Raw genomic sequence first — 72089 nt, 5'->3', positions numbered from 1 at the left:
ATACTTCCCAATAACCAATACTATATGGTAACATTGGGTAAAGTTCATAACTTTCAGCCCTCCCCCCCGGGGACTCTGGGGGATTAAGTCATGCTAAGAGACGTGGTTATCATATTTTCGACCATGTTAAATAAAATGGCTATCTAAAAATTTTGATTAGGTGACTTTTGGAATAAATGAGCGACGGAGGGGGCCTAGTTTCCCTCCATTTTTTGGTCACTTAAAAAGAGCACTAGAACTTTTGATTTCCGTTCCAACGAGCCCTCCCACGATATTTTAGGACCACTGGTTCGATACGATCACCCTGAAAAAAAAAAAAAAAAAAAAAAAAAAAAAAAAAAAAAAAAAAAACGCATCCGTGAACTTTCTTCTGGCAAACAATACAAAATTCCACATTTTTTTAGATAGGTGCTTGAAAGCTCTACAGTAGGGTTCTCTTAAAAAAAAAAAAAAAAAAAAAAAAACGCATCCGTGATATTTCTTCTGGCAAACAATGCAAAATTCCACATTTTTGTAGATAGGTGCTTGAAAGCTCTACAGTAGGGTTCTCTGATACGTTGAATACGATGGTGTGATTTTCATTAAGGTTCTATAGGTTTTAGGGGGTTTTTCCCCTTTTTTCAAAAATCAGCCAAATTTTCTCAGGCGCGTAACTTTTGATGGCTAAGACTAAACTTGATGAAACTTATGTATTTAAAATCAGCATTAAAATCTGATTCTTTTGATGTATCTATTGGTATCGAAATTCCGTTTTTTAGAGTTTCGGTTACCATTGAGCCGGGTCGCTCCTTACTTGCAGTTCGTTACCACGGACTGTTTGATAGTTATTTAGGGTAGTTTCACGCTTAAAAAAATATTTGACTTCATTTCTGCTCATCTTTGGTTTTTAAAATTGATTCATGTTAGTTTTAATTGACTTGGGCAAGGGGGAAAATATTCAAATATCTTGGTTGAAAATTAGTATAATCTTTGGGGTTCTTTGGGGCTAACAGAACTCTAGTACCCACTGTGTCACAACCTTAAACAAAGACAAATAGTAACCAAGGATGAGGGGGATATAGACCTAAATCAAAATAAACTATGCGTGTGTCAAAGGGGTGTCTGTGCAATATCCCAGGAAAAATTCAAGGTATTACACTGAACTTCAAGGAACATTTTTGGACATGTTAAACTAAATCAGAAGATACCATGCACATCCAATCCTGTGCAAAGGGCATACCTATGATATCAGAAAAACGGCTGAGGGTAGACTATGTCCTGAAAGTTTCAACTCAATTCCCTTAACTTTTCTTGAGATATCAGAAATACATTCTTTTAACAACTTTGGATGCACATAGTGTATTTTGATTTAGTTCAATTTCCTTCGCAACGTGCCCACACAATTCAAGCTTAATACTCTTAGCCGTTCCTGTGATATTGCAGATAGATGCGTATCTAGTGCAAGGCTCATTTTAGGCTGTGTTACAGATATAAAGGGGAAAAAAGACTGAATAAAATAAGTACCTTACACACATTCATTCTAAGGGTATATAATTTAAAGTATCTAAGAAGGAGAGGTCCAAGGATATTGATTCTGACAAGCTGGAAAATAATGGTCTATACTGTAGTGAAATGACATCTAATTCAGATTGTTATGGTTTTCCATAAAAAATGTTCCCAAAAATTCAGTCTTTTCCAAAATTCATTTTATTGTACAGTTACATTCTTTCCAGCTATTTTGTGAAATTTTTACCTTTGTTTCATCAAGGCCCTATTATTCAAGTGTCAATAGATGCTATTGAAAATACAATTAATCATTTGAGATCTTCTTCTATTGATATTGATGGTATTAGTACTAATAACATAAATCCAAATTGTGACAAGTTGACTGCCACAATTGTGACCACAGTTGTGACAAGTTGACTGCCCTTGCTTGTGCTAAAATGTACTTTTTGTTCTGTGTAACGGTGCTTGTTTTTGTTATACGTTTTATGTCAGGATTGCTCTGTGTCCCAAACTTTGTTTCTTATTTCGGTTCACTTACTCCCCTATTCGGCCGTTTCCTTAATCATTTTTGGGATCTTTTGTTTTAAGTATATTTTCAATATACTTATATATTATATCTTCAACAAAATTGTTCCTTCACTCTGTTTTTTACTACCTCTTGAAGTTTTCCCTTTAGTTCATATTATTGCATACTTTTATAACTCGAACCATTTTAGACATTTATCTTTTAATTTGTAATTGAATTCCTTGTGCGTTTCTTTGTCCCTCTTCCTTTGGCTTATGAATTGTCCTTGAAAATGTTCAGGGAAAGTTGAAATTTTTTGAAAATGGCTTTTTTGAATTTTTAAAAATCTCTAGAGTAATATCATAATACCGCAAATGCAGCATATAGGACATTCTTTCAATTAGGCACATAATTTGCTGCTCTTTTTGTTCCCTTGCCTACTTTTTCCGTTTCCTAGGCTCTGTTTCTTCTCTCTAAGCTTGTTCTTTTTCTTTTCTGTCTGCCTCCTCTTTTCTTTCTCTTGCCTCTTCTTTTCAGGCCATATAATTCATAAATTGGCTTATATCCTGGCTAAAAGATTTTTGCAGCTATCTACTTGGTCTTGAGCTTAAATTATTGCAACTATTCGGCTGCTCTGCATTAATAGATTTTATCTCATTTTCTGTGGGTGTGTTTTCTTTCCCAACTGGCTTGAACCCTTTAACCTGAGCCTCTTCGTAGTTCTCTCTTTGTCTTGCTGGAGGTATATTTTTTGCACGTATTACCTCATTGCAAGGTGTTATACTTTTCGACCGTCTGATTTCCGAAAAAGCTTTATTTTGATTCAAATTCTGTTTCCGGAAAAAAATAACTTTATTGAGTCTTAAAAATAGTTTTCTTTGGTTTATTGTATTAATTTCAATTGAGTTAGTAACGTTGTTGCACTATTAGAAAATCCATCGTTGAAAATATCGGCTTCTTTGAGGATGGTGGAAATAAATAGACTGGGCCTAAACTTGCCATTCTATCGGCTGATAAAAATTGCGTCTCACCTATTGGTGAATTCTCTTGGATAATTCATAGCTGGAATTCCAAGTAAACGCGTGTCCTAAAATAGCTTTTCTCTGGTTTACTGTGTTAATTTTACTTGAGTTAGTATCGTGATTGCAGCGACAGCTGCAACCTAGTAAAGGGTGAATCCGGGCTCACAGTAGCCTAAAGTTGATTATTTTGAAACCATGTTGGATCGAAATAAAAAGTGCGGCATTAGAATTGCCATCGCCAAAAACCCTATATAGGAAACTTACAGTCACCGTGCTTGAATAACAAGGAAAATCTCTTTTTTGCATGGGTAGTACTGATGTGCCCTTCTTCAATTTTTTTTCTCCACAGCTATTTGGGCACTGGAAAATCATAGAGAGCTGTCAAGACTTCATTTTAAGACACAAAAAAAACCAATATTAAAAAAAACTGTTTCTTTAACAAAAACTGCATATTCATATACAAGATTATGAACGAAGTCGTAATCGTAGGTTACAATCATATGTGACGTCACAGTAAAATTATGTGATGACGTATATCATAGGCAGCGCGGCGGGGCTGCCTAAGTAAAGAACGATGTGGGCACAATGTGATTTTTTTTTCTTCTTCTTCAGTCAGGCACTTCGTATCGAAGGAGTTGCCGTAAAAACTTTAAAAAGGATTTATTCGATTGGAAATTGAGATTTCTTGTGCTCTTTTTAATAGTCGAAAGTGATTGGAGGGCAAATAGCTCCCCCCCCCCACGCCCATCATTCCCCTTAACACATCCAATCAAAATTTTGAGATTGCCATTTTGTTCAGCGTAGTTGATTTCCAGATAGAAAATATGTTTTTGAGGAGGACACATCCCCACAACCCTCAGGGCAAGGTATTTAAGTTATGCCCTGGGGGCATATAATACTTTTATAGAAGGCGTTGTCGTAAAAACTTCGAAAACGGCTCATTCGATTGGAAATTGAGAGTTCTAGTGCCCTTTTTAATAGTCAAAAGTGATTGGAGGGCAACTAGCCCCCCCACGCCCATCATTCCCCTTAACACATCCAATCAAAATTTTGAGATTGCCATTTTGTTCAGCGTAGTTGATTTCCAGATATAAAATATGTTTTTGAGGAGGACACTCCCCCACAACCCTCAGGGCAAGGTATTTAAGTTATGCCCTGGGGGCATATAAGGTTTTTATAGAAGGCGTTGTCGTAGAGACTTCAAAACAGGCTCTTTCGATTGGAAATTCGAAGGGCTAGTACCATTTTTAATAGTCAAAAGTGTTTGGAGGGCAACTAGCCCCCCCCCCCCCTCACGTCCATAATTCACCCAAACACATCCAATCAAAATTTTGAGATAGCCATTTTGTTCAGCGTAGTTGATTTCCAGATAAAAAATATGTTTTTGAGGAGGACACTCCCCCACAACCCTCGGGGCAAGGGCTTTAAGTAATGTCCTGGGGGCATATAAGGTTTTTAAAGAAGGCGTTGTCGTAGAAACTTCAAAAAAGCTCATTCGATTGGAAATTCAAAGGGTTAGTGCCCTTTTTAATAGTCAAAAGTGATTGGAGAGCAGCTAGCCCCCCTCCCCACGCCCATTATTCCCCCAAACACATCCGATAAAAATTTTGAGATAGCCGTTTTGTTTCCAGATAGAAAATATATTTTTGAGGAGGACACTCTCCCACAACCCTCAGGGCAAGGATTATAAGTTATGGCCTGGGGGCATATAAGGTTTTTATTGAAATCTTTTTCGTAGAAACTTGAAAAAGGGCTCATTCGGTTTGAAATTGAAAGGGATAGTACCCTTTTTAATATTCGAAAGCGATTTGAGGGCAACTATTCCCCTCTCACGCCCATCTTTTCCCCACACACATCCAATCAAAATTTTTAGATAGTTAAATAAAAGTTCAACGTAGTTGAAAGTTTTGGAAATTAGGTCTTTAAGCATGACAACCCCTCCCCCCACAACCCTCAGGGCAACGGTTATAAGTTATGCCCTGGGGCATATAAAGTTTTTATTGAAAGCGTTGTCGTAGAAACTTCGAAAGGGCTTATTCAATTGGAAATTGAAAGGGCTAGTGCCTTTTTTAATAGTTGAGAGTGATTGGATAGCAACTAACGCCCTTCTCACGCCCACCATTTTCCAAAACACATCCAATCAAAATTTTGAGATATTCATTTTGTTCAACGTAGTTGAACGTTCTGGAAATTAGGTCTTTTAGGATGATAACCCTCTCAGAGCCCTCAGTTCAAGGGTTGTAAGTTATGCCCTGGGGCATATAAGGTTTATATAGAAAGTTATTGTATTCACTTCGTATCGAAGGAGTTGTCATGGGAACTTCGAAAAGGGCTCATTCGATTGAAAATAGAAAGGGCTGAAATCCTTTTTAATAGTCAAAAGTGATTTGAGGGCAACTAATCCCCCTTCCACTCCCACCCTACCAAGCCAACCCTCCCATTTCTGCTCTTAAAATTTAACCAAATAAAAATAGCGTAAGTGTATCCAAACTATAAAAGAAAGTAAACAGATTTTTTTGCGAATGGTATCAAATTTTCCATTTCAGGTCAACTAGAAGAGGTATGAAACTAAATTAAACAGTACTATTTGTGTCTATATTTTTAAAAGTGTGTATGTTGTTAAAAATTGCTAAACAATTTTCTCCAGCATACAAATAGCAGGCCAAACTATAAAGTCTTAGAAAACGAAAAGATTTAAAGTATTATTTTGTTTGTCCCTGAAAAGACTGTGTCAATATAAAACGAACAGAAATTAATTTAAAAAATGTTTTTCCACAAAATAAGTGTTTCGAAGAAAAGTAAAGAACTCCATTAAACAAAAAATGAGCAAAAATCAAATCAAATAATCTACCAAGCGTGAAACTACCACAAATTAATATCGATAAATAAATGAAACCCAAAACGAACAGAAATTACAATAAATAACCGAGTCAAACTATAAACGAGCAGAAATTAACAAAAGTTGGGCGCAAAACCCCTATGCCTTCCCAAGGCCAGAACAAAATTTGCACTTTAGTGCAAAAAATATAAATGCTTTTACTTTTATAACTTTAATAAATCAAATAATGTTAACATTTTGATTACTAAACATCAGTATATGTATATTAAACTGACAATGCACATTCATTTGTATTTTTTTCAGTAAAGTGCAAATTTTGTTCTGGCCTTGGGAAGGCATAGGGGTTTTGCGCCCAACTTAGGTTAATTTCTGCTCGTTTTAAGTTTGACTCGGTTATTTATTGTAATTTCTGTTCGTTTTGGGTTTCATTTATTTATCGATGCTGACTTGTGGTGGCTTCATGCTCGGTAGATTATTTGATTTTATTTTTGCTCATTTTTTGTTTAATGGAGTTCTTTACTTTTCTTTGAAAAACTTATTTTGTGGAAAAAGTTTTTTAAATTAATTACAAATGGGGCTCGCTTTATACTATAACCAGCTAAGAAAAAAGCCCGAAGGTTTTTTTTTCTGTATGATAAATGATCATGGTTGCATCACAGGCAGCGCAATCGCGCTGCCTAAGTAAAGAACGATGTTGGCACAATGTATTATTTTTTTTCCATACCAGGGCATTTCGTATCGAAGGAGTTGTCGTATCAACTTCGAAAAGGGCTCATTCGATTGGAAATTAGTGTGGCTAGTGTCCTTTTTGATAGTCGAAAGTGATTGGAGGGCAACTAGCCCCCCCCCCGCGCCCATCATTCCCCCAAACACATCCAACCAAAATTTTGAGATAGCCATTTTGTTCAGCGTAGTTGATTTCCAGATATAAAATATGTTTTTGAGGAGGACACTCCCCCACAACCCTCAGGGATAGGGTTTTAAGTTATGCCCTGGGAGCATATAAGAGTGATGTTGGCACAATGCATTATTTATTATTTTTTTCCTTTAGAGCAGGGCACTTCGTATCGAAGAAGTTGTCGTAAAAACTTCGAAAAAGGCTAATTCAATTGGAAATTGGAGTGGCTTATGCCCTTTTTAATAGTCGAAAGCGATTTGAATGCGACTAACACCCCTTCCACGCCCGGCATTTTCCGACAAACATCCAAACAAAATTTTGACATAGCAATTTTGCTCAGCGTAGTTGATTTCCAGATAAAAATTATGTTTTTGAGGGGGATACTCCCCCACAGCCATCAGGGCAAGTGATGAAAGTTATGCCCTGAGGGCACATAAGGTTTTTATAGAAAGCGTTGTCGTAGAAACTTCAAAATAAGGCTCATTCGGTTGGAAATTCAAAGGGCTAGTGCCCTTTTTAATGTCGAAAGTGATTGGAGGGCAACTAACCCCCTTTTCACGCCCACCTTTTCCCTAAACATATCCAATCAAAATTTTGAGATAGCCATTTTATTCATGGTGGTTTTAAGTTCTGGAAATTAGGTTTTTTAGGATGACACCCCCCCCCCCACAGCCCTCAGGGGAAGAGTTGTAAGTTATGCCCTGGGAGCATATGAGGTTGTTATAGAACGCGTCGTTGTAGAAACTTCAAAAAGGGCTCATTCGATTGGAAATTTAAATGGCTAGTTCCCTATTTAATAGTCGAAAGTGATTGGAAGGCAACTAACACCCCTTCCACGCCCACCATTTCCCCAAAAACATCAAATAAATATTTTGAGATACTCATTCTATTCCACGCAGTTTAATGTTCAGGAAATTATACCTTTGAGCAGGACACTCCCCCAACAGTCGTCAGGGCAAGGGTTATAAGTTATGCCCTGGGGGCAAATAAGGTTTTTATTGAAATCTTTGTCGTAGAAACTTGTAAAAGGGCTAATTTGATTGAAAATTCAAAGGTCTAGTGGCGTAATCATAAGTTCTAGTGCCCTTTTTAAGAGTCAAAATGATCAGAGCACAGCTACCCCCCCCCCCCCCCCCCCAACACCCACACAAACATGTCGTGTTTTCCTGAGATATATCCAAAGGATATTTTGAGACAGTCCTTTTATTCAAAATAGCCCAAATATCATATTACATGGATTTTGAGGCTAATACAAACCACCAGAGCCTGAGGGCGAGGGTTGCAAGTTATGTCCCTGGTGTATTTAAGGTACTTATGAAAGGGATGGTTGTATAAGCTTTAGAGGTGGCTCATTTGGTTGAAATTTGAAGTTCTCGTTCCCTTTTAAGAGCCAATTAAGTGATGGAGGTCAAGAAGCCCCTCCCCCCCCCAACAACCCCTCTTTTCACCAACCGCATCTGATTGAAATTGTGCGATGGGAATTTTGTATAAAATAGTCCAAAGAACATATACCAATGCTTCTAAGATTGTCACAATCCCCCAGAGTCTTGGGGCAAGGGCTTTAAGTTTTTCCCTGGGGGCATATAAGGTTTCTATGGAATAGGTGGTCGTATTAAATTCAGATGGGTCTTATTTGATTTTAAATTGGAAGTCATAGTGCCCTTTAAAAAATCAAAGTGATTTGAGAGATCCGCCCCCCCCCCACTCCCATCATTTCCCATAACAAATATCCAAACACAGTTTTAAGACATCCATTTTTTCAGCATTTTTGAAAGGTTCAGTAATTATGCATAGCAATAGTAGCATTAGTAGCATTATTCAAATAGCACTTTTTTTTCAACATCCCCTTATACACACGATGAAAATTTTAACTTAATACCATCAACCAGTCCTGAAGCATTGCTGATACGTCCTCTTGACAACTTATATGGACATAGTATGTTTCGATTTATCTCAATACAGTTACAATATTGCCAAACATTTTCACCTTAATACCCCTAGATTTATTAGTTGTAGTATTAGCACCAGTAAATATAGTAGTAGTAGTAGGAATACAGTTAATAGCAACAGTCTAAGCTTTAGTAGCAGTAGTATTAGTAGCAGTAATAGTAATAGTAGCAGTAGTTGTTGGAGTAGCAGCATTAGTATTATGATGCAAATATTGTCCTTTGGTTAGTTCAATAACCCCCACAACAAGCGTTGTAAGTTTTAATTTCACACACGAAACTGTTCCTAAGATATTGCCGATATGCCCTTTTAACAACCTGCATATGGATGGCAGGTTGTCATCCATAAAACAGAACTATTGTCTGAAAATTTAACCTTCATACCTTCATACGATGTAGATATTGATCTAGGCAGAAGACACTGTGTATGTTCATTTAATGCTGCTTCTACGGTTACTGTAACTAACGACACTAATGGCAGAATCTTTAAAGTTGAAAGTTTTAGGGAACGTTTAGGAGGGGTTTCAATTAAACAAAAAATCTATGTGCATGCAGGTATCAAAAAGCCATATAAGCACTATAGGGCACATAAGGAAATAAGCAGCGATGCTCTGTCATAGCTGGTAGTATCACTGATATTTTAAAAGAGCTAACTTGATTGAAAATTAAAAGTTCTAGTGCCCTCTAATGAGTCAAAAGTGTTTCGAGGGCAGTCGGCACTTTTCTTTAGCTCAGAATTTTCCATATACTTCCAAACAAAATTTTAAGACAGCCATTTTGTTCTGCATAGCTGAATGGTCTATTAACTATATCTTTAGGGTTATTGGATAAGTCATCCCCCCCCCCCTCCCACAGTTGTGTAATTTGTCCATTATGCTTAAAAACTAAATGTTGCTTTACAATTAAATCAAAGTATTCTGGTTGCCAATAAGACATCTCAGCAATATACCAAGAACGACTGAGGGTATTAAGTTCACATTTTCGGGGCTACTTCTATTACTACCTCTGCTCTTAAAAGTTTATTAAATCAAAGAAGTGTAAATATACCCAGGCTGTAAAAGAGAATAAATTTCAATCCTACCATTGGAAATAGGTCTCAATGCCTCTCAATTACTTGGATGCACCCTACTGTAAAATACTTGATTTTCAATTCAAAATCAACGGACTCGGTCCTAATTCAAAAGAGACCTATTTCAATCCTACCATCATACTCTCAGATAATAGAGAAAATTGTGGACCGTCGTTTGTATGATTTTTTGACAAAAAAAAGGACTTCTTTCCGAAACACAATTTGGATTCAGAAAGAATCACACGACGTCCCAGGCTGTGCCGTGCCTGTCAGATTTAGTGTATACTTATCTTGATGAAGGTGAACTTACTCTTACAGTTTTTGTGAATTTTAAAGGCATTTGATGAAGCAGATTTTAATATTTTATAACGTAGATTAGAATTTAGTAGATTTTAATATTTTATTTTATTACGTAGATTAGAATGTTTGGGCGTCAGAGATTTACTGTTAGAGTTATATTAAACGATGTTATTTCTGGTCAGTATTTTATGAAAAATGGTGTTCCGCAGGGTTCTGTTCTAGGCCCACTGCTTTATTTTATTTATGTTGATAAGATGAGATTCTACCTGCCGGGTGCTTGCCTTACTTCGTTTGCAGATGATACTGCTCTTACTTTTTCTAGTTGTGTTGAATCGTCAATAGAAAAGGTTAAGAGTATAAGGGCTCAACTTTATATATTCACTATTCTTAGCCTTTTATCAGTTAATGTGAGTAAAACTAATTTTATGGTGTATAGTAGTGGGAAAACCGATTGATCTTGGTGGAAAAATTTTATTGAATAGAGAGCCATTGAATCAGGTAAATTGTGTGCGATACCTTGGTTTTTATGTGGATTGTAATTTATCTTGGAAACGGCACAGCGATTTAGTTGCTACTAAAGTGGCTAGTGAAGTTGGAGTTACTCGTCGGTTGAAAAATTTTCTTCAAAATAAAATTTCAGTTCTTTTGTAGCATACAATAGTTAGTCCTTATATTTTATATAATTGTGTTTTATGGACTAGTAATTTCAACTGTAATTATAAAAGTATCCAAATTTTACAAAATAAAGTGGTTAGAATAACTGGCGAATATATGAAAGTTTTTAATGATGCAGCGACCTGCTACAGAAATTTAAGAGTGATGAATGTTGGACAGCTCAGGGATAATCAGTCTGCAATTTTTGTATATCAATGTTGGAATGATATATACCCAGATATTTTTTCACATTTTTATAAGAGTAATAGGTGCTTACATGAGTATAGTACTAGAAATGTGGACAACCTTGTGATTGAGCATAAACGGATTACTCGGGCACGGTATATGAAATACCATGTTGGACTGAGTGCTTAGAATGGACTGCTGCTAAGCACTTGGGCAGCTGAAGATGTCATCTGCAGAGATAAAAAAAACTATTAAAGAAGTATTAACATGGAGGGGAAGATAAGCAGCTAGAATATATGCTGTCATTGTTTATTTTTATTTAAATTAATATATTTATATATATATATATATTTTTTTTTTTACGAGAGATTGATTTTTGATATTTATTTTACATGTTATTATTATATATGTATACATGTGTATGTATATATATATATATATATATATATATATATATATATATATTGAGTTATTTAGATGAAATTATTGATATTGGTTGTTGCGGTCGTCCGTCCTCAGAGCTTTGTTTCTTCTTGAACGGCTGCTTGTCAAATGATTAAATTGTGTTTTTTTTTTTGTTTATTTAAGTTTAATCCAACAAAATAAAAAATCATATTTTTGCATATTAGTGTATCCCAACTTTCTTTCTTCTTTTTTTTTGTTGGGCCATATAATAGATGGTGTTAAGCAGAAGATTAGTCAGAAGAAAAGAAGATTAAGCAGAAGAGAAGATCATATGAAATTTAAGATAGACCGAGATTTTACTTTTTAGTAGATTTCTTTTTGAAATGTAACGGGTCAGTTAGCTCGGGCTTGTTTTATAAATATACGTTTACCCGCATACCATTAGCCTTAGTTACGGCAGTAGTATAAGTTATAAGATTATTTGTATCACTAACAGCAGTAGTACAAGTAACAGTATGTTGCTTCATGGTCAGTTGAGTCCCCCCAACAAGTGCTGTAATTTTCAACTTAATATTATTAGCCATTGCTATTATATTGCCGATCTGCCCTTTTGATAAACTGTATGCCCATAGTGTGTTTTAATTTAGCGCAAATTCTTTCTCGATATTCCTGCAAATATTCATCTTAAGACTCCTAGCCTTAGAAGTAGTAGCCTTAGAAGAAGTAGCCTCAGACTCCTAGCCTTAGAAGTAGTAGTTGGATTAGCAGTAGCATTATTAGTAGGAATATGAACTTTTTGGTCAAATGAACCCTATAAAACTACCTTTTATAAAACTACATCCACATGGCATGTTTTGATTTAGTTCAACTTTCCTCTTAATATTCTCCTAGTTATTCACCTTGAGATATTTAGCCTTAGTAGTAATAGTATCATGTAAGTAATAATAGTAGCAGTTGAAGTAGCAAAGTAGTATGCCCATAATACATTTTGGTCAGTTGAACATCCTGCTCATCACTACCGTGAAGTTTCAGCTGGATACGGTAAGCTGTTCCCAAGATATAACTTATATGCCCTTTCAACACTTATTTGTTCTTAGAACTCTGGTTCAATTATTTCTTGCATGCCTATTTGCCAATCATCTTTAGTCACAGCACAAAATGATCCTAAAAGGTGTTTATTGAGAAGATACCTTTTTAACCTTGTCTTTGGGCTATTACCAGACTCATCATTTGCTGGAATATATTAGGAGAAAAATCAATGAGCCTTATATAGGCTAATTAGAATTTGCATAAAAGGCCAATTTTTTTGTATGTATCTATTGTCATCAAGAATTCCATTTTTTAGGGTTTTTGTCACTATTGGGCTGAGTCACTTCGTACTTACAGATCATTACTATGAACTGTTTAACTGAACAAACCACAATAGTTTGTACTTATTTTTTCGGATTTTGCAAACTGAAAACTGGGGAGAAAGGGGGGGGGGGGAAATATTTTTAAATCAAAATTTTATTTTCAAAACGCAGTTACAAACTAGCTCATGTTAGCGATTTTCAATTAAGAATTTTCTTGAGAAGTCGCAATTTGAAAGTATATTCTTGAACTTTTGCAGTAAATGCTGTATTTTGCTGATTTTGTTGGTTGCTCTTCAAATTTGGCCGCAAAAGATGAAAAATAACATAGGAAAAACCAATGCAAAAGCCGTAAATTCGATATGCAAGTTACTAATTTTAGATCAGCAACAGATTTTGGATTCTTAGTTTAAAGCCGCTTTGACAAAACTAAGAAAATACCAATTTAACGAATTTCCTATTTTACCGTATTTGTCCAAGAAAATTAACTTGGATAACTGTCAAAGACTGTCTTTTTTGGTCAACCGTGTAGGGCTACACGAAAAGCAGGTCGGCCCCGGTTAAGATGAGACGTTGTTTTAAGGAAGATTTAAGGGAAATGGAAACTTCTTGGGAGGGTGTAAAGAGGGAGCCTCTGAATAAGTTGGGATGGAGGAAGAGCGTGCGTAGCTGTATTGGCCTTAGATGGCTTGGTGATGTAGTGAGTTGTTAGTAGTAGAAGTAGTATAATTTCGAACTTTTTGTCCAAATTTAACCGAATCTCAAAAAGTTTGGGGTGTTACCACCCCCTCCCCTGCGTCCCGACGCTCCTACCAGCTAGAGTGGAGATTTAAAAAAAACATCATCTGCTTGCTTATACATGCGTTGCGGCTTCCTCAAATTTTGTCCTGGTTAAGGCCTTCAAACTGTTTCCGATTTAAATGCTTTAGGGTATTTGCAAAACGTTATTGTTTTTTTTTTCCTTTTCTTTCCCAAATAAACTGAGTTCTTGGCTTTTTCCGCGTTCTACTGCACACGAAGAACTGCACATGAAGCTTTTTCATTATTTAGACCTACAGTGGGTTGAAAGGAATAGCGCTGTGAATACTATTTCATTGAGTACAACTACAGGTATTATGAAAACACAGACACGGAGGGAAGCAAGCGCTATCCTTTACTGAATAGAAAGGTAAAAAGTCTGAAAAAATTCTTGATCCTTCATATTTTTTTTAGTTCTGTTGCTTGTGTCGCATTTTCTTCGAATCTGCGTGTGTCATTATATAGTACGAAGAAATAAGTTTTTCTTCGAATCTACGTGGGTTCGTAAGTGGTACATGCCCTCAGAGTTCTAAAAGGCTTACTCAAAGGTTCGGACTCGCTTTATTTATTCAGAATTGAACAATACCTCACACGGGGTGTTTTGAAAAGATTTGAAACTCGTTCCCAATAAGAAAAATCGGCGTCATTCGACGACACGTCGTTGGAGAAAACAATTTTTTGGTGCCGTGTCGCCGTTTCCCATAAATTTCAAGTATTCGGCACCAAAAAGAAAACCGACGTGGTGACAGGGTCTAATTGAAACCAATACTGACTGGAATTAATTATCTTTTCTGTTGATAACATTTATACTTGTAGCAAAAGAGCTTTATGCCAGAATATAATTATCTATGTCGACAAAAAAGCAAAAATTTATGAATGATCAGTAGGCTCTATTAATTTTAAATATATACCAAAAAGTATTGAAAAAAAAAAAATTTAAATACCATAATTCGGGTCCTCGAAGCACTCGCTAATAGTAATATCATACTTTATTAACAAATATAATAATTAGGCAAAAATTCCTTTGAAGTTATTACGAATGGCTTTAAGCATGTAGATAAAGCGAGAAGGTACTATTATTTATGCTATTACCTTTTTCGTTACTGGATAAGTTACTATTGAACCGCTGAGTTTTCCAGTTAGGACATGGACATTAAAACCTAGAAGGTGTACCGACTGCCAATTGTTTGGCCAGAAAAAAGATATACATCTTAATAGCGCACAATGTCGTAACTGGTGAAAAATGTGCGTGCAAGCATCAAATTAGCAAAATTGAAAATTAACAAAATCCTTAAAATTAGCAAAATTGCATAGAAAAAGTCAAGTTTCTTGGAGGGAAGCAAATATGACACATGCTAAAATAGCAAAAACCGGACATGAAAGACAAATGCTGATTGAAAACAGCAACGAAACTGAAAATTTTGCAAGTGTAAAAGCTTCTTATCTGTAAAATAAAAATTGTATCAAAGCCAAACATAAACGAAAAACTTGAAGATACAAGAAACTAAAAGTTGCCAAAAAATGCTCCCAGAATGATTTATTTTGACAAAACAGATATGGAACTAGAAGAAGTCTTTTAATCAGCAGCCAGGGATAAATCATTATCCCAGGGATTTTATCCCAGACTAGACAGATTAACAAAGATAATAGGGACACTGGAAATAGCAAAATGAAATTTTGGCAACTTTTCTGCAACAGCTTAGATAAATAAAAACTAGTAGAATTTAAGAAGATGTTAATTGATGAAAACCCCTAAGATAGTTTATCTACACGAGACATTGGTGGTGCAATTTAATTATTTCAAATTTTAATGTATATGAAATAACCAGAATAGACTGGCTAAACAAAACACTGACATTGAAAAGGTGGAAGAGCAGCCATCATAATTTAAAATGATCTTGACTTCCTTTACCGGAACTTAAAAGGAGTTAAAATCCCATGTGAAGATTTTAACGTAATACAACTAGGTTCAATAACACTAGATTGCCAGTTTTAATCGGCCCGAAGTTTGGGAAGTTGTGCCATCCTGTTACTAACCATTTCTGTTTGTGATCTATGTGTGATCAGTTTTATGAGCACTAAGGGATAGTGAAGAAACAAAACCAACATTAGAAATATATACATTACAAACATTAAATTAATACATTTATTGTCCAACGGGATGCAAAGTTAATATTTTGTTTCCGATACATTTAAGGTTACATTTACATTACATATACATGTTATCAAATTATCCTTACCTATAGAAAGAAAGAGGAAAAAGACAAAAATTAAAAAGAAAGCAAGAAAATGAGCAACTGACAAAAAAAAATTCGAGAAATTAGATAGTTTTTTTATATAGCTCTACTATTTCATGTTTTGTTTTAGTGTTTTTTTTTAATCCTATACGTTTTTTTTTATCCCATGCCTTCTTCTTCTGTTCCTTCTTTCTTGAACTATACCTTCTTGAACTTGTGTCTTCAGCCAAGGGGAGAAGATACACCATTTTGAGCGACAATAAATTGTCTTTCCTCATCTTTGCTGCGGGGGTTGAGGCGTCCTCAATGACGATAAGATTACAGTTCCTTTTTTTTACACCAGCCTGAATGAGTTTTTTGCTGCTACGCTTGATAGGAAAGTGCCCTCAATTAAGTCAATTTTGCTATGAATGCAGTAAACCATTTTTTTTGGGGGGAGGGGGGGGGGAGGATACCAAACTTAGAATTATCTGTCAACTTGTTTTTAGGAATTAAATTGCTAAAAACTATATAATTTTAAAAGACGTTTCCTATTTTTCAAGGAGGAGGAGGGGTCAAGTTAGCGCAAACAATCTAACTGTTCTTGGGAAAGAGGCTACGGTCTAAGCATGGTTGGAATATATCAAAAATTGCAAAAAAAGTTCGAAAAATGCATTATTTGGCTAAATAATACGAGATAATAAATAATCAACTGCTTGAGATTATTATACAGCTCGGGAAAAAAAGTATAAAAAAAGGAAAACGAAATATCATATAATAGCTAAAAACTTGGAAAATTAATCATTCAAGATGCAATAAAAAAAAAGTATAACTTCAAGTGTTAAGAAGCAAGTCTAAGGCCTATATAAAGACCATACGCCTGCACACAAAAACATACTAACACACACACATTGTACATCTGAATATTGTTGTGGTTAGGCCTACAGGTCACACCTGAAATTTCCACGTTTATAAGACAGTTACCAACACTGAGCTAACTAATAATTATTTCTTTTTAAAAGAAAGGAAAACTAGACCAGTTCCTATTTCACCATGTCCAAAAAATCCAAATAGTGGTGTTTTGGGAAAATAACTCCTGAACATTTGTGATTCCAAGTGATAGCCTCTTCCAACACAAGCAAACATGAAACATACGGATTTGTCTTCAGGCAGCCCTGCAGCTTTTAACTGAAATGGAATAAGTTCATTGCCATTAGTAACAAAAGAGACAAAGAGACAAAGAAATAGAGAGAAAGAGAAGGAGAGAAATGGAAATAAAACAGATAGAAAAAATGTTGATATAAAAAAAAAATAATATCTAATAATAATAATATCACAAAAACCATTACAAAATTGAGTTATGTTAAATCCAATGAAAACTTCTCTGAGGGCCGGGGGAGGGGGGGGGGTTTGAGAAGGAGGAGGAACTGTGGAATATTTTCATTCGAACCAAATTGAAATCTATTGTCATTAAAGCAAACCCAAGATTTTAGATTACATTAAAGGCAAATTGTAACCCTTCTAACAAATCTTCTTCTATGAACTCATCGCAGCATCAAGCCGCCTGAAACCGAAGCAGCTCCGCATGCTCCTCCTCCATGTCAAGCCGCCCTCTCTAATTATTTCTTTTAAATGTTTCCTTACGACAACCTCCCACACAAACCGAGGACATCCTGCTTTTCGTTTAGCCGTAGATGGTTAAAAACCAAAAACAACGATCTTCGGCAATTTGTCTTCCTTCATCCAAAGCACGTATCCTAGGCATATCAACCTTCTTCTCATTATAGCCCAAGAAAGCGAGATTGAACCACACTTTTTGCACAGCGTACTGTTTGAAATAAGGTCAGTCAGTTCTGTACCCATACCAATCTGAAAGCAATTTCTCTGAAAACATCTAGAAAATCTTCCTACATTTTTCAGAAGATATATGCTTCAGAACCAAACTTAAACCGTTGAGAAAGGCTCCCGGACGTGGGGCCGAAATATTCGGAGTATTTTTGTTTAATTAAGTGTTTATTTTATTGTATTCACTGCTTTATAAAAATTAAAATCCGTTTTCTTGCTTAATTTTTCGTAAATGGAAAAGCAGTGGGGTCTAAGAAATTATTTGTATCTGAAATACCTCAGGAACGGCTAGAATTAATGATTAGAAACTTTTCTGGAATGTTGAGGGGAATGATTGTAAGCATAAAAACTGACATAAATTTTAAAACATTCCTTTTTATTGACCAACAAAAAAAAATATCAATTGAAATAAATTAATTTAAAAAGAAACTTTTTTCAAAAATAGGATTTACAAAGAAAACTAAAGAGCTATATAAACAAAATACAAGCAAAAACAGAGTCAAATAACAATTCAAACTTAAAACGAATGTTCGTTTCGCGTATTTTTGGCTGATTCTTTACCCATATTTCATTTTTAATGTGACACCAGTTTTCTTGGAAAGTAAGTCGAAATTTGGATAATGCAACATTAAACTGCTATTTGAAAACTGACTGGTCGTCAGATACGATACAAATTGAAACAATATTTTCTTAAGACTTTTCTTGAAACAATTCTTAAGATCAGGAATGGTTTAATAGTCTTTCCCAAATAATTCCTAAACTGGTTCAGTAAAATAAAACCCAAATTGTTTAAATATTTGTTTCTTCTGGCCATCATATACTGGAAAATCAATCAGTATATTATACTTCTGTTCCCTTCTCAGCGTTCTCATTTTTAATATTATGATTCATTTAAACTCTTATAAAAACTGATGAAAAAAGAATCAGTACGAGAGGAAAAGTGTTCAAACGATAGGTGGAAAGTTTTTCCAAAAAAACACAGATCACATGCCCTTGTATGCGCCAAGTCTCTAGATCAAGTGTATATCGTGTCAAGTATCTTTTTCTTTCGTGTTAGTTTTGAATGAAGCATTACTCAGGTTAGATAGAAATTAATGGTTCTTGATAAGAATCACCGAATCTCAACCTTCTCGTGCTCAACAGTTGACTTGTTTTCCACTTCCAAAAATTCTTGCTCATTTTTGCTCGATGACACACGAAAAACTGGTCGGTATTATAGGGAAACTAGAAAAAAGTCATAGCCTCAAAACAGAATGGTTTTTAGCGTTTCCCCGTGCGTCTGAACAGGCTATTATACCCAAAAAGGTCACTTTTCTTAATGAATCTTCTGAAACCTTCTGAAATCACAGTCCTGATAAATTCACAAGGGGCAACAGCAAAAATGTGTTTGTTCCTTTTTATATTTTGCCTTGTCTTCAATATGTACATTTTGGCCTTCTCCCTTTCTACACAATCTGAAATCACAATCTATGGAAAGAATGGACGAATTCTGAAATTTGAATCTTGAGAAATTTACAATAGCTGCACACTAAACAACAGTCACATGGTATTTTTTTTTCTTTTTACACTCTGTTTTATCCCCATTGTATATATACTTTTTTATTTCCAATAGCCAAGGATTCATGTGATTTTATCAAGTATTTTTTGTGTTATTATCTGTATTCGTTCCTTTTTTACTTTATTTTCTTTACTGAGTACATTGACGGGTAATGAATCAATAATAATAATAATCTTGGCAGCAGCGAAATCTGCAACCTAGTAAGAGTAAACCACAGCCCACAGTAAACGACAATAAAAAAAAGACATTCTAAACAGTCTGTATGCGCATTGTATGTTTTTATTTAGTTCAACTTTCCCCTCAACATTTCCTCCAACTTTCACCTCAATATCCAAAGCTTTAGAAGTAGTCACTATAAAAGCAGTAGTTGTAGTAGTGCTGGAAGAGGTAATAACATACAAATATTGCCTTTTTGGTCATTTGATCATACCCCTCATCATTCCCTGAAAGTTCCAACTCAAAACCCTCAGTCGTTCCTGAGTTACACCCTTTTGAAAACCAATATGCACATAACATGTCTTAAACATTCTCTGAAAACTTCACCTGAATTCCCTTGGTCTTTTGGAACAACAACGTCAAACATACCCTCTTTTCCAATAACAAATAATATATGTGAACAATGGGCAAATTGCACAACTTAAAGCCCTCGCTCCAAAGGCTGTGGGAGGTTGACATCCCCAGAGACATAGTTACTTTACCTTTCAACTATGTTGAACAAAATGGTTACCTCAACATTTTGATTGAATTAATTTGGGGAATTAATGAGCGTGGGAAAGAAGACTGGTTACCTTCCAATCACTGGCGAAAAGGGGCATTAAAACTTTCAATTTCCAGTCGAATAAAATCTTCCCGAAGTTCCTACGGCTATACGAAGTGCCTTGACAAAAAAAAGAATAATAACAGTAAATAAATGATGCATTACACCCCTTTCCCTTTAAATATTCTGTCCTTTCAACCCCAAACACACTCACAGTCATCCAAAAAGACCCCTCCGCCCCCCCCCCCCCTAAAAAATTCAACAATATGATGCCGTTTTATTTATGTTATGATTTACATGGGGTCAAATGATTAGAAGGTAAATTTTACCTCTTCCATTTTCTCCTCCACTCCGCTATGCTCCTGGCTTGTAATAACAACAGAAGCTGCTTCCACACCGTCTCCACTGAACGCTATTCCAGTGACAGACCCAAACACGGGTCCGGGCAGGGTCAATGATAAGTCGACGAATCCACCACCTATAGCCACGGTTTCTTCAAAAGTACTAGAATCCAAGTAAGACATTAATGAAAAAAAACTGTAATTCACTTTTAATATTTACTATTATTAAGGTTCTGCTAGGTGTTTTCTTTTTTCATGTCCCACAGCTAACTTTGAATTGTCTGAGGAACTTTTAGAAAATTTAAACAGGACATATATTTGTCTGCCTGTCACTGGCGGCGGATAACTGCCTCGATTATCTCGGAAGCATTAAACACAATATTCAGGCATTCCGTATTTCTAGGGATACCACTTCGAAAAGTATGTATCACACTCTAAGGCTGAACAAATTGACTAAAAAAATCTTCCCTAACCTATCTCAGGTTAGGGGAAAATAGCTCCTGTGATATCTTAAAAAAAACTAACATGTATAATATCAGACCAATAGTAAAATGAGAAATCAGTTTGAACTACCAAAACAAACACAAAGAAAGGTCACATCTTTACTCGGAACAAGCGGGAGATCAACCAATCAAAACCTGGCTTATATTTTACGAGACAATAAATGAATAAAAAACTATGTTCCACAAGATAACAAAGAGACAAAGCGAGTTATGCAAAAAACTTAATTTTCAACTAGCCAACCAACTAACTATTACGCAACGTGCCCCCACGAAGATAAATGGCAGTAGTCGCTTCCCTCTGGGTTAATAAAAAAAAAGAAGGCAAACTATAAAATATCAAACTTTATGCATCTTTTCTTCTCTTTTTTTACTCATCTGTACCCAGTGTGAGGGTAACCCGATTTTTGCTTGGAATAGCTTAGCCGAAGATCCATTGCCATCCAACGTGTCTCCAGTAAAGGATTATTTGATTAATATGCTATATAACCATTGCAAAATAGTTTGGTTTTGAGTAGGTGAATTCACAATATAAGAGGTAACATGAAGTAAAGTTCGAACATAAAGTAACTTCTTATGGGTCCCAACCCATGGAATAGTCAAACAGGGAGGAATTATTGATAACAACTGACTGTAAGAGTAGGTATAAGACTATAGGGTTAAGCTTTGGGGAGAATAGGTAGTAACCGGTAACGGGAGAGGGTATCCCTTACGGACCGAACTTAGGAAAGGATAATCGTGGATAAGGTAACTCCAGCCATGAACATTCATAACTGGTTATTGGCTGAGGGAACTGACTATTACTTCTGATCTCCAGACAGGACCCCCCCCCCCTTCACCTTCAAAGTCCAACTGGCTCAAAGATTTGATAGTCCCTTTCGTGGCTCACGATGTTAACACAACTTCAATGCTACCATATATTTTCAAAACCCAGTTTGGTCCTTCCCAATAACCTCTACTTTGCGCTAAGAGAACGGAAACCTCCTCCTCTTAAGCTCGCAAATGCGGGCTGACATTTCACGTAGAATTTTACTGTCAACTAGGGCAGACTAAATTTTCATACTATATTTTTTTTGCACTTCTTTTTCCTTTTTTGCTTTTCCTTACTTTTGTAGTTTCAACAAACATCTCATCTTCACAAAAGAATCAAACAATAGTGTCTGTGTTTTTCACAAGAGCGTTCAAATTATACTCTCTCTTTATCGTTTTTTTTTTGTCTTTTCTGGATTTTCTTTCTTTCTGATTTACAATAAATGTATCTTCTTCAAACTTAAACTGAATATAGTCTGGTATCTCATACTGAATTTTTAATTTGCAGTCTCTTTTGATTGCTCTTTCCGTTTTTTTTTCAATTCCGTAGTTAGAATACCCAAATCATCTTCAAATGGGAATTGAATCCCGATATTTGGTGTCTCACATTAAACTCTGTGTTCTCAAACTTTTCTAGAGAAATCAGGTACTCTAAACATTTTGCCAACCTGGTCTGGCATACTTGCTGGCACACTTGTAAAATATGAGGGTTAGTTCTCCTCAATGTCTCCAAACTTATCTCTGAACGGCATTATTGCTGCCTCATGTTGACGAGACAAGATTTGAAGCCTATTGTTTTTCGACAAGGAAAATCAAAAATTCCAGAAGCATTTCATTCGAACCGGAGCACCTAATGGGTCATTTCCCGGAGAGGTGGCCTAGTCTTTCTCGTCTCGCTTCTCACCAAGGGCTTATTGCATCCACCACTTTATCACAAAAGTAACATGTTTTCTTCCATAGACAGGTTGCCCGGGTCTTTCCCGTCTACCTGGTTCTTTTATGGTTGCCACGCCAAACCTCATTGTCACATAATTCACACAAGTTTATTATTAGAATTTCAGGTATACTACGTCTAAACCGTTAAAAATTGATCAAAACCGTTAAACCGTTAAAGATAAAATCAAATAATCTACTAAGCGTGAACCTATCACAAATCAGCATCGATAAATAAATTAATTTCTCAAAACCCCTATGCCTCTTTCCAAGGCCAGAACATAATTTGCGGTTTACTGAAAAAATATAAACGTTCTTACTTTTATAACTTAAATAAATAAAATAATACTAACATTTTGATTACTAAATTTCAGTATATGTATATTAAACTGACAATGCACATTCATTTGTTTTTTTCAGTAAAGTGCAAATTTTGTTCTGGCCTTGGGAAGGCATAGGGGTTTTAAGAAATTAACTCCTGTTAATTTCTGCTTGTTTTGAGTTTGACTCGGTTATTTATTGTAATTTCTGTCCGTTTTGGGTTTCATTTATTTATCGATGCTGATTTGTGGTAGTTTTACGCTTGGTAGATTATTTGATTTTATTTTTGCTCATTTTTGGTTTAATGGAGTTCGTTCCTTTTCTTTGAAACTTATTCTGTGGAAAAAGTTTTTTAATTAATTTCTGTTCGTTTTATATTGACATAATCTTTTCAGGGAAAAAGAAAATAATACATTAAATCTCTTCATTTTTTTAAGACTTTATAGTTTGGCCTGCTATTTGTATGCTGGAGAATAATTTTCAGCAATGTTTAACAACATATACCGTTTTAAAAATCTGGACACAAATAGTAGTGTTTAATTTAGTTTCAAACCTCCTCTAATAGACCTGAAATAGAAAACTTGATACCATTCGCAAAAAAATCTGTTTACTTTCTTTGTTAGCTTGGATACACTTGCGTTATTTTGATTTGGTTAAATTTTAAGAGCAGAAGTAGCCCCGAAAGTTTCAACATAATACCCTCAATCGTTCTTGGGATACTGCTGAGAAGCCTTATTGGGAGTTAGCATTAACACAGTGCATTTTGATTTAATCTTAAACCAACATTTAGTTTTTAAACATAATGGGCAAATGGGAGGAAGGCCGTGGAAGGGGTAATAGTTGCCCTCCAATCACTTTTGACTATTAAAAGGGCACTAGCCCTTTGAATTTCCAATAGAATGAGCGTTTTTTGAAGTTTCTATGACAACACTTTCTATAAAAACCTTATATGCCCCCAGGGCATATAATTTACAACTCTTGCCCTGAGGGCTGTGGGGGAGGGTTCTCCTCAAAAACATAATTTCTATGTGGAAATAGACTACCCTGAACAAAATGGCTATCTCAAAATTTTGATTGAATGTGTTTGAGGAAATGGTGGGCGTGGAAGAGGTGTTAGTTGCCTTCCAATCACTTCCGACTATTAAAAAGGGCACAGGCCACTCCAATTTCCAATCAAATGAGCCATTTTCGAAGTTTCTACAACTCCTTCGATACGAAGTGCCCTCGTGTAAAACCAATAGACAAAAAAATAATACATTGTGCCAACATCGTTCTCTACTTAAGCAGTGCGATTGCGCTGCCTATGATCAAGAGAGAAATCAACGAAGCAAAGCCAAACTTACTTCAAAGAGGCAATAAAACTATCAAAAATCACATTCCACAAGATAAAAGAGAAATTTGGGAAACCAAGTCAAACAGAAAGACTGGATTTTTAGCTAGCTATCCAATTAACGATAACAAATTATCAGATATTGAATCTTTACTTTAAAGCAGAGCTGGTAGGACAAAGGATTTCAAATAACAAGAAAGAGGGCTTTTTCTGATTCTCAAATGGTGTTCTATGACACAGGTTGGAGCACCTCATCGCACCGTTTCGTCATAAGTTATGTGGGTTAGGAAATCTAACTCTGCCTTATTTCAACTTTCCGATTTGCTCGATCCTTTTACTGCAAAAACGTTGGCTTTTCTAATTTAATAGTGACAAATATTTTTTTATTCTGCCAAACAGTAGAATAAAGTTTTCCTCTAGTCACTAGACTAAATGATAGGGTGACAATATGAAATATGACATACTGCATTAATTTTCTTCCCATATTGTTTGTTGATTTATATCTCTTAAACTGAAATATTGTTTGGAATATTCCTGTTTTTGAAAAAAATCAAAATATTTTCAAAACTAAAAAAAAAATTGAGCGCAATTTCTTCAAAATTTTCACTTTAAATTAAAACACCGAGGAAAACAGTGTTGAAGAATAATTCCTGCAGCAAAAAAAGTAGACTAAGTAGAAAAAATGACAAACAAGAAGGGTTAGATGAAGAATAGAGAAAAGGGAAAAGCAAGAGTAGAAAAGGAACAAGGGTAGAAGAGCAAACATTGCAATGAAATCATTAGTATAGTAAAGAAGAGTTAGCAGAAACAAAGAATTCTACAATAAAATAAGTCGTAAAGAAGAGTAAGTAGTAAAATAAAGAAGAATAAGTAGCTAAAAAAAGAAAACCCTACACTCTAAAGAATGCATTATTCAAGAAAGTGAACAAAAAATTACCTAGAAAATTTTTCCACAAAAGTACCAACAAAACTATAGAGTTGACACGTGGAAAATAACAGCAATGCTTTGGGCTTGGAATTTTGAGGAAGGCCAAGGTTTTGATCAAGCCCTACCAAATTTAGCAAGTCTCCCCGTGAGTTCATAAGCTAAAGAAAATAACACATAGATAGTATATAGTTGAAATTTCATATGAGAAACTTGTTTTTTTTTTTAACTTGTCATGAGAAACTTTCGTAAAAACATAAAAACATGAAGAATAAAAGAGGCTAATAATTGATTAACTGAAGCTAACTTTTTCTTCATTACAGGAAGCATTCTGAACTTAAAAAAAGAAATTAACGCTCTGTACTGCATTCAAACTGTGGGATTTCTAGCAATCCTCCAGCAGCTTAAGCGATCTATAGAACATAAACTAGGTATCAGAACTGAAAAAAAAATTGAAAAAGTTAAATTAATTGCACTTGAAAAAGTATTTAAGCACTCAAATTTCAGAAGCCGATAAGCAATACTGAAATAAAAGTTGTTACATTACTGTCTAGAATAGGGATGTACAAAACCTAAACATATTAACTGGAAAAGAAAGTTTTAAGCAATTATAGTTCCAAGTTACTAGACTATGTGTTAAAGACTCCCACTCTTGTTTTAAACGACTTTCTAAATAAATAAAGTTTGACGATTCCAGGCCACTCCTCTGATAAACAAGATAATTGATCAAAATTTATCAAGATCAAACGAGATGACTGCTCAAAAGGATAGCTTTTTGTCGGATAGCTTCACTTACCTGGGTAGTATTGCTAGTTAAGATGGTAGATGCAGTGGAGATGTAAAATTTAAATAGCCAAGCCCCAATCTATTTTTTTACAGTTGAAAAAAATTTGGAAGAATAAAAACATAAGTCTGCGGACCCAGATCAAAATGATAGTGGTCAACTATTGTTCTGAGGCGTGTCCACTTTGAAAGATGGAGGATAATTTATTATATATTTATCAGAGGAATTGCTAACAGACCGTTTTCGGCTCCAGTTTGACTGACCATATTTCAAGCAGTTAACTGTGCAAAATATGTGTTTCTATCTGCTTCCTAGGGCTGTAATGAGAGAAAGTTTGAGATGTATAAGACACGTTTTGCGGGTGAAGGATGACATATTGTCAAAGATTATACTTTGGGCCATCTATCTAAGGTCGAAGCAGGTTGTCCTCAAATGGGGTGGGAAGAGGTCGTAAGAAAGGATTTAAGGGAAATTGAACTTCATGGGAGGGTGAAAAGAGGGAAACTTTGAATAGATTGCCATGGAGGATGATCGTGCACAGCTTTGCAGACCTCAGGTGTCTGATCCAACGAAACCCAGAATTTAGATTGTGAACCCACAATCCGGATTGCAAGGAACACCAGTTTCATTACCTAGATAGTCACTGGAACATCATGTTTTACAATCCACATAGCGAATTTAAAATTCAATTGTTAATAGGAAAACATTTGGGTCTGAGAATAGACTTTCTGAGGCTTCAATTACCCCTTCCACCTACAAAAACAACCCCTGACCAATTCTCTTTTAGTTGGCGCATAATGAAGTAACAATGTATACAAATAACCAAAGTCTAAAATGGATAAGGAAGCAATGTTACAACCATGATTGCTCATTTTTTTCTCCCAGTGGATCATTGCATGCAACACAAGATCATAGTTTTAGTGTCCTTCTTTTGGGCCGAAATCACTTCAACAACCCAAGTGTTCTAAGCACCCACTCCGGGACCCACCCAAATATAACCAATATAACACTATAACACGCCCAAATTCAAAACTAAAATATAGACATCCAAGATTAAAATTTGTCAAGCAAATATGAGAATAAAAAAAGTGCAAAGTAAGTAATCACAAAAACCATAAATTCATATTTTAATGATTTGAGGGCGTGAAGTGTGGCCCATATCTCCTCCGAGACTTCCCTTCACATTTTCAGTTTTGTTTATGCAGGAGCGGTGTAATTCTTTCACTTCACCATTGTGCAGAGATAATTTAAGGAATCAATCAAAACAGTCTGATGTTTTGATAAAGCACCATTGAGATCAGGTGCTTTATATTTCACAGTCACACAATTTGGCAAACACTTTGTATATATTACATAGATGGTGTATATTTCTGCCAAAGCTAGTGCTTATAGCCTGCTGAGCTTGTTGATTACAAACACAATGCTATTATTGTAATATAGAAGTAAAAACATGAAGCACATCAAGCAATAAGGTTTAATTCTCACCGAAGTAAGCATTCGAAAATTTAACTATCGTTAGTAACACGGAAATATAGATGTATAATAAATGACAAGAATTTAGTTTCATATTTAAATACATCCATCACTTGAATTTTCTGTAAGACCCTGATTGGACTCAAGCTAAGGTCAGCTTGAGAAAATATTAAAACGAACAAGAAAATATTATACAATTTCAGAAAATAATATTAAAACTAGAAAACATTATGCATTCTAGAATCTTAAACACTGTATAGGCTGTGTTTTTTCAAAGTACAATTCTGTATTAACCACTGTGGTGCAACCAAAGCTATGGTTGTAGTTGCAACTTATTTGTAACAAAATTCAAGAATAAGAAAGGAACATTTATGCCATTATTAATTTGTGTCCTGTTGAGGGAGAAACACAGCATATAAATTATAGGCAGTATGATCTTTCCCTATCTCACCCATTATAAAAACCTGGACCGAGGTGCGAGTACTCCAGAGAACGTAAGAACCTAAGCGACATTAGATCTTTTCTCAGGTAGAAAAGTCAGATCTCTCTTGAAAGCGAAACTTGGCTTCAGCGTTGTAACACTAAATTTTGAAGAATCTAATTTTAAATTAATTTATTCCAATACATATACGAAAATCGGTAATTAGTAGTGCAATGTTATTATTAGATGTTTTTAGGAATTAAAAGTAGGTTTCGAAGTCTCAAGTTGGTTTCAAAGGCATTTTGAGAAAGTTTCTGCCAAAATACGTGTTCCACGGTAATTGGATCGCTGATGGCAGATCAAATGAGAGGAGCTGTTTGTACGCGCTAATGCAAGAATAAGTGGGAGGAGCTGTTTGTTTGCACCGAGAATGAAGAGCCAAAAATTATCTGCGGTAAACTTACTTCTATATCTTCAAAATTTAAGGTGAAACAACTAATAGCAACATTTGGAATATCTGGAAATGACAAAATAGTAAAGCCAGCCTTGTCTTCTAATTCATGGATCTTTCCTTCAACAGAAGTACCAATCATGCCAGGAGCAGATATGATGAGATAATCTGAACATGGTAAAGATGTAGATATTGTGGTCCCTAAAAAAAAAAAAAAAAAAAAAAAAAAAAAAAAAAAAAAAAAAAAAACAATAAAGATTGAAGATTAACATATGCCTCATCAGACAAACAGGGTTAAACAATTCTTGGGCAGAGTATTTTGCTCATCTGTACTATGATTTTAAAACACCTGCCATGTTTATAAAATGTACTTATTAACCTTCATACATTTTAACACAGAATTCTACAATCTACAAAAACTCTGTCAATAAGACATCAGTTTAAAAAGACACTGCAAAGAATAATGTCTGGGAGGAGAAACTGTAAATTGAACAACACTATCTTTGAACTCAATAAAAATAAAAGCAGATAAGAGCAAAACTCTTAATTTACTGTTTTTTTACAAATATCTCATACCATATTAAAAAAAATACCAAATATAGAAACAGATATGACAATCATTTGGTAAATCAAAATATTAACTTTTAAATAAAAAAAAAAAAAACACAAAAACTTTTACAGCAAATTGTATACCACACTCTTAAGGTAAAGGAATTATTTATAGAAACTAATAAATTTAAATTCAGAAATAATCTGTTTTAAATCTTATCATTGAGCTTCTGGAATGATGCTTCTTCGAGAGGACTATGTAAATGGCACAACATATACAATTAAAAGAACTTTCAACATTTGTAACAAGCAAGACAACACTCTACAAAGAAGATCTAAATAAACAGTAAAATCCTGTTAAATATCTCTTTTTTCAAATGTCATAAGCCCCGATATTTTTTTTGGACATGTATAGAGTTTCCTGGAAATGATGTATTTAGGTGCTGCATACCTTTTGCTGGATTTAGAACAACCGCTGAACCATCAGCAAATGAAAAGAGTGAAACCACTCTTTTGTCAAAATTTATTTCTAGTGCCCAATTTTTTTCCAAGGGAGCTAATTAGCTCATTTACAAATATTAAGAATAGTTCTATCAAGTGTGCTCCACACTGTTTAAGCATTTTGAGCAATTAGTTTTCTCAAAAAATTACAAAAGAAGACAAATGACTCTGAACAGCTAAAGAAAAGTGCACAGAACAAGAAACAAAATTTTGCAAAACAAAATCTGTGGTTATTGAAAAATCTCCCCTTAACTAGGGAATGGATTCCATAAAGTGAAAAAAAAAAAAAATAATAAGGCACTGAATCAATAAACACAAACATTGATTCTTTTTAATGTCATACTTTCCACAGAAGAGTTAATCCCAGACTGGGAAAAGTTGTCCTCTACCCCTACATTTATATGATTAACATAGTTAATTTATTTTCATTACTTATGCAACCCCCCCACCCCATCCCCCAATAAAGTCACTATTCAGGGCAAGGAAAGAAGTGGTTCAACCAGTTTGTTTACCTAGAAAGTGTGCTGACATCCACAAATGACTCCTCAAAAGACATGAAACAACACCTGAGTCTTTCCTCTACATGCTCCAAGTCACTGCGCTCTATTTGTAGAAATAAATACTTGCCTTTAAAACTGAAGATACAACTTGTCAGTACCTTACTGGTTCCAATTACAACAAGTGGAGCAGAGACATGGACTCTAAAAGCCAATGAGCACTACTTGGTGGCATTTGTAACTAAATTACTCTGAAAGCTCACTGGCATCTCTTGCCTTGCCCAACTGTAAAAAAAAACACAGCTACTGTCCTCCTTGAATTAGCCTCAGATCTTTATGCAGACCCTCCAATTCTAACAGATTTGATGGTTGGGACACATTCAGCATGTGTCCCAATTCCAACTGCCCAAAATAGCCTTTGAAGGAAGAAATAATGGTTCTTCACCAGGAGGACAGCCTCCCAAGTGCTGGCACGAAAACTTTTCTGACCCCCCCCCCTCCATGTCAGACAGGGAGGCATTCCCTCCCTGTCTCAAACAGCTACAGGATTTTAGTCTACAGCCACAACTACTAAACTAGGCTGAGTCTTTCCTGAAAAACCGAATGCAAAGAGTCAGGGTTGGTGAGATCCTTTCTGAACCAGTCAGTGACAAGTGGAGTCATTCAAGGTAGTGTATTTGGGCCCCTTCTGTTCATACTATTTATCAACAAAATTAACAGTGGTATCTCAAGCTCTACCAAGACTTTTGCATATGACACTAAACTCTACAGAAAAATGGCTTCACACACGGACAAAGTCATCATTCAAGAAGACATCAACAAACTGACAGAAAACCTGAAAAACCTTGGGCTAAACTTCAACACAAGCAAAATAAAAGTCATGAAAATCGGTAAGAGAAAAGAAACAGCCCCAAAGTTAACTATAAAAAGTATAACAGGTGCAAGGGTAGCATTAGAGACAATGGAATCAGAAAGAGACCTCGGAATTATTATTGACTCTCAGCTTAAGTTTCATAACCACACAAATAAAACAGCTTGGAAGGCCTCTTAACTCACTGGTCTCATTAGGCGGACCTTTGTAAAGCTGTACAACGGGTTAGTAAGACCTACTATTGAGTATGGTAATGTCATATGGGGGCCTCACAATAAAACAGAATCAGCCAAGATAGAAAAACTTCAAAGACGAGCCGCAAAGCTTTTTCCAGGCTTCAAAGAGATGAGTTATGAAGAGAGGCTATAAAAACTGTAACTTCCAACACTCGAGTACAGAAGAAAAAGAAGAGACCAAATCCAGATGTACAAAATGAAAAACAAGTTGGAAAAACTCAGCTTCGAAAATTACCTTCAGCACCCCAAAACCAAGACGACACAAGGTCACTCGGTAAAAGTGTTCAAACCCCATGCCCTAAATAAATCAAGAGCCAATTTCTGGAGTGTAAGAGTTGTAGACGACTGGAACAGTCTCCCAAAAAGTGTTGTGAAAGCAGACACCCTAAACGCATTCAAAAATGGACTCGACCAATTCTGGAAAGAACACATGTACACACAAAACTCTTAAACATCTGACTTTATTGACTTAAAACTGTTAACACTACCATCTGTGCATGCTCCTCCAAAGTTGATGTTGTGACGAGGCTCCGCTGGCCATACACTCTGGGGATACACATACCCACGGTTTAAATTGCAGAATTTCAGATAGCCAAGCATCAGAGATACAAGACTTGACAAACCAACGGACAGTCATCTAGAGAGTGCCATAACAGGGATGTTTCCCTAAAGGCACTCAGCCAAAAACATACTCTGGGGAGGTATTGCCAAGCTTCTATGTTAAACATCTTCTGATTTCTAAGTAATAGAAATTTGCCTACTTGAGAGGTCTATACCTAATGAAATTTTGGCAAAACAATATTTTACCTTAATTTTCAGTTATCAATTTCTTTGTCTCAGGTTTTAGGCCTGAAAATGCAATTCCTGTTATCTGAGTAAAATTTTAAGCCATATCAATAGATTTTTTTTTCTAAATTTGGGAAAGGACTTGCAGATCCTTGAAACCTCAAAAATTGTGATTGATGGAAGTTGTGAAGCTGAAAACAGTTTTTTGTACTTCATTTAAGGTTTTCACTTTTATAACACCAAAATTTTTAAAGGTAACCAAGGGTCAGGACCCTCTGGAACAAAAAGGAGTGATGGTATGTATTTCAAAATGGTTCTAGGTATTTACGCCCCCCCCCCCCCCACAGAAAATACCCCACATGGAAAATACTCCCCGAGAAATTACATCCTTGCTGAAAGGAAATTATTCCCAAAAATTTACTCCCCACTGAGAATCCCCCCTCCTGCAGGAAACTCCCCTGCAAAAAATGTACCTATATTTTCCAATAACAAATACTATCTGTAGTCGGTAAGCAATGGAAAAATTACAAAACTTATAAGGCACTTCAAGTTCCACAATGGGACTCTCTGTTTTGTAGTTTGGGATGAGGGGAGATACTTCTAAGGGTGCATTTTAATATCAAAACATCCCAGCTCTCATTGAGCCATCAGATAAATATAGAATTAGTTCTAAGGCACAGACAAGGGGAGGGTCAAGATAAAATTTGATGTATAATCCCCAGGTCTTTAGCCAGGATTTTTATTGAGGGGGGTGTTGGTACAAAAGAAACTTTAAAAACACATCATAAATGTGAATTGGTATCTACTCCCTTATGATTTCTGGGAATATTTCTGGTCTACACTGTTATTATGAAAGTAAAGAGTAACATTAAACCCCAAAATAAGCCAATTCTAGTCTGTATAGGAGGGAGACATTCCCTCCCTCATCTACACCTCCAATCAATAAATACATGGGAGATATATAATATGGGCTATATATTTGGACAAGGTTAGAAAAAATAGGTTAAAATTTAATTGGCAAGTAAAGCAATTATTATATTCAGAAAGAGCATAAAATAAGCACTATTTTACTTGCTTTATAAGTATGTTTATTTTGTTTGTAGGTCAGAAATGTATACTGTTCAATATTTATCAACTTTTTATTGACTGAAAGAGGATAGTGTGTGAACAAGATTTTGTTGAATAAATCATGTAAAAAACATAGGTCTATTTCAATGTTGGAAGGGGCAACTAGGGTAAGCTGTCCTGGACAACATGGTTGAGGGGTAATGGAAGTCAAGTTTGATTTTAAGCAATTGCTAGTTCCCTCATAATTTTCAAATGCACAAGGTTGATTTTATCCAGGCAAGGCCAACCTTAGGAAGGTTCCTTGGTTCATGAATAGGTATTAATTTCGTCTAGCGTTTGTCCTTGTAAAAATAGGTCAAGAAAACGCAACTCTACCCTGTGACTATTGGAAAAAATTACTTTATAAGCTTATACAGAATGTTACAATCCAATTCCTTATAATTAAAAACATTTTTGTCATCTAGTTGGAAAATGTGGCCCATCCCTATAGGAGAAATCTATATTTGCCTACCAGTTGACAAGAAACAATGCCCCAGCAAAAATTTCATTTTCCAACTAGTTGACTAATAATTTCTCCGCAGCAACACTTAATTTTGCCAACTAGCTGGAAACAATCATTGCCCCAAAAATCAATTCATTTTCCAACTAGTTGACTAGTAATGTCTCCCCAGCAAAACTTCCATTTTCCATCTAGTTGACTCATAACTTCTCCCCAGCAAAAGTTAATTTTACCAACTAGCTGGAAACAAACATTGCCCAGAAAACAATTTATTTTCCAACTAGTTGACTAGCAGCTTCTCCCCAGCAATACTTTCTTTTTCCAGCTAGATGGAAACAAACCTACCCTATTAACACTTTTGTTAGCCATCTAGTTGGCAAGTAACTTTTTCTCAGAATAATTCTTACCCAAGAACATAAAGAGAAAATAGAAAACATACCAGTCCCAGTCCATTGTTCCAACAAAAATTGGCATTATATGCTTTAAACAAAAGCACTACAGCCAAGGTAAATCAAATGAACTGAATTTAGGAGTAAATAGTCTGGAAGCCACAGAACTGAAAGTCTTCTCTTTCTATAAGTGTTGTTTCCAATCTTAGGCAACACTCTGCAAGATAGTCTTACCCCAGGTTCATAGAGACATGATTTCACGCAAAAATGTGCATTATTGCATGACCTGCCAAGTTCTATCTGTTGTCTGATGCCCATTTCTGCATCACAACAGCTCAATGCATGCATTGAAATATTTCAACTCATCCAGTTCAGTGCTTATGGGTGGTAGATAGCAATTTGATGGCTATACTGGACTGGATTGGTGTGAGCAATTTTGCATTTTTGGCTGCATCCATTCTGTGTGAGCTGCTTTTTGTGAGAAAAAAAAAAAACAGATCTGTGTCAACCAAGGTTTAGCTCAAGCACAATAGTTAGATTAATGAAGGGTGCTTCTATTTTTCTTGGATTTTACAGTGAGAACTATTTTTTGGCTAGCTTCAAATTGCATATTTCTCTGCAACTTTTACTAGCTTAATTTGTCTTAACTAATGCTCTCCTAACATATTAATCTGGGCTGCATGGCTAAGATCTCTAATTTCTGTCAACTAAGACTATGCAAATGGATTTGCCTCTCAATTGTCTCACAATTTTTTTCCTTTTAATTTTTTTTTAAATAGATTTTTTGGACAAAACAAAGGGTAATTGAATTTATTGCCAGGAAATTGTCCTAAAACTGGCTTCTGTGAAGAAGATTGTCATTGAGCAGAAATACTTAGAGAAAGGGCATACACTGATGAAATGCAATTCTGTACAAGCCACCATACAAGCAAAAATAAACAGAATGGAAATCTGTGCCCCCCAAAACTATGTTTGAACTATTATGGAAGAAAGGAAGAACTATTATGAGACCTAGTTGGAAAATGAAAGTTTTGTTGGGGAGATGTTACTAGACAACTATTTTGAAAATGATTGCTTTCTGCAGCAAGGTTTGTTTCTAGCTAGTTGGAAAAATTAAGGGTACTTATTTAGTATCCAGTAAACATGCAAGAAGTGAAGTTTGGTTAATGCTAATGAAATAAAACTAAGTATGATAAACAAATAATAATTCAGAAACAAATTTGGGCTATGTATTTGCATACTAGGGGGGGGGGGGGTAGGGGTAAAGCATATATATATTGAATACAAAGCCTAACCTAACCCAGGTACCTTTTTTGCCCCTCCAACCCTAAAAAACTGAAGTTTAAATCTCTATCATGGAGTGAGCAATACCTCACTAGGCAGCAAAAAACTGTTTTTCATATAGTAACTTTGCAATTTCAATCTGGTCTTTCTTGTGTGTTTACTGGATACTAAATAAGTTCCAAATTAAGTTTTACTGAGGAGAAGTTATTGGTCAACTAGGTAGAAATTTCAGGACCAAGGTAGGTAGGCAAATTTCAGGACCCTCTTGAGGGTCCTGATATTTGCCTACACGACAGGTCTGTACCTATTAAAATTTTGAAAAAACAACATTTTACCTTAATTTTCAGTTATAAGTGTCTTTTTCTCTGGCTTTAGGCTAGTTCTGAAAATGCAATTCTTGTTATTTGAGTAGAATTTTAAGCCATATCAATGTTGCTGTTTTTTTCAAATTTAGGAAATGTATTTGCATAGACCTATCTTTAAAACCATATAAATTGGGATTGAGCAAAGTTGTGAAGCTGAAAATAATTTTGTTGTACTTTAGGTAAATTTTTACCAAATCATACTATTGACTTATGAATAAAGTGAATATACCACTCAATGCCTTTTCTTATGCTCTTCACAAATATAATAATCATTTTTGTCAGAAATGAATTTTAGCCCCCACCCCTATATATACCATTTCAGGGAATATATTTATTTGCACATTCGGGGGGGGGGGGTAAGGTTTGATCTTACCTCCCATTTCGATCCGAAATAAAATTTGCCCCCACCCCACCTAAAGTGCAAATATATACCCTGAATTGGTATAAATAAGGGTGGGGTAAAATTCATTTCCAACAAAAATTATTAGGCCTATTATATTTGGAAAGAGCATAAAAAAAGGCATTGAGTGGTATGTTTACTTTATTCATAAGTCAATAATATGATTTTGTACAAATTAACCATTTATTTAAGCAGAAGATCAATTTTCAAGGTTTCACTTTTATAACACACAGATTTTTAAAGGTCAGGACCCTCTAGAGGGAGAAAGAGTGGAGGTATGTACTTCAAAATACCTTCCTAAAACATACTGTAGACTGTAGATCCATCCCTGAAAGATTCATTTTTGTAACCTAACCCTTTTCCAAGATAGCCAAAAGTAGCTAAAGCAGAATTTTACCAGTTTATTTTACTAAAACTATATACTTACACTTGGTGTCCTTCTTAGGTGTTTTTAATGTATCTTCTTTAGTCTTTCCTAGAATATCTCTAGCATTGGTGATGCATACACATAATTTTGGTCTACTAACAATATTACAGCTAAATTTGTCTAAGAAATTGTCAATTTCAATAGCTGTATATTTTCTCTTAATTGCAAAATGGAAATCCCAATGGATACAAGTTCTTTTTGCAAACAGATATTTAGCAACGTCATGCCAAAGTTGGCAGACTGAAGATGCTCTCATAAGGTCTTTACAAGCCAAATTGGACAGAACAGACTTTGCAACCCCATACTCAGAGGCAAGTATGCTGCTTTCAAAACTTCCAGTATCAGGATTTGACATCATCAGTTGTAGCTGCAGAGAAGTGACCAGTCTAAATAAAAATTCTTTGCACTAATTCTGGAAGAATTTTAGCTAAATCCTTTATGGTTCGTTTACACATTGCGGAAATCCGTCCGTTTCTGTTCGAACTATGGCTAAAATAACGCTGCGTTTTAAGGCAAAGATTTCAAATTATTGCAACTGCACGACCTATGTTCTTACCCTCTTCTGAAAGCTGTTGAACAATATTGACCCAAATGACACCGTTGTGTTTAGTTTTCTTATAGCCTGGGTGCGTAGGATCATAGAAGCTGGGTGTAGCCTTGAACCAAAGTTATAAGATCGCGTAGTTTTTGATAATCCATACTCATGATAAAATCTTGCCAAGATTCCGTCCTGATTTGACCAAAACGTTGCGGAAAGCTAGAGATTTTTTCTAGCACAAAAACGGACGGAATTTCCGCAGGGATCGTTAAATCCGCATGAATTTCCGCAATGTGTAAACGAACCATTAGCAGCTTCTGTTAATTGGCAATTGTCAAATGTTCTTTAAATTAATTCTATAATTTCACTAAAATTATTTTCAATGAATTATTCCTTTTCAGCAAAATATAAACACATACAAAGTACTGACAAAACTCTCCAAAACTGACCCCGCGTACCTCAGCGCATCTAGAGGAGAAATGTTGTACTGCTTAATCGCTCCGAGCCAATAAATTATGCTAATGATTCGTTTACACATTGCGGAAATCCGCCCGTATCTGTTCGAACAATGGCTAAAATAGCGCTGCGTTTTAAGGAAAAGATTTCAAATTATTGCAACAGCACGACCTATGTTCTTACCTTCTTCTGAAAGCTGTTGAACAATAGAGACCCAAATGACACCGTTTTGTTTAGTTTTCTTATAGCCTGGGTGCGTAGGATCATAGAAGCTGGGTGTAGCCTTGAACCAAAGTTATAAGATCGTGTAGTTTTTGAGAATCCATACTCATTATTTTATTCATTTAAAAACCTTGCCAAAATTCCGTCCTGATTTAACCAAAATATTGCGGAAAGCTAGAGATTTTTTCTAGCACAAAAACGGACGGAATTTCCGCACGGATTGCTAAATCCGCATGAATTTCCGCAATGTGTAAACGAACCATTAGTTGCTTCTGTTAATTGGCAATTGTCAAATGTTCTTTAAATTAATTCTATAATTTCACTAAAATTATTTTCAATGAATTATTCCTTTTCAGCAAAGTATAAACACATACAAAGTACTGACAAAACTCTCCAAAACTGACCCCGCGTACCTCAGCGCCTCTAGAGGGGAAATGTTGTACTACTTAATGGCTCCGAGCCAATAAATTATGCTAATGGTTCGTTTACATATTGCGGAAATCCATGCGGAAATCCGTCCGTATCTGTTCGAACTATGGCTAAAATAACGCTGCGTTTTAAGGAAAAGATTTCAAATTATTGCAACAGCATGACCTATGTTCTTACCCTATTTTGAAAGCTGTTGAACAATAGAGAGCCAAATGACACCGTTTTTGTTAGTTTTCTTATAGCCTGGGTGCGCAAAATCATAGAAGCTGGGTGTAGCCTTGAACCAAAGTTATAAGATCGTGTAGTTTTTGATAATTCATACTCATGATTTTATTCATTTAAAAGTCTTGCCAAGATTCCGTCCTGATTTGACCAAAACGTTGCGGAAAGCTAGAAATTTTTTCTAGCACAAAAACGGACGGAATTTCCGCACGGATTGCTAAATCCCCATGAATTTCCGCAATGTGTAAACGAACCATAAGTTTGATTCAGGCGACGAGTGACTGGAAAATTATCGAATATTAGCAGGTTGAAATTAAACAGTAAATCGTGCGATATGGATATGAAGAAGTATTGTGCTTAGAAAACTGATTATTATTAAGTGCTGCCGGCTAACAACCAGAATGTGCGTTTGATGTTTTTTCGAAGGGTGCGATATTAATCGAAAAAATGCAAAAGAAAAAGGAGTCAAATTACTTGCTGTGCCAAATAACAGGTAGGCTATGAAATGTTTGAAATGTTTTTTTTTCAAACTTCAGAAAAATTCTATTCTATTATCACAATGAGATAGCTAAGAAACAAACATACCGCGATCTACTTAGAATTCAATGTTAAAGGCTATCAAAATATAAGTTTAGAAAATTAAAGAATTATAGGATTCCTTCCATCCCCTAGATTCTATAAAACAAACTTTTCGAGGACACGGAGGGATTCAGGATAGGGCCCCGGGGCCTAGACCCGAACCCAGAGTGAGCCGAAAACTAGCAAATACTGACCTAGTCTAGGCAAAAGGTTATAGGCTGATGAGAAATCTGGAAATGGGCCGTAGTTATATATGTTTTATTGGGTTAATTCAAGGCTGTAGCCTACTGAGTGAGTAATAGTGAGCAAACAAAAAATATTAAGGGAAAGATTTTACAATTAACACTAATTATAAAGACGATAAATGACCGGAAAATCACAGCTGTATTATAGCTCAATTTCAAATACTTTGGCTACTTGAGTGAACAAATTCGCGCGCGTCTTTGCTACGCACTATGAAAAGAACAGCTTTCGACCTTCCCCTCGTTTTGTTTCTCCGTCACTAAATTACGATAATTAGCAATGACCAATTGTAATTTTTTAAACAGGACGCTGGCTGAGCCTTAACCTTGAATGCAAACTTGTCAATACTCAGGATGATCTTCCAATATTTCCTTTGTATTTTCATGGTGATGCTGTATTTGAATTGGAAGACTGAGTGAGCATGACCACTGATCTAATAAAGCTCTTGCCAATCTTGACCCCCAAGTGTTATCTCGTGTTCGGTTCTTGACATATGAACTTGCAGCTGCTATCGGTTCTGACAACGAACATGGTAAGATTAAGGCCCGTAAATTGTTGTTATATTTGTACCCCTCCCCCCTAATTTATCCCCTGGTTTCATAGAGTATTCCTTTTTGTCTTGTTCATGTACCCAAAAGTGTTACCTTTCCCAATTTGTTTACAGAAATACCCTAGTGTTAGTTGTTTTCTCTGACTATTCACTCACTAATTTAGAGCTAAGTCCCTTCTATCAGTCTTAGTTTTTAGATTTCATTTTTTAGCCACATTAGTATTGCAGCGATCCTACAATATCCATCCATCTCTTATATATATATATATATATATATATATATATATATATATATATATATATATATATATATATATATATATATATATATATATATATATATATATATATATATATATATATATATATATATATATATATATATATATATATATATATATATATATATATATATATATATATATATATATATATATATATATATATATATATATATATATATATATATATATATATATATATATATATATATATCCATAAACGTAAATATCTTTGCTTATCCTGCATTTGTTATATATTTTAGTAAGTAGTTCTGCGTTCTCTTCGCTTGATAGGAGGATAGGATAGGAGATAGGAAATAGTGCAGAAAGTGAGACAGGTATAAAATATAATGTCTTTGAGGCACTGTGATTTATTCTGATATTTTGCATTGCGTATTGCTCGTATATAGGACTAATCTGGTTTCAAATAAGCTCTGAGAAAGCGAGCTAAATTTGTGCGAATCGGAAAAACAAAATCTGATCAGTTGACGAGTGCTCCGTACTATAATTAATTTTGCAGCACACAACAATAAAAATACATCTAAAAGCTGCTCATGAAACAAAGTATCCCATATGTGTGCGCTTTTTTTGCTTTCCTTCCGAAGAATATACTGGGCCTATATCAGCATATCCCGGCCTCCAATCAAGGAGCTTAGGGGACACACAAGAAGTAAATTTCGGACGGTTCTGAACCAAATTAAATAAAAGTAGCTTCTATCAAATACTATCAATACAATTTACGCGGCTACTTTCTTTAATCCAGTTGCCATGCAATGGCAGGAAAAATAAATACTTTCGAAATAAATTATCATATTTTCAAGTTTTGACGTCAATAACATTGAGAAAAAGGGATAGATTAGAGGAAGATGAAAATAATTATAATAATCAAAGCAATTTTCCATTCGATATACGAGTATTTACGCGTAGCACTCTCAAACCGTAAATATAGGCGTGATAAATGGGTGTCGGTAAACATCACATAGAATCTAAAAGGGTAGGGTGAAACTATTTCAAATTAGAAGGCATTAATTTAAATATGCTCCGCAATAAAGCACCCTCATTTTTTCATTGTCCTAATTCTTATCACAAGCTTTATATCAGGATCAGTCTCTTTAATTCAGAACACATCTGATCAAAGCATAATCACCTACGGAACCGGTTCCGTAGGTGATTATCAAAGTATAATCACCTATGGAACAAGTATAATCACCTACCGAACTTGAAAAATTTAGGCACCAGGTTCGCATATGTATGGAATCGTCTCTGGAGACGCGGACAAAGTGTCACTTTTTTGTGTGGAGAGGATAGGTTTTGTCAGTACTTGTTGTATGTGTCTATACTTTGCTTTTCAGCAACCAACGCAGCAGGGTTGCCACTTGGCAGGTTTTTTTGGTGCCACTTTGGATGGCTAAATAGTGTCAATTTCGTCAAGGGGTGAATCTCCATCATTTTTATTGGGGGGCAAGAGGGGTCAATATCTGGATAGTCAAAGGGCATGGGATACATAATATTTTTTTCTCTACATTATTTGGGGGGCCACTGCCCCCCTTGCCACCCCAAACGACGCCCCTGACTTTCGTATAAAAAGTGTCATTTTCAAACATTTGCCGCGTGCGATGCGCAAGCTGTGTACCAGCGCATTGCTCGCGCTGGTACCAACAAGCTTTTCAAATTGAAAATATTGGCCAATCCGCTTGGGATCACTTCCACACAGTTTTCCGCATCCTTTAATTTTCAAGCATAAAAAGTCCGCTCTAATGCCATCCATAAACCACAAAGAGTAATATTGATTTTACTTAGGCGTTGCTGATTCTCTGCTTTGCGCAGCACTTCCACTCTTGTCAACTTTCCAACCCTCCCCTTAAAACCTGCTAAAGCACAAATGGTGCTTACTGTATAAAATAGGAATACGTCACACAGAGTACTTATTTCTCTTTTATGTTCTGAGTAGTCTTTGCCCATAGTGCGAAAAAGGAAAGAAAAGAGAAAAAGCCGTCCGAACTTTTTTTCTTTTGAGAAAATGCAACAGAAGGACTGCAATACTCGTCTACATTTGGAGTTGCTCATCCAGTTTTTTAACACAATGGACTACCTGGATTATTACAGCACGTTTAGGTATTTGAAATTTTTCTTCATCTGAATTTTTCATCAGCTGATTCTCTGCTTTGCGCAGCACTTCCACTCTTGTCAACTTTCCAGCCCTCCCCTTAAAACCTGATAAAGCACAAATGGTGCTTACTGTATAAAATAGGAATTCGTCACACAGAGTACTTATTTCTCTTTTATGTTCTGAGTAGTCTTTGCCCATAGTGCGAAAAAGGAAAGAAAAGAGAAAAAGCCGTCCGAACTTTTTTTCTTTTGAGAAAACGCAAAAGAAGGACTGCAATACTCGTCTACATTTGGAGTTGCTCATCCAGTTTTTTAACACAATGGACTACCTGGATTATTACAGCACGTTTGGGTACTTGAATTTTTTTCTGAAAATACTGAACAGAATGCAGCAAACGTAGATCGCAGCTATTGATGACCCTATGATAAATACAACTAATAGTCGATCAGACACAAACTTTCAAATAATTCATTTGGCAAAAACTGTAGGATATCCTTCGTGTAAAGTACATGGGAGACAAAACTTATAGAAACTTATCACTTATTACACTCAAAACGTCGTGAACAGCAAATATTTAAAAGGAGGAAGTGCGTCCAATCTTTTTTTTGGTGGTGATTAATCAGCAGGTTTCCAAAATTGCTGTTATTTATAATCAATGTGATGATGAAGCATAAGATTTATGATAAATATAAAGGAGCATCAAAATAGCAATATAGTGTTTCTGAATCTGAAAACAGAGAGATGGAAAAATGAAAGAAAAAAGAGGTTGATTCTTCTACATTAACAGTTTTCCTTCCGTTTTTTTTTGAAAAAAGTTCTTTTTGGTAAAAATGTGCTACTTAAAAAAACACCACTTTTACCAAAAAAGAAGTGCTTTGAAAAAAGAAGGTTTTCCAAAGCACTAAAAAACTTTAGCTTAATGAGCTAGGAACTACGGAAGGGAGAGTCCCCTTTATGAAAGAAATAATTTCAGTTTGTTTTAAGTTTTAAAGCTGCTCCCTAATTTTAGTATAATTTTTTTTATTTGTTTAACCACTTTTCATGAAACGGAAAAAAAGTTTTTTAGTGTTCTCTGTCTGGTTTTCGATGGCTTGCAAAGCTTAGGGGAAAATACTCCTTGAAAGGTAATAAGAAAAATATGTCAAGCAAAGTAAAAGTCAATAAAAATGAAAAAAAGTAATTACAAAAATACATAATACACTAGCCTACTAGTTTTGGATAGACATTATTTAACAATATCAACATTTTTGAACTTCGTTATCAAACATTGATATATTTAATGCTTTCAGACTCAGGGACTATAAAAATCAAAGCATTTTCAAAATAGTCAGTCGAAAGTAAAGCATTGAAGCGTTGAAACTGAAATTAAAAAAGTTAAATAAAAATTTCTAGCACTGGACATTTTTGAAAAAGGCTGTAAGTGTTGACCATCACTGAGTAATGGTCAACCAATATATTTATTGTCAATTAATGTTTATTGTATAATGGTCAACCAAAAACCAATATATTTGACGGCTTTATACTTCCTAACTCTAAATTAAAGCTTTTTCAAAGCGAACAACTACGTCAATACATTCACTTCTGTTAAAAAAATAATAATAAAAAAAATAATAATGAACAACCAAACTATTTGCATCCGTTATGGGGGGAGGAATGTTAAACATTTCTTATTATAGTGGTTTCAGATATCGGCTCAACGCTTCTCGGACTTGCTCAATGTGACGGGGTATTTTTATCGGGATTGCCCCTTTTTAAGTTTTCTTTCTTTTTCTACAATTACAAACTTTCTTATGGACTAATAACTGGGGATGTTAAACTTCAAACTCGAAACCAACACATATTTGGAATAAAAAGCTAACTATTTGATTTAATTTGATTATCAATATTTAGGTTCTTGTGCTTTTGTTATTGAAAGGGATCGCTATTTACCTACAATCCATTATTACAAAGTATTGATTATTTTTACTTAAACCAAATCATATCTTATAGAGAAAATGTTTGTGGAAAACTTGAAAGGGCTATTTCATCACAAATTAAAACTTATTGCAAGGAGGCCTTATTTTTGTGTAATTTGGTACCTCAATTTCAGTAGAAGTTGACACCCCCTTTCTCTAAGAGATCAGAAATAAAGCGACAATTTCAAATTAGCTTGAATTTGAAATAACTTTGATATGCGTAACTAATCATAAATCTTGTAGTGACATTTCTTTGTTCAAGTATTGAACGACTTTTGAACCCGCGATAAATATTTGAAGGCCTAATTTAGACCAGTTTTGGTACAAAATAAAGAGGAATGCAAGGCCTCAAAATACTGAAAAAAAACTTTTTTAACGAAAAGGTTGGTGATTGGCTACAAGAACAAGGGAAAGGTCACTAAGCGAATCAAGTACCAAGTTGAATATAACTTGCGGATCAGAGACAAATCGGGGTAGTATAAATTTCATTTGAGAACCCCTGAAATAAGATAATAAGCTTCAAAGAGATTTCTGTCGCCTGGGCTAAACTCAGGTCTTATGCTGAGTTGAGTTATTAGATTTATTACTTACATTTGAGATAAATAAACTGAAATTGCAATCAGAGCAGAAATTCCCATTTGAGGGTTGTCAATAGACTCATAAAGGGTTTATTAATTAAAGGATGCGTAATATAAATACAACAGATTAAACGCAGGAAAATACGCACGCAACTAGCTTAGGAATCTAGATTTTTGTTATATTTGCTGATTTGGGTTTATAATTTGGTTAGAGTATATTAATTAGCCAAGGCTTGGGCCCTCTAGACAAAGTAGAGCGTTTTTAAGTATTAAAATAGAAATAAAATTAGTTTCATCCCAGAAACTGAAACTTGTGAATAACCTAAGGTTTAGGTAAAAGAAAACCCCGTTAACCAAGAAAAATAGATTAAAAGAGCATTGTGCCTCCTCCTTCCAGCTTAGTGACCTTTGGAACTTGTCTGGCGTTTATTAAAATCTTATATATAAGAAGATTGGAACTATGGGACAATAACAATATTCCTCCCTTGTGTATTCTCTGACGTTTATACAAAAGGGGGACTCTATTCCTCTTTTTTTTAGCCATTCTTACATTTCTCAACCCGTGCCAATATTATATAAAGGCGGCCTTGATGTTTTACAGATAGGATAGGGAAGAAAGGGGAATTAAGACGTCAGATTAAGAATTTCAATCTCTTCCGTCCAGATAGATTCAATTTTCTCTGGTAAAGTTTGAGTTTATCAAAGTTCCAAAAAGCATTTACCTCTTTTTCAAGATATAAACATAAGAGCTTGGTTTAGCTCAAACACATAATTTGAGATCTAATAAAAGGGTTATTCCTAGTTTCCGAGAAACAATAATTTGAAGCAAAAGATCTTTAATTACCTTGGTACACAGGCCTTGTCTAATTATTCAAGAGTTTAACTTGCGAGAAGAAGTATTGATAGCCTAGAACTAAATTAATGCTTTTTTTAGGTAAACATTCGTGGATTAAACAGCAGACCCACACAATATTAAACAACAGCCGACCTAGAAGAGGTATTACATGAATTCAAAATAATTAGAAATATAACATTTTTTCTTTTATTCTATTTTTTAATAAATATCAGTTGTCACTGGATTCTGAGTACCGATTATTCTGAGTACTGGATTCTGGATTCTTACCAACGCCTCAGTTATAACACGCTACCAAATTTTGGCCCTGATAAGTAGGGGCAATCTTACAGCTGGTGACGGCGGTACTCAAGTTCAGTGCAACTTTCGTTTGAGGGGGGGAGGGCGATTAATAAGAATTATAAATTTTGGTAAAATTAGTTCTCTATTCCTCCCAAGAAGTTGTGTGTTCAGTTTTTCCAACGATTATTGTCAAAGCCTATCAGAAACAGAAAAGTTTGAAAAAGTGTTCATTTAAGCAAACAAATTTAAATAGCTTGACTTGAAAGGAAGTTTAGACAGCTTTTACCTTCCTAGAAATCTTTCTTTCTTCTCTTTTTCTTTCTCTTTGTTAAAAGTTCAAGTGCCCATATCGTCTATAGCTTGGTTAAATACTTTTTAATGCTAGTGACATAGGTTAATCACCTTTAAAAGCGTAATCATACTACTAGCCTTGAGGGTTAATTTAAATCAAGATATTGAGCTAATTCTTACGCAATTTATAAACTAACTCATTTTAGTAGTTTAAAACAATTTAAAGGTTGATGTCACCGTTACGAGTAGGCTTCAAAATATATTAGTTGATCAGGCCCCTTCCATCTCGTTTCTATTTTATCCGACTGATATCTATTCGTGGATTATGACCCTTAAACAAATACAAAGGAGCTTAGAAGAAAATGACTTTGCTATGGTTAATAATCAAGTTATTTGCTATACACAGGGAGCAATCCAAAGATTTGCAACGATCTTAGACAATTCTAAAATCAAAGATTTCGATCATTTAGAAAGACTTCTAAAATAAGCCTTCTTACATGAAAAACCGGCCGCACAAAAACTGCAAGCACTCCTATCCGAGAAACAAAGGCCATCTGAGTTGGTACACCAATTTTACTCTCGAATTAGTAGAAAGGCACTAGAGTATGCAAAAAATTATCCTGGTATAAGGACAGACGATATAATTATTAGTATTTTTAAAAGTGGTATAGTCCCTTGAATTGGAAGGAAATTTCATGAACAAACTAAAGCAACAGACGACAAAAGATAAATTATTAGCGCTGGCAAAGAGATTTGAATCGATTGATTTAACTTATAGGGACGCCTCAGACATGTCTTTGGGAGCAACGGTGGTTGACTCAGGGGACAAGACTTCCTCTGGCGAACAAAGAGGTAACTCCAGAGTAGAATTTCAAAACGTAGGGAATTATAATCACAACCCAAAAAAATGTTTGAACTGTGGAAAGTCCAGCTATTTTAGAATAGACATGTCAAGACCAACTAGGGGCAACTATTCCGGGAATAAATTTAGTGAAACAAAAAGCGCTCTCATAAAATGCTGGACTTGCGGGGGTCCACATAGGCAATCAGAATGTGAAAAACCTCCAACGTGTGTCCACTGTGGTGAAACAGGACACAAAGCAAAATATTGTTTAACTCCAGCACCTATAAACCAACCCCAAGAAAATTTTTAGGGCAATTTTCGCCAAAAGTACTGCGGCCTCCGGGCAATGGTTAGGGAACCATTGGAAGGCAGAGGCCCAATTCTGTAGTTTGTAGAGATAGGTTAACCGTTAGGAGTAGACCTAATGTAACCAAGAGTCACGGACATGTCATGACAGGAAGTCATGTACTTCAGAGGGAGGTTGAGAGGCCACCTCTCAAAGATGCAAAAATGGGTTGCGTCCACCTCTTAAGGATGCAAAAAGGGATTGCGTCCACCTCTTAAGGAAGCAAAAAAGATTTGCATCCATAGGGATACGAAAAGGGTTGCATCCCAGTGCGCAAAGGTTGCATATGCATATGCTCACAGAGTATTCATGATCATGAACCTGGATTGGAGTCTTCCAGGCTAAAAATTGAGACAAAGAAAGCTAGTACATTACTGAAATGGCTTATAAAGCAAGTAGGATACCGAAAAATATCCAAGATTTGACATTTTCGGTAGAGCTCAGAACCAGAAATTTCGAATTTAGGAAAGAAAGGAAATCCCATTTTTTTAGGAAAAGGTTAGGAGATCTTCGTTTGGTTCCCGTGAATGGCTTATTGTATACACTGTATGATTCTGACGAGAAAAAAGACGTCAACTTAAGATCAATTTATAAAAAAACTAGTAAATGGAATCATTCGTCTCCAGCATTCAAGTCCTTTTTTGGGGGGGGGGGGCAGATAGGAGCTGTCAAAACTTTAAATAAATTAAGAAAATATCGTGTCATTGGAAATATTTACTGCCAGGTTGAAGAAGCAGTAAAGAAGTACGACTCTGTTAGAGAGGAGATAAAGTTAGTGGTTAGTTACCCCAGTCTTAGAGAAAATATTTTCACTCGTGACATCTTTGATATTCGGTCAATTGATACCAGAGGAGAATCGCAACTTAGGGCGAATAATAACCAATGCACCATTGGTGAAAATATAGTAATAGCACCATCTAAGGGACAATGATAAGACTAAATCGCATTGCCCATAGGATTTAGATTATTGCTGAAAATAAAAGGTACTGCCGATAGGATTTAAAATATCAGTCAAAAATACGATATGAAATATGGAAATTATATAAACTACTCCTTGTAACGTAACCGCATACCAATTTAAAATTATAATAATTTGTGATTTTTCTGTCTCCGACAACAGAGATGAGTTCAGAATACTCGAAAGGTTCAAATTTTCATAAGTCGTATTCATAATACATAGAGAACGGGTATAAAATTTTTCATCGTAGAATATATTTTTTATTTGCCTTGGTTTTTCATGTCTTCCCTTGTTACTGGACCTTTTGGCATCTTTAAATACTCCTTTAAGGATTCACTTATTATTTGGGAAGGTGTCTCTAATTTCCTCACCAAAGTACAGTCATGACTGTCAATAAAAGACAAAAGTTATGACTGAGCCCTCATTTTACTTGGTGACGAAACGCTTGAATTAAAGCAAAAAAACCTGAAACTTCTGAAGCATAGTTTGAAAAGCTTATATTAAGAGCAAGTTGTAAACAAGTATTTTTTAATAACTTTTACCAGATTCAGGATAAAAGACCAAACAGTTACATTTCGGAAGACGAAATTGACTATTTATTTTCTATTTACTTTCAGAATAGGGTTAGTTCAACCATTGGCGTGGATGAAGTGAGGCAAATACGAGTTCCCTTGCAAGAAGAAAAAGGGGAAGATGTAATAACATATTGGACATCGACTTTTAATATTTTTACACTCTTTATATATATAATAGGACTTCTTTTAGTAGGATTGATATTCACAAAGTTAAAGTACCAAGGACACCAAAATGAAAACACAATTAGCCCTCTTAATCTATTTTAGGTCTATTCACACCTGAAAATCCGGGTTTCCTACGAGTTTTTGTTTAGCTGCTATTAGCATTTTTAGTTTGAATAAATTCGCAAAACAGTGTTGTCAATAATAAAACAATGATAAACTTCGGAGCTGAATAATATTAGCGAAAACTACTCGTATTTCCTACGAATCCGACACTGTTTTTCATTTGTGAAAATTCAAATTTACAAAATCTGTTGATTGCTATATATATATTAGTGAAACTACATTTTGTGAAAAAATATGACCTCAAGTTAAGAAAGTGACTATTCTGGTGTGTCAGAAAATATTTTGATGATGACCAAGCGCTAGATGGTATGCAAGATACCATTTCAGGATACTTGTTCCAGCTATACCCCGACGCCGCACCGACGGAGCGATCAAACGCCACTGACGAGAGGCCTGGCGCCACCGAAGTGTCGTAACACCGCTGGCGCGCCGCAGGCACGCCGCCGGCGACAGAGGCGGCGGCGTTTGGTCGATTTCAAATTAATTTTGCGGCAATTCTTTATTGCGTCAACCGCAAATTCGGAGCTTTTCCTTCTTGTGTGGTTTATTTTCCTGATTAGAAATCAAGCAGGGCTTGCACTATCCCCGAATTTTCGGGTATTTCCCCGAAAATTTGCGTCAACCCGAAAAAAAATGTGGTTCCCCGAATCACCGAAAACCACGCAATCACGGTGCCACCCCTAGCGATTTATCACCAAAGAACTTTCCCTGCCAAATATTACTTGGCATACCATAATTCTTCACTACTCTCTTGTTCATTAATTTTCGTCTCTTTTGTTACTTTGCATAAAAAAGAGACAGATGCAATTGCAAATATTGCAATATACACAGTTCTTCATATGTTGACAAAAAACAGGATCGTTTTTATGAAATGAGTTCAAATCATTTCGAATGCAGTTTCCCAATCGCTATTTCTTACATCGTTTGTAGTCAAGAATTTTATTTTCAAGTTGAATCCCAAAAAAAAACCTTCTATTGTGACAAATTTAGCTATAGACTAAGCTATGTACAAGGTTTGGGAATTAAAGATTGAACTGGAAGTTACCTAAAAAATATGATACAAAAATAAATTGTAAATTATTGCCTATAGGAGGGGGGATAGGGAGCTATCATTTTTAAATGATAATACCTCATTTTTTTATTGAAAGCAGGGATGACAAAAGGATAATTATTTTTTTCATTTAAAGTGGAGACAGAAGAGAATGACATCAAAGTCCCTTGGAAACCATGAAATTATTTTGATGGACACAAGGCCCCCCAATAGGACTAGTTCATTGCCTTGGGTATTTTATAACTTCTCATGGGCTACTGGCCTAATTTTCATTTTTTGTGTGCTCCCTTTTAATTGTATTCTTTGTATATTTTTGAATGCCATTGTAATTATATGACTCAGTTTTCTAATAATTTGAGGTATATACTAATAATTTCGAAATTTTTGTAGTTTTCTTTGTGCCTCCTTACTCATACCCTCAATTTTTTCAAGTGACACTAAGCTGTTTAACGTTAGTTTGCGTGTTTGTTTGAACAATATAGTGACTTATTTAATTATTAAGTAACTTATTTTTCTAATGAAAGCTGAGACAGTATCCTATCAATGTGTTATCCAGAGGGGGGGGGGAGGGAAGTATTCCATTTAAATGATAATATCTCGAATTTTTTTTTATTGAATGCAGGGATCCCCCCAATTTTTTTTTTCTAATTTCAATCAGAGATGGTATTTTATCAAGGTGGTATCCAGAGAGGGGGGGGGGGGAGTAGTGAGCTATAATATTTAAATAATATGACCTCGATTTTTTTTAAAGAAGGGGTGCCAATAAGTTAAATATTTTTGTTATTTAAAGCACAGACGCTATCCTATCAAGATGGTATCCAGAGGGGGGGGGGGCATAGGGAGCTATTATATTTAATTGATATTACCTTGAGAGTACCTGTTTGTAATAACAGATATATTTTTAAGAATCCAAAAGAGCAAAAAAAAAAAAAAATCAATATCAAAGTCACCCATTTCAACTGTTTTAAATGTGATAGGCAAAGGGCATTATAAAAAAATTAAGCTTCTAAGTTCAAAGCTATGTTCAAAGTTTTCTGATTAGCCTAATTTAATATTAAGATGGTCTGGCCTAAAAAAATAAGACACACATATAGTCAGAACTCCATTGCAAATCCATATATAGCTAAATTTATCAAGACTTCCCCCACCCCACCTTCCATAATGGTGAAAAATCTACCGAGAATTATAACTCGACACCATATTTTTGGTATAGAGCCTAGCCTGCATTTTTCAACAAAATTTAGCATTTCAGCACAATTCCAACTAATGAGTATTTTTCATGCTCGTTTATAATTAAAGAATCACTTGACAGGGACTATTAATTTTGAGCCCTGGAGGGGCTAGAAGGCTCAGAACAGCCCATAGAAACCTAGTAACCCTAAGCTCAAAAATTTGCTTCTTTAAATAACTGGCTAAGGAGAAAAATAGGTCATATGTAGCTGACTAATGATTGAAGCTGACTTAGGCTATATATTTCCATATTAGGGGGGAGTAAAGCATAGGCGTGTGGTATCAACTTCAAAGTCTAATAACCATAATAATTTATTTATTATGAAGTAACTAAGTAAGAGTCTTTTATTCAGGCTCATCACTAAACAAAATATAACCCAGTTGTGCTGATAATTTGTATCTAGTAATTATGTCAGTGATTCCAATCCTCAAAATGTAAATGGGACAAAAATAACCAGTAAGCCAAAATAAAATAAAAAGTAATAAAATAGAAATATGAATGTATTACTGAGATTATAACTGAGGTAATTGCTCCCCTCTCTTATAATTGATATCAGAAAGTTATGTGGCCTAATGCTGAATTGAAATAAACAGCGTAAATTGCCAAGCACAGACAATGCAATAATATATTGCATACGATTCATAAAACAATAGTATATATCACATAATAAAGATGACAGATAATGATCTAATAGTATTGCTTTATTTAATCAACATTTGTCATTCAGAGAAGCCACGACTCTCTAATTTTGTTCTTAATATAATTCCTGTTTTGTTCCACTAATTTTTTTTGGTACTGTTCTAATATCTGGTAAGCTTGCATAAATGTAGATTGAGGAAAGTTAAGAACAGACAACACTACCTAGTAATTTTCTAGCTTTTAGTCTATAAACAAGGAGTTCTTTACTGCAGGACTATCTTTAAAATTTGTTTTTGTTTTGTGTAGGAGGACAAAAGTTAACTAGGTTAGTTTAAGTTATGTATTTAATATATGCTATGCTTTACACCCACTCCTAATGTGCAAATATACAGTCCAAATCTGTTTCTAAACTTTTATATTTTTATCCTATTTTGTTTTATTTCATTAGCAATAACCAAACTTCACTTCTCGCATGTTCCCCAGATATTAGAACAGTACCTTTTTTTCCTGCATTGCTTTAGTATAACAGTGTGACATCCTTTTCAGTGTGAAATACCCATAATTTTTTGAAGGCCTATAGGATATATGTTCTGAAAATTCAATCGATTATTATTATTGTTGCTGGTTTGCCTGTGAGTCCAGGCAATTTGATGTTCATATGTTAGTCCTAAAACTCAGCTGCCCTTGCCTGAGACTATAGGCAGGCGGACCTTATATCACTTGTTCACCTGCAAATCCGGGCAAATTGTTGGGTCAACCAATTTTGAATGAATTTTGTGTTAGTGTAACTGTCTGAGCTTATAAACTGGGTTGCCTGTCTAAGACTTTAGGCAGGTAGACCCTATGCCACTTGTTTGCACACAAGGCCAGGCAAATTTTCAGTCAACCAATTTCCAATTAATTCTGTTTTAGTGTAACTGTCTTGGCTTATAGATTGGGTTTTCTGACAGAGGACTGCAAGTCCAGGTGACTTAGTGGTCATGTAAATCCTAAAACTTGGTCAAAATGCCTTAGACTCTAGGCGGACAGGCCTACTTGGAAAGTCTACTTGAATTACAATAGAGATGACTAAGACTTTTGGGCTGACTCACAACAGACAATGTCTATGGAACTTGCTGATGAAGAAGCATCCTAAGCCTTATTTTCCTGGCCACATAAATTCTCAGGTAGGTTGACTAAGTTTTAGGATTGATATGTGACCAAGTTGCCTGAATTGCAATTGGAACTATGAAAGGCCATCTGTATGACTTTGTTGTTTTCTCTATGTATCAGTGGAGTAATGTAATTTATTTTGTACGACATTTCAATGGACCATGTATTGAGTAAGACAATCAAAAAGTATTCTGTATAACTTTATTCATGTTCGTCTATAATAATTAGATGTTTAAAAAGTCATACAGAAGACATTATATCATTATCCATGTTTAAAGGAAACATAGTATTGCCTCGTACTATGATTTTACAGTGCCTTGTGTATAAGAGTACACTACAACATTTGGTGATTAAATCATACATAACAAATAACTTTAATAGGCCTAGTTAAACAGTGCTCACCCCAGTATATGTATTTCTAATATAAAAAAAGCATAAATAGTATGCGCTACTATTGCACAGTAACTATAAAGTAAATTTATATCAAAACATTCAAGCAAATCACACAGCCTACTAGGTGTCTTACCTTAGCCTACATAAGGTAGGCTATCAGTGGAAGTCATTAGGTCTGCAAAACTACCAATAGGGTAGCCTATATATTGATACTTTCTTTTAGAATAATTAATGTTGACCTTTTCACTTCTTCATTGTTAAAAGATCCTGGAGTGCCAAAAATCCTAGTAACATCAAGACTAGGTCTAGTCTAGCCAAGCTCTTTTCAAGAAGCATTCCTTAAAAATATTTTTCAAAGAAAAGAGCTTTGCTGAACTAGGTTCCGATTTCTGTTTTACCAGAACATAGAAGGACACAACACTTTCTAAGGCTTTATGCCGATTTATTTATTTTTTTGTCACTGTTAGATGTTTAACAGTACACATTCTTTATTTTTGAAATTGGACACGAACTTTCGTATTTGAACACATTATGTAAACAGTCGATCTTCTTCCTTAAAAAATGAATTATCGGTTTCTCGCACTAATTTAAGACGTATATGGCTGTGTAAGTTTGCACTTGACCAATTTAATGAATTAGTTTTCATTTTAGGTGTCCTTCGTACTTTAAGGAAATTGTAGACAAATTATAGAGACCAAAAGTCTCAGCGGTTCCATTTAGAAGTGGTATAAGCCGAAATTGAGTTACAAAGGATCTTAGTAAATTTGTGTTTCTTTCGTTTATTCCTTTTAAAACAAAAATTATACTGATATTTTAAGTGGGGGAGATTGTAAGGAGGCCTTATTTTTGTGTAATTTAGTAACTCAATTTCAGTAGAAGTTGGAACCCCTTTCTCTAATAGATCAGAAATAAAACGACAATTTCAAATTATCTTGAATTTGAAATAACTTTGCTTTGCGTAACCAGTCATAAATCTTGCAGTGACATTTCTTTGTTCAAGTATCGAACGACTTTTGAACCCGTGATAAATATTTGAAGGCCTAATTTGGACCAGTTTTGGTATAAAACAAAGAGGAATGCAAGGCCTCAAAATACTGGAAAACAACCATTTTTTAACAAAAAGGTTGGTGATTGGCTAAAAGAACTGGGGAAAGTTCTCTAAGCGAATCAAGTACCAAGTTGAATATAACTTGCGGATCAGAGACAAATCGGGGTAGTTTTCCTCGGAACCAAGGAACATGAGTAAGTGAAGCTCTTTTTAACTATGATAAAAAGTTACTAATAGCCTGCATAAATTTCCTTTGAAAACCACTGAAACCAGATATTAAGCTTAAAAGAGATTTGTCACCTTGGCTAAATTCCGGTCTTGTGTTGAGTAGTGCTAATAGATTTAGTACTTACATTTGAGATATTTAAACTGAAATTGGAGTCAGAGCAGAAACTCCCATTTGAGGGTTGTCAATTGACCCATAAAGGGTTTATTAATTAAAGGATGCGTAATCTAAATACAACAGATTAAAAGCAGGAAAATACGCTTGCAAATAGCCTAGAACTCTAGATTTTTGTTAAATTTGGTGATTTGGGTTTATAATTCGGTTAGAGTATATTAATTAACCTAGGATCGGGCCCTCTAGACAAAGTACAGAGTTTTTAAGGATTAAAATAGAAATAAAATAAATTTCGTCGAAGAAACTGAAACTTGTGAATAACCTAAGGTTTAGGTAAAAGAAAACCCCCTTAACCAAGATAAATAGATTAAAAGAGCTTTGTGCCTCCTCCTTCCAGCTTAGTGACCCTTGGAACTTGCCTGGCGTTTTTTAAAGTCTTATATATAAGATTGGAACTATAGGACAATAACAATATTCCTCCCTTGTGTATTCTCTGACGTTTATACAAAAGGGGGACTCTATTCCTCTTTTTTTTAGCCATTCTTACATTTCTTAACTCGTTCCAATATTATATAAAGGCGGCCTTGATGTTTTACAGATAGGACAGGGAAGAAAGGGGAATTAAGTTTTCAGATTAAGAATTTCAATCTCTTCCGTCCAGATAGATTCAATTTTCTCTGGTAAAGTTTGAGTTTATCAAAGTTCAAACGAGCATCTACCTCTTTCTCGAGATATAAACATAAGAGCTTGGTTTAGTTCAAACAAATAATTTGATATCTAATAAAAGGGTTATTTCTAGTTTTCGAGAAACAATAACTCGAAGCAAAAGATATTTAATTACCTTGGTACCCAAGCCTTGTCTAATTATTCAAGAATTACACTTGCGATTAGAAGTATTGATAGCCTAGAACTAAAATTAGTCCTATTTTTTCGGTAACCATTCGTGGATTGACCAGCAGACCCACAGAATATTAAACAACAGTCGACCTAGAACAGATATTGGAAGAATTCAAAATAATTAGAAATAGAACTTTTTTCCTTTTATTCTGTAATATAATAAATATCAGTTGTCACTAGATTCTGAGTACTGATCTTACCAACGCCTCAGTTATAACACGCTATCAAATTTTAGCCCTGATAAGTAGGGATAATCTTACATTATATTGCCCCTATTAAGGGCCAAAACCTAATGGCAGGCAGCCAACCATGGGCCAACACACAATTTTTTCATGGTTTTCCCTACTCTGCTCTCTTTCCTTTCGTTTCCTGAAAATCACTTTATGGTCCCCAAATTCCAGGGGGCAAGGCCCCACTGCCTCCCCTCCTGCTGGTGCCCATGGAGGCACACGGGAATTTTTTCTGGTATCCAAATAATTCTAACGGAAAAAACAACATTTTATCTGATAATTTGAACAAAAAATTTCAAGAAGTGCCGAATAATCTTGTTTATTCCGAATAACCAAATAAACTATGGTGATCTTAGTTCATGGATTCATTACTAAACTAATCACAATAACAACACAACTGTTGCTTTATTACACCCAATTCTTTCTATGCAATCGATTTTCAGAGTTGCTTCCAGTATAACTAAAAATTAAATGAATGAAATTCATAATTTAAATATGAAGCAATTTGGGAAAATTTTTGATAATTTAAGGGATTCAGGTCACCTTCGTACGCGCCTGAAAGATGTAAAAAAATATATAATGTTTTAATGACTTATCGAGAATAAGATATACCAATTAAATTAGCCTTAAGCAAACCACCTAGCATAATATGATAACCCAGCCAGTTTAATAATCTAGTATAACTAAATATGAAAAAATATTTGATAATTGGAACAATAAGTAATTCTGTAAAATTTTAGATTGTAAGTGAGCCCAGCCATCCCCCCGCCTGCGTAGGTACATAATAGGTATAAAAAATTAATAGAATGTTAATAACTTTTCAAGAATAATATATGAGCCGTAACCAAGTAACCTAGCAACGAACATGGGTTTGCAAATCTGAAAATTCTATGCTATTATTTGCCTCAATTTAGAACAAAAATAGAGCCTATTCGTCAAAATGATCATTGGAATAGAGATGACAGGATCCTGACACAAGTGAACGTCAAGTAACTGAGCGTTAAAGGGCGGGCCAGAAAATAAATTTAGGAAACAAATAAAAAACAAATGCATTTTGCCTGGGAAAAGGTTGAGATGGCCAGGAGACTTTCTGCAAATGAAGAATGGCGTATTGCCGAAAATCGTCCTTTTTAGCCAACCATTAAGGTCCAAATGAAAAGCTGGTCGTCCCTGAATTTGGTATGACGAGGCTCTAGGGAAGGATTTAAGGGAAAATAGAACTTTCTGATGGGGTGTAAGGAGGGAGGCATTGAATAGATTGGTAGGGAGGAGCATGCTGTCCCCCTAGAACTTCAAATTTACGCTAGATATGAATGAAAAAGCAGATGGTTGAAAAAGCAGTTGAAAAAAGCTATATAACTAAAAAGCAGTTGATAAAAGGTAGATGGTTGAAAAAGCTGGAAATAAACAGCTGGAATGACGGAATAAAAGTCAAACAAGAAGCAATTATCCATAATGTCTTGGAGTGATATAGCTCTAATCTAAGAAGATTAATTAATGCTGAAGCTTATTGATGATTTTATGATTTTTGGTGATTATTTATTAATAAAGATTTCATTGGTATGATAGAAATTGCTGGCAATGTAAGGTTTTGGGAACTGCCAAATATAACTACAGCCCCCCTCTCTTCATCATAGAATCGGCCCCCCTGGAGAAGAAGCTACGCACGCCCATGCTCAAGCAGCTTGGTGCTGCAGTGACTTGTCAGTATTAGGAGTTTTATTTTGGCAGTTTCAATTCATGCTGTTTCACAAGAAGATTGTTTACAACAAGATGGGTGCTATCATTCAGCAGAATCCGTATTACCGGCAGAGTATAAATATATTCTTGGGTAGCAAGGGGACTGTAAGAGGGACCTTTACGCCCCCCTCAGAACTCCTTCTATATTTATCTATTGGAAAATGAAGAGGTAGAATGTTTGGGCTTAAATTTACACTTTTGAGGTTCAAGCACACTCCCCCAACCTAAACAAAGTCCAAATGAGCATCATTCATAACAGTTTACGCACAATTTTACATGTAAATAATAATAATCAACCCTAGTATGTGAGAACGTCTAACTTCTCATTTTTATAAGAGAAGGCTCTTGCACCTTTTGGGCAAAGTTAAGTATTACAGCTTTGGTCAAATGTAAGAAAAAAGAAAACAAGCAAATTAAAACTGTTTTTGAGAAAAGTTTTCTTTATTTATTTGCATATCATAAATAATCTTGAGCCGAGTAGAAACAGATGTTAGAAACCTATCCAAACAGAAGAAAAATATTATATGCATAAATTATTAGTCGAATACTTCCTTGTGACGCGCGGGAATGAACCATGGAGCCTTTACTCGTGAACTTTGGCCATATCCACTACGATGTTACAAGGTATAGATTTGTTAGTTTTTTCTAAGAGTCTGTAAACATACTTCCAATAAAGCAACTGTAATGGCAAATTTCTTTTTTTTGGAGGGGGAGGGAGAAGATGATAAGGGTTCTGCAAAGGAATGACTTATTTCATAATTAAGGATTTGATCATTTGATTTTTCTTTTTAACATAATTGTGCTTATTTTCTTAAAATATTTCTTTCGTTTTTCAAACTGTACGTCATTTTTCCGCATCAGTTTTATTCTATATCTTTTATTCATTTTCGAAATATGAGGACGGCGCAATCTCATTTCAATCAAATTGGTGCCACTGCATATCAAGAATATCGTAAAATTTCATTTTTATGCCCAAAATTGCCATTAAAATGATGTGCAACTAAACTTTCTGCATCCACTCAGATATGAATTAATAAGCTTCTTTATGTTTTAGATCCTAGCAGTCCTTGTTTATTATCCCCCAAAAGTTGTTTATGCTCCTAAGTGTTTCTGCAAGTCAAATCCTAGCATCCCTTTTTATTATTCCCTATTATCAAATAAATTTGTTTTTATTGGGCCTCCACCGAAAAAAGCTTCTACTTGCTTGTCTTGGTGTAGCATCCTCAGTGTTGTCAGCCGGGTAGAATTGTCTAAGAACCAGGTTAGTGCTATGCTTCTGACGAGTCCTAGTTGGCAGTATTATGCTATTTGCTTGACTTTATTCTGTTGCCTTTTTACACGCAGCCAATTTGTATTTTCATTCACTGGAATAGTGTCTTGTATGGGGTACTATATTATTTTCTTTAATATATGAACTTAGTACTCATTGAACAGTCTTTGCCTATTCTATGGTTATTATGTTGGCCTTATGCCAACTTTCATTGAAAGTTATAGTGCCATTTTCAAGAAAAATTTTCAAATAAATATATACAATATGTACAATTATTGATCGTTTAATAGGATCCTAACGTTGTTACAGAATTACATAGTTCAGAACCAACTAATAAGGGAAGAAAGTTTCTTCAATTTATTTTTGGTGGAAGAGGGGTTCCAAACAGGGGTGTATATTGGGAAGGAGTTGGGGTAGGGAAATTGTCCCCTATTTTTCCTCCCCTCCTAAATTTTGAAGAATTTTTTTTTGTTTTCATTGATAAATATTTGTCTTCTGGAACAGTCATTGGCACTACCCACGAGATTTTGGAAAATACACCCCCCCCCAGCCGAACAAAATTTTTGTTCGTTACACCGCTTGTCCCATAGTTTTAAAACTGCAGTTTCAAGCCAAAAATTTAAAATTTTCTACGGGAGGTACGCCAATTCGATGTGAGGGAGAATAATTTCCATCCTGACTTACCTTCATTTGGGCAAACTTGGAGATATACGGACTAAGCAGGAAATATGGGTGTTGAAGCGTTGTAAAAGGAAGCTTATGATTCCTCTCTTATTGTATAAACTTCATATTTTCATTGAAAACGAAATCGATTTAAAATCAAATTATTTTATAGAAACATTAAAGGGGAAGGTGGATGACAGCCTCCTCACATATTTAAGATGATCCTGGCTTTGATTTACAAGACCAGTTAGAATTAAAGACAGTAAGAATAAAATCTGATAGTTTGAACTGATAAAGTGGAAATTTGAAGTGCGTTGAAGTACAATAGTTGAACTACAGCCATATGAAGTGCGTTCTTAGAGTCTGGACGCATATGATAGCTGGATATAGTATGTAATTAAATGTATGTAACGTAATTAAAATTGGGTTTTATTATAACTATTTAATGGGGGGGTTTATTAATAAAAAAGGGGGAGTTCTTTTTTTTCTATCTCAAGTTTTCTCTTTGCATAAGAATTCTTCATTTAATTATTTCTATGGGTAATTTTCAGTTAAACTCCTAGTTGACGGTTCGTGAGTGGCATACCTGAGTGGGGGCGAAACTTCGTGCGTGGGGAGCTTAAATTAGCAGTACAAATGGGGAGCTAGTATTAACGGCCATACTGAGCCGAAATCACATTGAAGGGTTTCAGGTTCCCTTGAGAGCGAGTGGAGCCACAAAGGACAAGCTATCTTGAGAAATACTAGCATAAAGAGAATAAAATAAGGAAGCAATGTATTTATTTACTCACATAATCGGAACAGAGCTTCGGGTATATCAAGACACTTGCAGTAAATGACACTAGTTTAAAACCGCTCACTGGTAATACAAGCAACGTTCAGTACTACTGTCTATTAAATTCACACAAGATAATAGGTTGAAAATGAGTCTGCAATAAAACTAGCCCGAGTCTCAAGTAAGAATCCCATAAGACTAAAACAAGACTGACTCCAAAACTGAAAAAAAGGCTCCTGTAAGACTGTCGCAAGAATTGCTAAGTTCTAGCTATCTACTCTTTCCAATTTCGCCAGGGGTTACGTTCGGGCGCTACTGACCAGTATATTTTATCGATTCTATTGGTTCTGATTCTTATGTCCTCTATTACCTTTGGACAGTTACGTACCAATCAGCTAGTCGATTTTAACTAACTTTTGATACGAATTATGACTGTTTAAAACTTCACTTTGGAATTTTTCTTAGTGGAATTAAGTACTTACCTTATAATTAGAACGGTATACATAGTTTTACATTGTATCTCAAGAAAATGTTTTTTAAAGCTTTACCTTGTAATTACAGCGGAATATTTAGTTTTACTTTTGTATCTCGAGAAACTAATTTTTAAAGTTTTTACCTTTTAATTATGGCGGAATACAGAGTTTTATTTCTTATCTTAAGTGGCCATCTGTTGATCGTTTGAAATTTCAAACACAAGATTTAGATTACATGGTTGGTTGCAGGTTATGTGAAATTGGTCATTCTGAATATTTATTGCTGTTACCTTTTTTGTGGGAACGATTTTTTCGTAGTTACAATTATGATACAATGTTTCGCTACATTTTAAATTTGACAAAGAAGTGTTACTTGAATTCTTTGGGTTTATATTCTGGGCGATTTTGTTTTGTTTGGAAAGTTTCGGGGTCTTGAAAATCGATTCCATTACATATCACCCTTCCCATTCTTAACGATGTCATCGTTGTGTTACCCTGCTCTTTCTACTCTTTCAAATTTTGATTTTGCTTTCCTCTTTTTTTTTTAATTTTGACTTGGTACTTGTTACTTGAAATAACTTAGCTTTGGTAAGATATATATTTTTTTTTCTTTTCATGTTCCCGATTGTTTTACTAGACTACATGTATTAAAACATCACTTTAAAGTCCACCACCTATACACTCTATTTGACGAAAGGGTCAAAGAGTTTCTATTGGCTAACACATTTGTTTATATGATTATGTAATTATTATTATTCCCTCCACCTGATACTAAAATTCCTTCACCTGATATGCTAATAATTTTACACGATTCTAATTAATTGAGTTCTGCCTTCGCGACTATTTTATCACTTAAAATGGTACATCTTCGCTTTTTCTCTAAACTTGACTATACTTCCACCTGACACTATAATGATACGATACGTAACTTCAATAGCACTGATATATGTAAATTAAAAGTTTGAAAACAAAAAGTTTAAAAGATTATAATTTTTTTAAAGTTAAATTTCTGATTGCAACATTTGGGTAGTGCAATCTACGCTTGTTTCCAAGTGATTGAGAAAAGTTTCTTAATAATCAATGAAGATGTCATTAGATACATAAGAGTCGTACTTACTTCATCATTCTACGTGTCTTTAATAATCACATTCGTTGTCACTTTACTTTGGGCTTCCGTTGAACTAATTACTGTGTCGGCTAATTGTTTATGGTTTGTCTTCGTGGTGTTTCATCTTTTGGCACTTGTTGCTTGGGATAAGCGTTTATATTGTTCATAAGTATGACTACTTGCACAAAATTGTCCGTGCGTGGTGTGTCACGTCAAATACGTTGGATTGATGTTACCGAGTTGCTGAAATGTTTACTAGGTACATAACTCTTGGAGAATTGATTACATGAAATGAGTATCTTGATCGCTGGGCTGGGTATCTCTTCTTGGGTACTTTTATCTTCGGGAAAATCTAATACTCGTACAGTCTGTGTTTCACGTAAATTGTTCACGTTTAGTCCTTCTTTTACGTCATGTAAGGGTAACTATGGTTGGAACAGAACTTTATATAGGTTCTATGTTTGACGCAATGTCTTTGATTCTTGTTTAATGATAAATAATCATTGTGGGCTTAGTCATTGGGATTTTAGCTAAGATAACTTGGTTTGATCTCTTCTCTAACACTTTATTCTGGGAAAGTTTGCACCTACAGTCTATATTTCCCGCAAAACCGATTATGATTGGTTCTTCTTTTCATGGAGGATAGTTTGGTTTCGTGACATCTAATAATGATTGGATATGGCCAAAAGTTAAGCTTGGGATTTTGGTTTAACATATTGTCTTTGATTTGAGGCTTAAGATATGCAATCTTTGAGGGATTGACTCCATGGTTATTCTTGGTCCTTAGGATTTAACGTCTGGGACCTTGCCATCTAAAGATAGTTATCGATGGAATTTATGCAGTTTCACGACATGCTGGTCGGGGTGGTTCTCTAGGTATTTATTAATTCATATATATATATATATATATATATATATATATATATATATATATATATATATATATATATATATATATATATATATATATATATATATATATATATATATATATATATATATATATATATATATATATATATATATATATATATATATATATATATATATATATATATATATATATATATATATATATATATATATATATATATCTGTATATGGGGTTTTTGGTTCGCCGATAGTGGTTGGGGTAGTGTTACCTGGTACTAGGCTCGGGTAACTTGGATTTTCATCAGGTCATTGTCTTCAGGGGTTTCCTTGGTGAGTACTTATCGGTGGTTGACAAATGATGAGAATAGATGCTACTGGGTTGTATCCGTGTTGCTTGCTGGCACACCAATAATTAAGTTGCACTGATTACTCTGCTTCGTGGAATATAAATATCTGGGCAGAATCATATGCTCTTTATAATTACATAAGTTAAAACGCATACAGCAATAATACACAATTTATACGATATTATATGTGGACTATTATTTGAAATAATAGTTGTTATTAATCGTACTAACGATGTTAACCTAATATGGGTACGGTTAAACTCAAAGATAAGACGAATAAAAGGAATTTATATTCTTTCACATGCATATTGCAGCAACACTAGACTACTATGAGATAAGCTAGGCAATCATAAAAAGAATGATTGTGTCTACAAAAATAACACGATTTGAAATTTTCAAGATTTAATGATTATATATATACTTATATATATATGCATTTGGCACATGTTCAATATTCAATACATTTTTAAATGGTATTCCACTCTCATCTACTTTAGCATTTACTTTTCTCTATTATATAACTACATGCGAGGCAGGTTACATGGTTTTATGAGAGGTCTCGATTTACTATAAATTTTCAGATCTTTATTGTTTGCGCGCGTCCATGCCGCTTAAGAAATGCATCTTTGCAGCTGCATGGATTTACACGAACAATAAGTAGAGATTTGGGACTGGACATGGCACGAATGAGGACCTCTACTCCCATTCGCTCAATCATGTCCTCCCTTATTTTTTTGTTTAAGGGTTATCAGGGAGTTCCGGGTTTAGGTTTTGCATCTCACTCGGCTCGATGTGATCTGACTTTGCTCTTTTTCTACGCGTTATTCTCAAAATTCTTCCGTAATTGAGGTTCAATAAGATTCTTATAGTGTAAGAAATTATGAATATGAATCCTACCGTCAGGAGGATATACCACCAAAAATTTGTTGAAAATAGTCCGTATCTACTTTCTACATACGTCAATCTTTGGTATTCATTAGTAAATAGGGGAATTTGAGAGTCTAGGGCTTCTTTTATTTTTGTTAGTGGTAAGGTTCCCTTGACATTCTCTATTTTTGACCATATTGTGGTTCTCACTTCTTCATTTTCAATATTAGGACTTATATATTATAAGTTGAAGGGTTTGAAATTGAACACTTTGGGGCTTATTATTATTGTGCTTGTGGTTATCAGTGGTGTTTGTGCCATGGCTTCTTTGGTTACTAGTCTAAATCCTTGTTTTATGGTTATTGTTCCCACGTCTTGTAATAGTAGTTCAGTTCCGTAGCTTGGATCGATTCTTTCTGTATTATTATAGCAGGAGATAGTACCAACTGTGTCTTTTGGAACAGAAAATAGCCACAGGTCATTTCTAAGGTGAATAAATATTTCCCGTTTAGTACAGCCTACTAGCGTTTCGCATGAATTGGGAATTTCTTCTTGTTGAGTCTCTTTTAAAAATATATCTAACATACAAGATCCAGATTTAACGTTATAAATTGGCAGGGTTAACTGAAATACTAGATTTTTGAATGCTACGCATTCCTTAAGGTCCTGTGGATTTGCTAAGGCATATTTTCTTCTATCTTGATCGACAAGTAAGTATTCCGCTTCGGGGGTGATAGTCATAAATGAATTAGTTTTGCCTATATTGGCTGGAAATGTAGAAATTTTATACAAGTCGTATATGGATTGTTGATTTATTAACGGAATTGTTACTACTGCAAATAGTTGTTCGTTTATTTCTGTGATATGAACCTTTAGTTTGGTGTAATAGTGGAATAAGTTTGCTACATCTGGTTCTGTTGGTAGATGTAGTCCGAACGTTAAATGCGTTTTATTTCATCCAAGATACTTTTTAGGTTCGAAGGATCCACCAGGTCATACGACAAGGTTCCTCCAGTAAGGGTTAATAATGCAAATTCAAATTTGCTGACGTCAGTTGCCAGGTTAAGTAATGACATTGTCACTATGTCTAGTGATACCATGGTGAGGCTCGAATGGGAAATCACACGATCTACTTAATTTTTCAAATAATTCAGTATGCTTACTGTCTTTGATGTTTTCTTCGAGATTGCCTCGATTTTATCTCTCTGATAATTGGCTATATTGGCTTGTATTTTTTGGACATGTAAGGTCACGTTCATGGCGTTATTTAGTTTTCCTACGTTTTCCCATAGGATATTTAGGTCTTATTCAGTTGATAACCCGAACAAGCGTGAAGCTAATTCTCCCACAATGGGTACTAGACTAGCTGATCATTGGCATTCGATTTTTCATAAAAATACCTTAAAGATTCTTATAGCATTCTGCTTTAAGTTCTGTATTTCTGTGCTGAATAATTCAAATAGTGCTTGGAGTATCTGCCTGTACGACATTAAGAAGGATTGGTAAATTGATGCTCTTACAGCGTTTTTCTCGTTTAGATCAGGTAATGGTTCAATATCTTCCCTTGCCGGCTCGTCGGCCATTTCTAATCTTGCAAAAGTACGTTTACCGTCTATTATCCAACATTTCTTATGTACGTAATTATTTTCTTAATCTTTCTTATTTTTATTTTTATTTTGTTCTGTTTGAATTGCTTGTACTTTTATCGTTTGTATCTTGGTATGCCTTACTGGGATTCTTGCTCTCAGGCCTATAGTAAATACTTCAATCGGCTGGGTGCGGTAAAACGTGGGCCCTGTTGACCACTTCCATTTTGTAAGTATCGTTGGTCTTAGATAAATTAGCATGGTCAAATTTCTAGGTGATTCCTTGCTAAGTGCGCTCATTTCAGGGATTGTGCTAGTCATAGTTTCCGACATTGAAGATTATATATCTCTTACTGGGGTCTCATATGCAGGCGTGGTCGTCTTTGTGTATTTTCTTTTTCTTTCATTAGGCTTCTTATTCTCATCATCGTGTTGTGTATTTGAGAATTTTAAGTCCTTTAGGTTGATGATTTGTCTGTAGTCTTTTTCCTTTGTGAGTTTTGATAATATTTGCTTCGTAACATTTTGTTCAGCATGCATTTGCCATAATTCCTTGAGAAAAGTCCATAGGCTCAGTAGTTCATTTAGCATTGCGTAATTCCCATCATAGAGTTTATTTTTCTTGGGAATTGTCAAGAAGGAATCTGTAGTATATTTTGCCGTGGTATATTCGCTTATAGATCCGTCCATATTACTTAATTCTCTTTTTCTTCTGTTTTCTCTATTGTTAGTTCCTAGAGCTTTGTAGATTTCTGCTATTTTTTTGTCAAAGTCGTCCACTATGAATTTCGACTTTATTTTAGGAAAAATGGGGGATAGATTTCCTGTATTTTCTTTGTGGTGCATGTCTTTCGTGGTCTGCAGGCTTTTGTGCGATTTTAAGAATTGGAATATAGAGTCCTTTAATTCATTGGTATTCTTCTCTAGTCTCATTACTTGTTGAAATAGCGTTTCAAATGGTTTGTGATCCAGTTTCATAAATATTTTCCAAGCATTGTGACTTGCAAGTAACGAATTCTTATGTTTGAAGATAATTCCATGTTTTAGGATATCTTGGGCTATCGTTCGGGTAACGAAAATTATCATGAAATTTGTTATCCACATCCTTATTTGCTGTTTCTGGAATTAATACTTCATTAAACATCATATAGGAAGATTTTATTTGATTGATAACCGAACGATAATTTAGATTCCTATTATACGGGACTTTCTCTTTTTTTCTTTGGTGAAGGAAACAAGGTGAGATTAAGATTCGTGGTCATAGAATTTGTTGATTTCTTATGGTAGACATACGGCTGATTCTTAGGCTGGGGGGGATGGTTATTTTAATTGATTTTACACAAGAATTTTTTTTTTAAAGTAAAAGGTGCGTGGGTTGACTTAATTATTTCAATTGGGAAAGTTTTTTTTTGATTTTTTGGTTACTTTTGATTTTGATTCATAAGTTTTTATTCTTTTAAATATAATTTCTTTTCGTTTTGCCTTATATATTACACTTCTTGGATTATATAAATACTGTTTGTAGTATTTTATTTCTTTGGGAGGGTCTTGTGTTCCTTGGTATTTTACACAGTCTGAATTTCCCTCAATTTTGTAAACTAATTTTTTCTTTCTACAATTGTCGAGAAGCAATAAATCTGTCTGACAAGGACCTTTAACGTACCAGTACCGAACTTTGTATTTTTTTGTAATTTTCTAATTTCATGTTGAATAAAATGGTGGTACTTACCCTTTCTGCCGTTATATTTTATTCCTAATTTGCCTCTCGCTGGTCGATATTTGGGTGTGTTTGCAAAACTTAGACCGAATTTATAGGATTCCACGTCAAATTTCCTTAAATCATACTTGACGTTCCATTTTTTCGCGAAGACGTCTTCCCCTGATTTATTCACTTTTTTTACCATTCGAAGTGTGAGGGGTACTACTACTGATTCTTAGTTAAAAGTATCTTTCAATTTGGATTTTTTGAGAAATTTTAAAATTTTAAAGAAAAAATTTTTTACCGTCCGAAGTGTGAGGGGTACCACTACTGATTTTTAGCTAAAAGTATCTTTCACATGGTTTAAGTGGGTTTTTTTCGAGCAGAAGTCGTTAAAGGAAGGGTTGTATTACATTATTGGCTAGTATAATCCAATTAATGCGAAAACTGTCAAATAATTTTAAAGAGATCTTATATTTTCACTTAGTATTTAGTGTGGGCATTCGATCTCCGTAATTGGTAAATCCTTATATACAAAAATTTTTTTTCTTAAGTATTCTTAGTTAACAAGGCAAATTCTCCCTTTTAACAATCTTTTTAAAGCGACTATGGTTATTTTGTACCTGTCAACGTGAACAATCTTTGTATGGTTGAAGTTTAAAGATATGAACTTACCTTTTAAGGCTTTCAAAAATTAGGCTATTAAACTATAACACATTTTTTATTTACCGTCATACTTTATTCAGCTTTGATTACCTTCCATTACAATACCTATCGATTTTAGTTTCTTCAGTTTTGTAATTGATTAATCAAAGAAAGCTCACCTATTTTATATCGTAGGCATTTCTTCCTTAATTGCTTATTCTGAAGTTCTTTCTTAGGTTGAATCGAGTGAGGAGTTTTTGTTGATGTTTACTCAAATAATATTAGTATATGTAGGAGTAAGCTCTTTATTTCAGCGTATTTTAGAATTATCCTAAATTGGTGGAATACAAAAGTTAGTTAATCGCTTTAAGTCTTCCCGTATAATTGAGTTAAAAAGAAAGACATATTCACTTTAAGGTGTCAACATCTTCTTTTCTCGTGGCGGGGTTATCGCCCTGTGGCGGAGATATTTATATTCATGCACAATATTATCCAAAAACTTGTTAAGGCATAAAAATTTATTTCTTTATATTCCCTAAACGAAAATAAGATATATTATACGTTTCTGTAGTGAACCATTGGTCAATTTGAGTTAGTTTAGTACCGATCTAAATGTAGTAAGGTATAATAAGCTGTAATCTATTTATTATGAAGTCAAACGATATGAGAATTAATTTGTACAAAAAGCAATATATAGAACTTAATTGCTTTTCATTTTTGTGAAGTTAAAACCGTTTCGTACGGGAATCCTATCTGGGTTATGAATTCACAATGTTGCAAAAGGAGGATATTACGATGTTGTTAACCTATAATATTTTAATCATTCTGCTACTGGGCTATTTATGGCACATCGTGTTCCTATATCGGGCCATTCTTCTTCTGTGGCAAAAATAGTGCCATATGGCAGGGGTATGATGTTACCTAACATTTTACAGGGATGTTGATTATGCGTTTGATGTCTTTGAAACGAATTCGTTTGATTTGCCTCTTTGGCGTAATTTTTTATGTAATGGAATCGATTTTCAAGACCCCGAAACTTTCCAAACAAAACAAAATCGCCCAGAATATAAACCCAAAGAATTCAAGTAACACTTAATTGTCAAATTTAAAATATAGCGAAACATTGTATCACAATTGTAACCATGAAAAAATCGTTCCCACAAAAAAATAACAGCAATAGATATTCAGAATGACCAATTTCACATGACATGCAACCAACCATGTAATCTCAATCTTGAGTTTGAAGTTCCAAACGATCAACAGATGGTCACTTGATATAAGAAACAAAACTATGTATTCCGCTATAATTACAAGGTAAAAACTTTAAAAATTAGTTTCTCGAGATACAAAAGTAAAACTAAATATTCCGCTGTAATTACAAGGTAAAGCTTTAAAAAATATTTTCTTGAGATACAATGTAAAACTATGTATACCGCTAATTACCTGTTTTTGTAATTACCTGTTTCTCAGTTGGGTAATTAATCCGATAACAACTCGCACATATATATTTTTTTTTTTTTATTTAGGGAAATACTATATTTTGGCTAGTAGCAATATAATTAGTCTAGTTTAACGAGATCTCGCTCCTCTTATTAGGTTATTCACTATATTTTATCCCTAAGCGCTATGTCCTATAAGGTGTAACCACTTTACTGTATTAAACTTGTAATTTTTTTTTAACGAGAAAGTGATTTTTTACCTCCTTTTTTTAGTTCAATTAATTCCCTTGATTGATATTCCTTAGTTTTCCGTATCGTCTGGTAATGGTTGTGTTTTGGGTGTTCCTTGTGGTGCAGAGACTTCTGAGGAATCTTGGCCCGTTGTAATATTTGCTTGGGCGTTGGGGTACTGGGTCCTCATAATTATGTTATTGTCCGTTGGAGGAATTTGTTGAATAGATTCCACTTGGGGTTTGATATGATTATGCCGGGATTGGTTTGGGATTGCAAAATATGCGGGTTGTGATGGTCCTTCGTTGTAATCGTTAGCAAGAATGTTTTCCAAATGGGGATTGAGAGGTAGGTCAATTTCAACTGTGAAATAGGTTGCCACCATCTTTTCCAAGTTTGAGCAGAATTCTCTTTGTTTTTGCAGTTCTCTGTTAATTTCGAGTTGGTTTTCCTTCAACTGTTTCTCTAAGCTGTCCTGTTGTAGTTTAATTATTTCTTTCTGTGCTTTTAAGTGATTGTATTTACGTTGTAAGTCTAGGAGCTTTACTCGTTCAAGTGCCAGGGCTTCTTGCACCGCTATTGTTGCAGATAGAACAGTACTGTTTCTATAATCTTGCACTTTTTGACCAATTTCTTGCATTTTATTATATAACACTTGTAATTTTAGGAGTTTGTCGGGATAATTATATCCTTTAACGAGCGTGGCGTCGCTTATTGATTCCATTTTATTCTGGATTTTGGCGGTATGCTCTTTAACTGCCATAAACTCGGTTTCAATTAATTTATCCATTTGTTTAGTTACTAGAATCTCATTTATTTTTTTGTTCATTTTTTCGTTGGAAGCCTTAACTTCTCTAAGAGATTTAAGTATGACTTCTATCATATTCTCGATTTTTAGTCGTTCTGTTATCAATTGTGCTGAGGCGTCTAGAAGTTTTGATCGTATTTGAAATAGTTGGTCCATAGTCGTTCCGTCCGTAACGGGGTAGTACTGGGTATTTTTTTTTTTGGAGGAGGGGTTGAACAATCTTTGTCCTGCTTCTATCTTTAGGGTTTTTATCAAGCCGGGATTCAGTTTATCTGGAAAATTAACTATTAACTTCCTTCGACCTTTTACGAATAACTTTCATTGACGTGTCTTATTCATACACCTTTGTCTTAATTTTTTTTTTTCAAGATGCTCATTTCGCCCTAGCATTATTTTATGAGTTTTTGGGGTACTTAATCTCTAGACGTATTTCCATTTATCTGGTTTCTTACTTACTCTGCCAGACTTTTTGGTAACTTTTTGTTCGCCTTCTGGCGTTTTATTCTTTTTTTACTTTCCCGTAGAGATCAGATCAAATTTCTTATACTATTTTAGTAGGAATTTTTGACCTTTTAAATTTTGCGGCCTTCGCATGGGCCGCGGCAGAAGCCGGTTTTCGTTTTTGTGCATCTTGGGGGTAGTCAGGATCTGATTCATCGTCGGATTCACTAGAGCTAGTCTCTGAAGATTCATCATTTGTGCTTTCGGGGGCGGTCCTTTGCGATTTAGGGGTATCTCCTGCCCTTGCTTCATATATTTCGTCTCCTTTTGAAGTAGAGGGTTTATTTTCCATTTTCTCGCGCTGAAGTCCTGTTTCGGAAGAGTTAAAAGATTCTTAGGAGCTAAGGGAGGAGTCAAATATTTTTGGAGAATGTCTCCATTGTTTGAATGTCATACCCTTTGGGGGGGTGGGTATTTTTGTAACATGGTCTGCTTCCAGGAGTGATAGTGCTTGAGCTTGACTTTTGATATAGTTATTTGGTGGTATTGTCCTAGATTTTCATCTTCAGGGTGTTCTTGGGTTCAAGGCAAGGTACTTTGCCTTGTTTTTATAGGATAGTTGATAATATCCATAGCTTCTCTCAAATTTTTTATATTTCCTTTGTTTGTATCCCTGGTTGGAGTCTTCCTTATTTTTGCACCCGGTGTTTCCATAGCTCTGTTTAATTCATCTTGTAATGATAGGGGTCTTTCTATCGGGGTTGCGGGGGACACCATGTCATCAGGGAATCTCTTGGGGGGACACGGGGTCGAAATTCTATCAGGGAAAAATTGGATTTTTGGGGACAGCGTATAATCTAATTCTTCGGAACTTTCTGATGATGATTTTTCTGGACCTTTTGGGGTTCTTAATGGTATGTGTATTAAGGGTTTTCTTTTAGGGATGACTAAATTTTTCATGGCTAAAAATTCTTAAAAATTTTCCTGATTACTATGGTTCTTAAAATAGTTTTGCTTGAAATTAAAGGATTTTAAATTGGCTAGTCTTGACTTAGGGAACTCATTTTCTGCGTTTGATGAATCTGAAGATGAGGGTTGGGGTGCCCACTTAACTGGGTATTTGGCTCCTTTTATATGGCTAACATGTGCCTTGTATGTTCTTCTGCTGTCTGGGTTTATCATTTTAAAAGTAAAATCGTTGTCGTATTTTTTGATTATTCTATAAGGTCCCGAATAATTATTGGAAAGTTTCTTGCCTTCTACCTTAGCTTCATTTTTTAGATAGACACAGTCGCCTACCTTAAAATTTATGTTCCCTTTGACTTTGGATTCGTTTTTCAACTCTTGGTTCATCTTACATTTTTCTAATTCTTGTCTAACTATTTTATAGGTTTTCCTCATTCTATTTATAAAATCTTGCTTATAGTCTTCTGTATTATTGTAATACTGCCTTGATTCTATTATTTCTTGATAAGGTATTTTAAAATCGCGTCCGAACAAAAGAAAAAATGGACTTTCTTTAGTCGTTTCTGAATGAGCGGTATTAATTA

At 34.9% G+C, this 72089-nt stretch overlaps 1 protein-coding gene across 1 annotated transcript; it reads right to left on the bottom strand.

Moving 5' to 3' along the window:
* Positions 1–16677: 16677 nt before the first annotated feature.
* Positions 16678–65273, bottom strand: LOC148941639 (F-box only protein 22-like). The gene is made up of 6 exons (XM_089104217.1): positions 65091–65273; positions 35994–36360; positions 28135–28322; positions 25005–25153; positions 20162–20336; positions 16678–16860 (listed from the first exon to the last, which is right to left on the bottom strand). Exons 1-6 carry the CDS (start codon positions 65271–65273, stop codon positions 16678–16680), a joined length of 1245 nt encoding a protein of 414 aa, XP_088960343.1.
* Positions 65274–72089: the final 6816 nt, after the last annotated feature.

This window comes from Artemia sp. Qi Xiang Cuo, chromosome 18, assembly GCF_049724085.1.
Source record: "Artemia sp. Qi Xiang Cuo chromosome 18, ASM4972408v1, whole genome shotgun sequence".
Classification (NCBI taxonomy): domain Eukaryota; kingdom Metazoa; phylum Arthropoda; class Branchiopoda; order Anostraca; family Artemiidae; genus Artemia; species Artemia sp. Qi Xiang Cuo.
This window is presented reverse-complemented; position numbering and strand designations above follow the sequence as displayed.

Bases quoted from the DNA above. Each gene is read 5' to 3' on its own strand.
- LOC148941639 (XM_089104217.1), bottom strand. From the start codon at position 65,273: ATGGCCGACGAGCCGGCAAGGGAAGATATTGAACCATTACCTGATCTA. The intron at 36,361-65,090 runs GTATTTTTATGA...ACTTCTCTGCAG, and splicing joins ATGCTATAAGAATCTTTAAG to CTACAACTGATGATGTCAAA. The intron at 28,323-35,993 runs GTAAGTATATAG...TTTTTTTTTTAG, and splicing joins ACCTAAGAAGGACACCAAGT to GGACCACAATATCTACATCT.